The sequence below is a fragment of the Chaetura pelagica genome, unplaced genomic scaffold (assembly GCF_000747805.2).
Source record: "Chaetura pelagica isolate M959 unplaced genomic scaffold, ChaPel_1.0 scaffold20, whole genome shotgun sequence".
NCBI lineage: Eukaryota > Metazoa > Chordata > Aves > Apodiformes > Apodidae > Chaetura > Chaetura pelagica.
In genome coordinates, this window is record NW_009951958.1 from 3,105,681 (window position 1) to 3,164,105 (window position 58,425).

Below are 58,425 nucleotides of genomic sequence, written 5' to 3' on the forward strand. Positions count from 1 at the left end.
GGCGGCGGGCAGGGGGGCGGCCGGGCTGTCATCGGCGAACTGTTGCTGAGAGACGTGGGAACATAAGCCCTTGGAATTGTGCCCGGAGACAACCCGAGGGGAAGGCGGCTTCTGACTTGCAGGTTTACGCAACGGGCATCCTGGAGGGGAGCAGAGAGCCGAAGTCTGGGACAGGCAGGAAATCATCTTCCCTCGGGTAAACATCAACAAGAACAAGGTTTTAAAGCCCCTTGAAGCGGCCAGAGCATGAGAGGAGGCATGGAACCTCAGATAACAGCAATTATGACAAGGGAATAAGGAAGGAAGAGCTTTGGGCTAGTGCTAAGACTATGGCAAAGGGTATGGGTGAATCTGACAAGGGGTTGAAGGGACAAATGGTATTTGAATAGTTGGATTTGTGAGAAATAACTAATAATGTGAAAACTGAAGGCTGTAAAGCCAAAGGAAGAAGGAGAGGTTCTACTGTGAGGCTGCAGCCCTGGCAGTGGTGGAGGTTCTGGCCTTAACTCCTTTACTGCCCCATGAAAAAGACCAATGGACAAAAATACTTTCTCTGAGCAAAATAATTTAGGTGAAAAGTCTGCATATCTAAAAGGCCATTGAGGGTACTACATTTCTGATTAACTGGTAAAACTTAAGTAAATGTAAAATTACACTGGATACAGGGCAGGTAAAACAACTCCACAGAATTTCTTTTAAAGATAAATCTTTTCCCTGTAAAAGTGAAGAACTAAATTAGAAATGAGTGCCTTGGAAAATAAGCTTTTTATTATAAACAAAGCTCATGCAGAAACAGAGAAATGGCCCTCTCTTGGTTAATACACATGAATTAGTTATGGTGTAGTGGTTACAGAACACCGTGGTTGGAGGCTAATTCAACCTTGTGGGCTAGCAAACTCCAGGCTGTTCTCTCTGGGTAAGTGTGTCTCATGTCCCAGAGCCACAAATCCTTGGAAAAAATTTCTGTCCCAAAGGTGGTACTTGAAAGAAGCAAGCTGATGCACAAGTCTTCTTGGCAGGTTTTCAGAAGAGTAGTGAAAAGGTATTCCTTTTACTAGTGTTTTGATACTGGGGGATGTTTTTCACAGGGAAGCATTTATCCATTAGCATTTCAATCTAGATGTGTAAGACAGGGCTGTAAACCCATTTGGTATATGTCCCATCCCTGGAAGCATTCTAGGACAGGTTGGACAGGTGTTTAAGCAACCTGGACTAGTGGGAGGTGTCCCTGTCCATGCAGGGGTATTAAAACTAGATGATCTTTAGGGTCCCTTCCAACCCAAACCATTCTGTGATTCTATGAACTGTCATTGTTATGTGGTGCCTGGAATCCCTCTCACTTGGTTTCTGTGGTCTGTTTGGGGGGATGCCAGCTCCCCCAATGCTTCCTGCCCGTGGTGAGGCTTGGCAAAGAGCTTTAGCTACAGACTGTTTAATCTCAAGTTACTAAGTCTGACATGTGCATGCCATGACTGGTTCCTGCTGCGGCCCTTCATTTTCATTCTGATTGTAGCTTAGGATTCCTAGTGGGTTTTGCCCATTTATGTTTTTTTAATCTCTGTTTCATAATAGATGTACTTTCTGTGCATATGGTTTGTTTATATGGCAAGCTTTGTGATGATTGCTCAAAATATCCTTTAGGGTATCCACACTTACATCAAATTGAAAGGGGAAACTCAGAAGCAGGCAAAACCCTCAGTGAAGTTAGCTGCTCTAAATAAGCTAGGAAAATAGTGGCAATGGTCAATGGCAGCCTTGGCTGCAGTGATCATGAAATGGTGGAGTGCAGGATCCTGTGTGGGAGGAACAGAATACCTGGACTTCCGCAGGGCCAACTTCGACCTCTTCAATCAATTGTTAAGAGAAACCCATGGGAGAGGGTACTAGATGGTAAAGGGGCTCAAGATAGTTGGTCAACATTCAAGGACCACTTCTTTCAAGCTCAGGATCAGAGCATCCCAATGGGTGGGAAATCAAATAAGGGAGCCAGGAGGAGACCCACATGGTTAAACAGGGAACTGCGGGGCAAACTCAAGTGGAAAAAGAGGATCTATGGATCATGGAAGGAGGGGCTGATCACTTGGGAGGAATATAGGACTGTTGTCAGAGGATGTAGGGAGGCAATAAGGAAAGCTAAGGCCTCTTTGGAACTAGACCCTGCTAGTGTTGTCAAAGACAATAGAAAGGGCTTCTTCAGATTCACTGCAGATAGAACTAACACTAAAGGCAATAAAGGCCCACTGGTGAATGAGGTGGGTGCCCTGGTGACAGGATGTAAAGAAGGCAGAAGTACTGAATGCCTTCTTTGCCTCTGTCTTTACTGCTGCAGACTCTCCCCAGGAGTCCCAGATTCTTAAAGCCCCAGAAGAAGTCAGGATGAAGGAGGAGTTTGCTTTGGTAGATGAGGATTGGGTTAGGGATCAGTTAAGCAATCTGGACATCCATAAATCGATGGGTCCGGATGGAATGAACCTGTGGGTGCTGAGGGAACTGGTGGAAGTCATTGCTAGGCCACTCTCCATCATCTTTGTTAAGTTGTGGGCAACAGGAGAGGTGCCTGAGGACTGAAGGAAAGCATATGTCACTCCAGTCTACAAAAAGAGCAAAAAGGAGGATCTGGGTAACTATAGACCACCTCCATCCCTGGAAAGATGATGGAAGAACTTGTTCTTGGCACTATCTCTAGGCATATCAAGGATGAGGGGGTCATTAAGGGCAGTCAACATGGTTTTACCAAGGGGAAGTCATGTTTGACCAACCTTACAGCCTTCTATGAGTAAGTAACTAGGTGGATAGATGATGGTAGGGCAGTAGATGTAGTTTATCTTGATTTCAGTAAAGCATTTGACACTGTCTCCCACAGCAGACTCGTAGATAAACTGAGGAAGTGTGGTCTTGATGGTCAGGTAGTGAGGTGGTTCATGAACTGGTTGAAAGGAGGAAGTCAGAGAGTTGTGATCAATGGGACAGAATCTCATTGGAGGACTGTGACTAGTGGAGTCCCTCAGGGGTCGGTGCTGGGACCGGTACTATTTAGTATTTTCATCAGTGACCTGGATGAGGGAACAGAGTGTGCCTTCAGCAAGTTTGCTGATGACACTAAACTGGGAGGGGTGGCTGACACACCAGAAGGCTGTGCTGCCATTCAGGGAGACCTAGAGAGGCTGGAGAGTTGGGCAGGGAGAAACCTGATGAAATTCAACAAAGGCAAGTGTAGAGTCTTGCACCTGGGGAAGAACAACACCATGTCCCAGTACAGGTTGGGGGCTGACCTGCTGGAGAGCAGTGTAGGTGAAAGGGACCTGGGGGTCCTGGTGGACAGGAGGATGCCCATGAGCCAGCAATGTGCCCTTGTAGCCAAGAAAGCCAGTGGCATCCTGGGGTGTATTAGGAAGGGTGTCGTTAGTAGGTCAAGGGAGGTTCTCCTCCCCCTCTATTCTGCCTTGGTGAGGCCACATCTGGAATATTGTGTCCAGTTCTGGGCCCCTCAGTTCAAGAAGGACAGAGAACTGCTTGAAAAAGTCCAGCACAAAGCCACAAAGATGATGAAGGGAGTGGAACATCTCCCTTATGAGGAAAGGCTGAGGGAGCTGGGTCTCTTTAGTTTGGAGAAGAGGAGACTGAGGGGTGACCTCATCAATGTTTACAAATATGTTAAGGGCAAGTGTCTGGAGGATGGAGCCAGGCTCTTCTCAGTGTTGTCTAGTGATAGGACAAGGGGCAATGGGTGCAAACTGGAACATAGGAGGTTCCACGTAAACATCAGAAAAAAACTAATTTACTGTGAGAGTTACAGAGCACTGGAACAGGCTGCCCAGAGAGATTGTGGAGTCTCCTTCTCTGGAGACATTCAAAACCCACCTGGACACATTCCTGTGTGATGTGCTCTGGGTGATCCTGCTCTGGCAGGAGGGTTGGGCTAGATGATCTTTTGAGGTCCCTTCCAACCCCTAGGATTCTGTGATTAAACAAAGTGAGATTAAATATTAAACCAGTTATGTTTTCAGTTAAATTTGAAAGCCTAACAAATTTTACTTTTTGTGTTAAGCTTTAGATACTCATGTATCTATCTTAAAGTAAATATGGGCTTTTAGCTTTCATCAGCCTTGCCATCACTGACTATATGTGTACATGGAATATATACAAAACACTTAAAAAACTCCAAGATTTAATATCCGCTTACATTTGCATGCTTAATTTGTATGTATGGCTATAGCTTTTCTAAAAGCATTCATGAAGTATTTGTAGGAGCACATACCATCCACAGTTGTTTCAGAAGATGAGGTGGAGAGTGTATGTACAGAGATGTTTATCTACATCACCTGGAAGATCTTGGCATTAAGTCTTTTGAGACACTGTTCCTACAAATCCTGTGATCCATATTTGGTAAATATAATCTGAATGAGAAGACGGAGAGGAGTATGCATCCAATAACTGTGCTTGAGCAGGATATTGTAATGAGTGGGATGAAAAGGGAGTGGTTGTTAATGAAGAGGGAAGATTAGGGGTGGGGAATAGTTATTACATGAAATATAAACTCTTATGGAAAAACTGGTTGAGCAACCAGTCTTCATAGCTTCAACACACTATTTTCAATAAAGACAAGCTGGTAAAAACAGCCTTTAAAATGTTGATAGTAAGTCAAGTTCTTATAGCCTTGGCTGTATTTTTTCTGACTGTGTGGTTTTTGAAGTTGCAACGAGTACGGAGACATCTTCCTCCTGGACCCATCCCTCTTCCAGTTTTGGGGACCTTGATACAGCTGAACTTTCAGTTTAATCGTGATATCCTCATGAAGGTATTTATTTTCATATACTCCTGATTGTTTAAAAGCCTCTGTCATTTCCCCTTTTCTCGTGTTGTTTGCTATGTTAAAACATCCTCTCCCAAAACTATGTTGGTAACGTACTGGAATTGTTAACTTGCCACTCAATTTGGTTTGGAGCTGCTGGTTTGGTTGGCAAAGTAGGAAAAACTTACTGCAGTCTAAAGTAGTTTGCCGAGCTAAGAAAACTTGTATAGAAAATTCTGAATGTGTGAAAAACATTGTGATGCTTAAACCCATCACCTTTTAACAATGAATTTGAGAAATTCTTGTGAAACTTTATATCCTTCTATCACCCCTTAAAATTACATTTGACAAATCAATATGAAAAATTATTTCCTTTAGAATTAAATATATTTCAGATAATATATCAGATTTGCAGTTAAGGAAAAGAAAAGCTATTTAAAAAAATTACTTCCACAGCATGGATTTTTATCTTTCTGAGCACTGGCACTGTCTAGCTTGAACAGTAGATAGATACTTAAGATGCACTATGTGTGTATATGCCTTTTCTATTTTCAGGATTAAAAAAAAGCGCATGAACCTTTTGTTAGTCATTTTTTGATGAGTACTTCTGTGCACAGAGCCACCTGTGTTTCATTCTGTTGGTTCTTGCAGTGCTTTTAGGATCCTCAGTTGGCAACTCCAGTGGCTTCTGTCACTTATTTGGACAAGACATGCCTGTTTTTGTGACCAAAGGACAGGTTCAGACAAGAAGTAGGGACACTGCGAGACACGTGGTCTTACTCAAGTTCCCGTACCTAAATACGCGAATGTTTGGGGGGAAAGAAGAAAGTAATTGGTCCAATCTCTATGAGCTAGTTACTCCTGACATTTCTGTGTTCCGTTTTTGCCATTCTGCCCTCAGAAATTACAGCAACCTTCTTGAAATAAATTAATGCATAGAAAATACTCTATCACATTAATAATTATGAACTGAGCCTTGGTTTATATAGAAAGTAATAAAAGCCACTTAGCATTTCTTGGCATAGATCTGTGGCTCTCAAAAGCTGGAATTCTCAGTTGTTTCCAGTGAATGCTGGAAAAGATATGTGAGAAGGATGGAAAACATCATTCCACCTTAGAGCTGGTCCTGAAATCAGTGTAAAAACAGGTTCATCCTCTGTTTGCAGTATGTGGCATTTCAGCTGTGCTTTCCTGGCTTCTTTCCCTCCTGTAGCTGGCAAAATATCATGGCAACGTATACACCTTATGGTTTGGACAGACCCCAGCGATCATACTGAATGGATTTCAAGCAGTTAAGGATGGTATGACTACACACTCTGAAGATGTTTCTGGGAGACTAGTATCTCCTTTCTTTAGAGCTATGGCCAAAGGAAAAGGTAAGAGTTTCTAGCCACAAATATTGCACAGAAACATTTTCTTGGCAAATTGCAGATCTTTTGTAGCTTGTAAGAACTTCCAAAGGTACCACAACAGCAGGGCTTGTCTGTGAGGATGCAAGTGAGTCACCTGCTTAGTATATGTTGTTTATTTCATGTGAAGACCAAGTACTGAATTTTTCTGCCTCAAGGACAGTAACTTTTCTCCCTGATCAGGGAAAGTCAGAACTCTTTCCTCTTCTTCTCTTTTTGAGAATCATTACCGTGGTCACATGAGCTCCAAGCATTGAAGAGAGCAGGAGGCAAGCGCTTGAGAAGTAATAAGAGCAGCAGCTGTCAAACTTTCTGAAATAACTGCTTGTCTTGGATCAAGCTTAATCCTTCAAGTAGTCTTACTGCCTGGTTGAGTTTGTCCATTTTAGCCCTGCTCACAGGCCTACATGCCACATCTGTTCCTTTACAGCTTTGTGTTCATAGGCAATGCAATAGTTTAATTCCATGGCTTAGTAAATCTCTTAATGTAGCCTCTGTTTATAACAGATATTAGCATGATAAAGAGCTCTTCCTTGGATACATGCAGGGATTATGCTGGCAACCGGCCACACCTGGAAGCAGCAGAGGAGGTTTGCACTGAGGACTCTGCGCACCCTTGGTCTGGGGAAAAGAGGTCTGGAGCATCGAGTTCAAGAAGAGGCCCGCTACCTGGTAGACTTCTTTGCAAGTATGAAAGGTACCTCTGCAATAAAGACTGACTGACTTTTGTTATTAGTCTGATGTCTTTAATGTATAAGCTTCCCTGTCCTCTTCTGAAATCAAGGGTAGCTTTTTTTTTTTTTTCCACAAGAGAGTTTGCAGGGTTTTAGTGTCTATGTAGAATAGACTGAAAATGTAAAGACCCCAGTCCTGTGTTTTCAAACCCAGTGGGAGACTATTCTTTTTCAAAGTTCTTTGCAAAACTACTAAAATTGGGAAGCAAGACTAAAGCTTATTTATTGTTTATACCACAGAATGCTTAAAGTGACAAGTGATCTCTGAAGATGGTCTAGTCCAACCCCTTCTCAAAGAAGGGTCAGTCAGAGCAGGTTTCCTAGGGCTGAGTCGAGTTGGGTTTTAAATACTGGCAAGAATGGAAACCTTACCACCTCACTGGGTAACCTGTTCCAGAAAGGGTACTTTTTTTTTTTTTTTCCACAAGAGAGTTTGCAGGGTTTTAGTGTCTATGTAGAATAGACTGAAAATGTAAAGACCCCAGTCCTGTGTTTTCAAACCCAGTGGGAGACTATTCTTTTTCAAAGTTCTTTGCAAAACTACTAAAATTGGGAAGCAAGACTAAAGCTTATTTATTGTTTATACCACAGAATGCTTAAAGTGACAAGTGATCTCTGAAGATGGTCTAGTCCAACCCCTTCTCAAAGAAGGGTCAGTCAGAGCAGGTTTCCTAGGGCTGAGTCGAGTTGGGTTTTAAATACTGGCAAGAATGGAAACCTTACCACCTCACTGGGTAACCTGTTCCAGTAACTTATTCAATCAACCCCACAGTGAAAAAGTTTCTTATATTTAGGCAGAATTTACCATATCAGGTTTTGCCCATTGCCTCACTAGATACCACTGAGAAAAGTCTAGCTCTATGTTCTTTATTCTACTTCATCAGGATTTATACATGTTTAAGATACCTCCCTTCTCCAGACTAAAAAGTCCCAAATCTCCCAGCCTCTCTTACATCAGATGTTCAGATCCCTTAATTATCTTTGTGTAACAACTTAATATTCTAGGCTTTTCTTTCTTACACACATGATCACATCTCAGTTTCTCCTAGTTCTTAAACCATGGGAATTAGGGTAGATTTCATTACTTTTAATAGTTCTAATGCTAGCCACAGCCTGTCCTGATTTACTTTGCCTTTGCATAATGTTCAGTATTGGGAAATCCAGTTCACATGCTCCTGACTGAACTGATTAGGGTAAAATATTGTAATGAAGACAAGATTCTAGTTGCTGCTTTACAGAGTGCATACAAATTGCATTAAAAAACTTAATTAATCAGCATTGATGATGTCTCTATATCTTTATGAACCAGCACCATATGTGAACCAGCAATTTGAGGCAAAGAAGGCCAGTATCATTCTTGTCTGCACTAGGAGAGGCATTGCCAGCAGATCAAGACAGCTGATCCTTCCCCTATGATCAGCACTGGTGAGATTCATCTGGAGTGCTGGGCCCAGTTCTGGGCTCCCTAGTCCAAGAGAGGCATCAACACACTGGAACAAGTTGAACAAAGGGCCACAAGGACAGTTCTCTCTTCAGATTTCCTTTGACCACAGTGTTTTCAGTAATTACCATGCTTGAGACCTATTTTGAATTTGCCAGACAGCAAACTTGGAGATATATATATATATATATTTATTATTATTATTTCTTACCTCTAAATTTGCTCTATGATTACAAAATATTTTGCACGTTTGGTATCTCTTTAGGATGCCACATATTCCTGGAATTATGGGATTGCACCATAGTTGAAAATAATTGGTTTGATACTAATGATTACTGCTTCTCTGTGAAATTCAGTGCTCTGTTGAAAGTTCTTTGGGGAACCTATACTCTCATTTCACTGAAGGAGAATAGAAGACGTTAACATTGACATTTATTATTATGGTTGCAGGGAAACCCCTGGATCCTTCTTTTCCTCTCATTCATTCCGTCTCAAATGTAATTTGTGCTGTTGTTTTTGGACATCGCTTCTCTAGAGAGGATGAAAACTTCCATGAACTGATTAGAGCCACAGAGTGTCTATTCAAATTTGGAGGCAGCTTTGTTCATCATGTAAGTGAACAATGTGTTGTCTTTTTCTGAGTAAGACAGAAAGTGAGAAATGCAGATTCAGGATGTAGGTGTTAGGCAGAAATTCCTGCCTTGGGGTACCATGATTGTTAATTAATGCATGTCAGGTCTGAAAGTGATTCACATGCTAAGTTTAGACACTGTTTTATAAACACTCAACAGAGAGAAGAATGATTCAAATACTTAAGTGTTTTGCCTGTGGCTAATTATCTCCAGTTCCTCTATAAGAAGTGGAGACTTGAGGACTTACTAGATAAACTCCACACCTTCACCCTGGGCAGCTCCAGACACAGGCAGCAGAAGACAGGAAGTACTAAACCAGAAAATATACCTGTAAGCTTGGTGATCAATCAGCCCTTGCACAGAAATGTATTCAAAGTTGCCCAGCAGTTCTGGTTACAATTCTTCTTCTAAAGTTGTCCCATATGTCTTATGCAGTAGGCTCCCAATATAAAACACACAATCCCTGTAGTGCAGAGTTTTACCCCACATCCCATGGAGCATTCTTCTCACTGAGTTCTGATCAGATTCCCTTTTCCTTAGCCTGGCTTTTGTCCTCTCAAGTTGTGTGTAGTGGTGGAAGGCAAGAAATATAACTCCTTCTCTCCTTCCTATTCTAGCTTTGTTTTACTCCAGTGAATAAGACACTGTTCTGGGAAATAAGGACAGGGATTCAGACCATTCTGAGGTGGGCTGCAATCTTCCCACTTCCTGGATGGAAAGGGTACTCAGTAATATGTAAAAAGTGGACATTGCTGGGTCCACATCCCCATTTCTTAACTGGGTTCCATGCTGCTAGGCACTGAATGGGAGAATGCTGTGGACAGGGCCCCTCCAGAAATGGATGAGGATTTTTGGCAGAAGCAGCTGCCAGGAACATGGATGGGCTCAGTTCCTGTCTTGAACATTAACAGCTAAATTCCACTTACAGTTCAGGTGTCGTGGTAGCTGGAAAGTGCATTTGAGAGTAGGAACACGTAATCTAACCATATATGACTCGTCAGACCACAGCTGTATGTAGGGCTTCTGAACACATTTTGAAAGAAGAAAATGGTTCCAGAGATGGAACTAAACAAAAAGGACATGAAGTTCTATATGAATTTACCAAGGGCTGGACTATGATTAAGTCAATGATTAACCAATAATTTGGTATCTGGCAGTAAGAACTGATTTTCCAAAAAGACAGTCTATCTCGTTCAGCCAGACTCTAGTGAACAACTACTAATGTGCTTTCTGCAGGATAATTAGGAGAGTACAAGAAGAGCTCAGCAAAATGAAGATTAAGAAATGATAAAACTTCTGCCAATAAATAAATCATGGGGTTACTATTCCAGCAGAAAATGATCTGTTAAGAGAAAATACATTGTGGATACAAGAACAATGGATACAATTACACAGGCATAAACACAGGCTGAAAATCAGAATTAACTTTTTAGCTATCGGGAAGCAGTTGTTTTTAGGCAAGATTTTCCCAAACGGTAAGAGAGGATAAAATTAATCTGGTTGTGACATCTAATCCCTTCTTTTCTAGAGGGCATCACTCAGAAATGTAAGCTTTTTCACTGTTTCTCACCTTTTCTGGGTTTCAGATGTTTCAAGTGTTGTTGAGGACTGCTGAGAGGTCGATAAGTAGAGAGTGCTTTGGTGGTTACCCAGGCTGTGTACCAGCCCCTGGTAGCTTTCCCTTGCTTTGGGTTTAATCAGTTGCTTTTGCACATCCTGGCGAGGACCGTTTGTAACAGCTTCTTCCTTTCCTGTATTTTCCACTGGAGGGCAGGATCACACTTTTCAAATATCTGAATACAGTTCATTGTAGTTGAATATATGAATTGACTAAATGAATACAGTTAATTGTAATGATAATCACTCTCATTTGGCTTGTGGTTGAGCTGAAAGCCTGTGGAACCCTGCATCTTACCATCAACACAGCTAGAAATTATATGGTGTCCTGTTTCACAACTTGAAAACAGAAGCATAGCCTTTCTCAAGAGTATTTTACTAATGATGCCAAACCCACATGCTAACAAGAATATTGCCTTGTCTCTTTAGTAAGCCTAAAATGCATTTTATAGTGATAGAGAATTTGTGGTACCTCTTGTGTGTCACTCCTGCAGCTGTATGAAATCTTCCCCTGGCTGATGTGCCATCTCCCTGGCCCTCACAAGACTGCATTGTCTTGCTATGATCTCCTGAGCTCTTTTACAAGGAGAGAGATCAGAATGCACACAGAGCGTGGGATACCAGATGAACAGCAGGATTTCATTGACTTTTACCTGGATCACATTGAAAAAGTAAGTATTTGTTCTGTGTGATCATACATTCATCCAGTCTTAAACCCTTCTATCACGATCTTTTACTTTTCATAGATAACCTAATGTGAAAATCCAGGAACCAGGGACTTGCTAAATCCTTTCTTATTCTTGATAGGCCATAGCGCCTTGCAATCCTTTTGTTAAAGGGCAGGTCAATATACTGCATTTTTTCTCATTGGCACAAGTTACAGAGTGATTTAAGGCCTCAAGGTAAGAGCTGCATAAGCTGTGAGTTGGGACATATGTCTCCTTTTTCTAGACTTTACCAGTATCACTTTGAATCTCTTGAGAATTAGATCCCCCTCCCTAGCCCCTGAATTAGGAGCTGTTCTTCCCCTCTGTAACTCCTTTTGCTTCCACTTAAACACTCTTCCTTTCTCCTTTCTCCTCCACTGCAGCAGGTCATAATCCTGCTCCTGTTCTGGTTGGTAATAGGAAGAAAAAGGAGAAAGAGGAGAAATTGACAAGATGAGACTGGTGTTACTGGGGGATGACAAGGCAAGAGTGGCTCAGAGAGCCAAACAGATCCATATGTGTTTCTTAAAAATTGAACTGTCTGCAGTAGTTATGCAGAGGCAATATAAAAAGATTAGATGCTGTTACAACAGGGAAAAACATCCTTCCCAATTTCCAATTGCTCCATTGGCAAAAGAAAGGTTCAAGACATGGGAGCATAACCTCCCTAAATGTAGACAATGAATTCCCCAAAACATAACAATATTCTTTCACAGTTCCAGCATATACATACATGTCCTCCCACTTCTATCTGAAAATTGTAAAACCCCAGAGCAGCTGTGCGTGTGTGATTGTGGCCTTGTAGTGGAGAAGAAGTCTGAACATCACAGGTTGAGAACTTTTGACAGCCCAGTGTTTGTTACCTCATCACTGTATTGCTTGGTAGAGTATGTGATAGAATATGACTTGAGGCATGAAGAATGACATGCTGGTACACATCTTCAGGAGAACTTTTACTTATGAAACACTCTAAATGTACCACTATTTGCACAATTAAGCCAGCAGTCCTTTTATGTGGATGCCCTTTAGCTTAATGATTAAGTGTGGAGTAAGCATAGCTTGTCTATTTGTGAAACATAAGCTTTACATATTGATAATCTTTGGTGTCTAATAGTGTTTATCAGTCTCTCTGCACTGTACTGTAGGCTGGACACACTGCAGCTTGGAACCGGTGATAAAATCATGTTTAGCCCTTTTCTGCTTTTCCTAACTTTCATGTATAAACTTCTATGTCATCTTAAAATTTGCAGTCCAAAGATGAACCCATGTCGACTTTCAATGAAGACAACATGGTTTATTCTATAAATGACCTTTTCTTGGGTGGGTCAGAGACAACAAGCACTACTTTGAACTGGGGCCTGCTCTACATGGTGGCCAATCCAGACATCCAAGGTAAGCAGATAAGCACATCACAAATATCTCTGATGCAGTGGAACAGCCAATGCTTAATGTCTTCATGGATCAGAGACTATTCCTAGATACTGGTATATGGCTAGTGGCACATGGACCTTTTGCACTGGTAGATCTGCACTGTGCAGTGTTGGTAGATCCAGAGCACCTGTATCCAGGCTCTTACAGCAGTCAGAGGCATAAGACAGTTCCCAGAAAGAGTTAACAGTCTGGGAAGTATGTATATGTGTGTTTGATTGAGGTGGAAGGGTTGAGGTCTTTGGGAAACTGAGGCTTGTGGTGGGGCAGCCAATGGAGTAAGAGGATTGGAGCTGCTGTTTGGGAAGTCAGAGGGTTGGCAAACACAATCCTTGAAGGAATAGTGGTCACTGTTGCAGCTGTTGATGTGGTGCTGATGATACTTCCAGAAACTGAGAAAATCAGGGTGTGTGCAGAATCATCCTTCTGGGCTTTTTGAATCACACATTGCATCTAGGCTTTCATAGTGAACTGACCCCAGTATATCTGTCCTCGTTTAATTACCATATGGAAAAATTTGGCCTTTTGCCCAGTCACTGAATCAGGTTGTTCGTATTCTCTAAACTACTGGAACAGAGATGGATGTTTATGCAGTGATCAGTCACTTCAAACTACTGGATCCTGAAGGAGTCTTGCTTGATTTTTGCAAGCTAGCTCTTCATAGAAGGAAATTTACTTAAAAATCTTTCTTGATATACATTTTAAATTCTGTAAGGTGCTTAAATATTTGCTGTCAGGGTGCACCTAACACAGGTTTGCAAAGGACTACTGGCAGCTACTGGGCAGGCTCGATATGCATGAGCACAAATCGATCAATGCAGAATGGGCTTCCTTGCATCTTAGTGTTGCTTTGAAGAGCCTGGAAAAAGACAGGATCATTTGTTTAAAGTCTAAGGTATTGTTATTATGTGTGCACTGCCCCTCTTGAAGTTTACAAATCACATTTTAAACTTCTGTTAATGCTCTCAGCACTTCTGTGCAATAAGTCATTTAAATCCTGCTATTCTTGATCAAAAAGCAGGCACCAAGAAACAGATCCAGTTTTTTTAAGGTATTTGGACATTGTTCTAGTTGGTGTTGCTTCAGGACCATGTTTTTAAATAGGAATTAGGCTTTTAAGGCCCAGATTCACCTTGCTTAAATTCCAGAGAGCTGTGAGCTTAGTGGTTCTGAGGCACCCAGCCAAAAGAAAAGCAGAAAGATAAATCGGATGTCTCTTGCATTTATGTGTTAGTAAGGCAACTCTTAAAAAGTTTTGAATCTTTGAGCAACTAATGTCTTTTTGTAATCTACAGTCAAATAAGTTCAGAGCCAGAAGCAGAGTTCACGTATGTTTAAGCTGTTGGAAAATCCTGCTACTTTTATTTTCTTTATAAAAGATACATATGTTTAAAAAATTGCTTTTGTTGCTGTCCTCATAGTTTTAAATGGGAAATTCTTTGAAAATGGAATTTCTTAAAACACTTGATGTGTTTTTCCACCTGCAATGGTGAATCTTTCTCCACAGAGAAAGTTCAGAAGGAGTTGGATGCTGTTCTGGGTCCTTCCCAGTTAATCTGCTATGAGGATCGGACACAAACGCCCTACACAAACGCTGTGATCCATGAGATCCAGCGCTTCAGCAACGTTGTCTCGGTTGGCATGCCCCGAAGGTGTGTGAGAAACACCACCTTGTTTGGCTTTCCCCTCAAAAAGGTACAGACACAGTTTCTCACTTGCTACAGACCTATCCTGCATCAGTAGAGCAAGCTGCAGATTAAAATCTGTTTCTGCCAGGGTCTTCTCAATATCAGTGGGGCTGGATACCTCTGGGTCACAGCCTGAATGGGAACAAGGGCAGGAAGCCCATCTGCCAGGCTGAGTTGAGTGACATAGCTCTTGGGAGAGCATTATCAGGAGTGAGAGATGCCACAGGATGGAAGAGGGGATTCAGCAAGTGTTTCTACAAACCAGTGAAGACAGAACCTTGGAGATTGATATTTACACATTGATTTGTGCTGATATGGCATTGGAAGGATGTCTGACTGTATTTTGCCTGCAGAAAGCCTTTAAAAGATCCAGGGAAAAGCATGAAGGTTTGCAACTAGTTTTCATCATAGACTAAATCACAGAAACTTCTAGTGTTAGAAGTGAAAATGGGTTTGGTACAAATAAAGTTTTTGGTCTCTACTGACACAGCCACTTCCACTGTCAAGCTTGAGCTGACATCTGAAACAAAAAGGCTCATGTTCCTCACAGTTCCTACTGGGAACATGAACCTACCAGCACACAAGGCTGAACTCTGAAAGTGAGCTAAGACAGGTATCACCTAGAAGGTTCTGACTGCTGGGGCAGGACTGACAGTTACCTTAGTGTTCTCCTTTCAGGGCACCATAATTCTTCCAAATATTGCTTCAACGTTGTATGACCCAGAGCAGTGGGAAACACCTCGAAAGTTCAACCCTGGTCACTTTCTGGATGAGGATGGAAACTTTGTGAGCCGAGAAGCCTTTTTACCATTCTCAATAGGTAAACAGACTGGCAGCACAAACATTGGTGGTCTGAATGGGGACTGTAGAATTAAGATGTCTATTAAAAACCTGATGGTCATTTATTTTAAACCTAAGTAAAACAGTTACAGAATCAACAAGATTATTTTCAGTAACATTTCCCAATCCAACTATAAACATTTGTTCTACTGAACAAATAACAACATGGAAAATTGAGAGATCTTCTGACTAAAGTATACATCTAACCCTATTTTTGGAAGGAAATTCTCTAGTAATGATTATGTTTATTGATTTGGTGCATACATTTCAACACCAGACATACATTTGTAAAGTACTTGCAAGCAGTTGTGCTGATGCTTTATGCATACAAAACTGGAGCACAACATCTCCCTGAAAGAGTAATTCCTTTTCCTTCATTTACATGATTGAATGAATTCCTTTAAAGTTGTCAGCCTAATGAAGATGAGGTTTTTGAGGTAACTGAAGCGACACTCTGAGCAGTTACCTATAGCTGCAGATGTGATTCTTTAAAGGAAGAATTACATGAAGTTTTGTGTCACTGACTTCATTAAGTCCTAAAGAAATTCCAGATTCAGCAGAAATACCTTGACTTCGTGTGAGGGTGGATAAGATTGCTTCTTCAGGGTATTTCACTCACTGTCCTTCCCTGGCTCCTTCTGCAGGGCACCGTGTGTGTTTGGGGGAGCATCTAGCAAGGACCGAGCTCTTCATTTTCTTTGCCAACCTGCTGCGGGCCTTCACCTTCCGGCTGCCAGAGGGGGTGACAGAGATCAGCACGGAGCCCATTCTGGGGGGCACACTGCAGCCCCACCCCTACAGGCTCTGTGCCATTCCACGCTAGGGTGGACATGTGCAGTGTGTCACAGAGCATCAGCAGTCTCACCTTCGTGAATGTATGTCTTGAGACTATATCATGTTTTTCTCTCTAGAATATTAATTTCTGCTCCAAAAGCCACGTTGTGTCCACAGCAGGTAATTTTGCTCAGACCCTGTTAGCTTTTGAAGGTGATTTTTTTTGGTGAAAGTTCTTCTGATCTGGAGCACACCATCATCCTCAGCCATAACGCCATCACGCAGTTGCTGTCCGGCCTGGCAGATTTAAATCTGGTACTTGATGACCAAATGACAAAATTGACTGGCAGACTTAGAAAATGAATTTGTTATCTCTGAGCTATCCTGTTTTCAAAAGTAACGGAGATTGGAAAAAACATACCTGGAAAATTTTGCCTCTTATGTTGCTGTTATCACTTATAACATTTCAGTCAACTTTTTGTTGATGGTCACTAATAAAAGATGTGAGGGAAAAATAAGCAACTAGTTTTATTTATGGATGACAATTTCTACATATGACCCAGCAGAACAAGTATATGGCATCATTAAGACTGCAGAGGATAATTCGTGTGAGTCCAGCAGAGAAAAGGTACAGGCTGAAAGTTGGTCACAGAGTGAAGATACAGAAAGAGGATTATTTTTTATTTTTTTTTTAGGGAATATGCTTGTAATATTTTAAAATTCTGCCAAGTTTATTTTTGGAAAGTCCTTTCTAACAGAGCAACTGTTTACTCCTGTGAGTTAGCTCCTGTTGGGATTGGCACTGGGTGGTTGCAAGGAGGAAAGCTCCTCAAAGGAAAATTTTGGGTTGAGGAGCCTGCTGGAATTAAACCTGCTGACAAATTGAAAAATATACATGGAAAACACCACACATACATTTTAAACACCTCTGAAATTCAGCAGTATACCTGAAGCTACAAAGGCTTGTCATATACACAAAATACTGGTCAAATTCAATGACAGAGTCTGTAATAGCAGAAAAGGAAAAAAAAAATAAAAATTTCCTGTACTGATGACTATAAATTTATTTATGTTGTCTGGAAAAGAATTGTGATGTGTAAGTGAACTTGTCCTGTACTCCTGTTCCTGTGGGAGGCGATAGGACAGCTAAACAGCCGATCATCTATTACAGCAGTTGCCACTAGATGGCGGTTGCTGTGTGATTGAGATTAGTTTGGGCTACGAGTCACAAATTCAGACCTGCCTCATTATTTCTAATTCAATAGCTGATGGAACACAGCATCAAAATAGTAACCACTTGATATTTAGCTGTTATTAAATTAAATGGCAGAATAAGGCTTGTGAAATATGGTAGATCATGTCCTGACATTTTATTTGACAGAAACCTGTGTGCCCTCTTAAAACCTGATGTCGAAGTCTCTGTGGATTTTCATGTGTGCACAGACAGATAAGGCATAAAACACTGTGATCTGGGGACGTTGGAGCTGTCACTGCTGCTTAAAAATGAAGCTGCAAACACCAGTGGCATTACAAGTATTAACATCATTGCTGTGTGAAGCTGTCACTCCTGATGACCACACGTTTACCCGGCTATCCTTCCTAAAGGGAAGCTCATAAATAGGCCTGAGATGGAAGCTTGCCCAGGAAGACTTGTATGTAGCCTGGGCAAGATGAGTTCCCTGAACCCAAAACAGTGGCCATAACCACCACTTGTCTGGATGCTCAAGAGACACGTGGGGCGCTTCAGGAGAAAACTACGTGATCCGTGGGTAGGTTATTTGTGTGTTTGTTTGGTCTGTCTGTGACAAGAGCTGCTCGTTGGTGATTTTTAATCCACTGTGCACAGGTGTCTGGCACATGAGAGCGCTGCACAAGTGATGTGGCAGCAGGACATCAGCAGGAGGCTCACTGCCAGGAGACAGGAAAGATATGCATTTCAGAGCCTTTGCATTTCTGTTCTTGCCTGTCCTATTTAAAAGAGATTCACTTTAGCTTATGTTCTAATAAAGCCTGGTCTTTTTTACCTTGTAAAGCCTTTTAAAGCCTGGCTGCTGTTGCCACAGAAGGACAAGAAAGGCTGAGAGCAGCTCTGGGAGGAGCCCAGTGGCCACTCCCATGTTCCACGTGGACTTTTTCAGCCTAAACTTCCTGGTGTCTCCTGTAGCAGCTGCTGAGCCGTGTTGCTCCAGAACTGTTGGCCTTAAGGGGTGGTGTGTCTTGGAGCCCTCCACCATGACCTTCAGTCCTCTCTCTTCTCTTGTTTATTGCTTCTACATTATTTCTTATGGCTTGCTTGAGCTCCTTTTTTGGGACAGATGAGAAGGATTGGTGCCCTCTTTGTCCTCTGTATCATGGATGGTAGGTAACCAGCCTGCCAGTGTCTGTCCACCTTTTAGTTTGTTGCTCCCACATCATCACCTTTTCTACTCCCTCTGTGCTGGCTGAGGTTAGCTGCTTTTAGCCTGTAAAGCTGATTGTACTTTGGTGCCTGATTTCTTGGCTTGGGGCTCCACGTAGAGGTCTGCTGTTCTCCTGGATTGTCACATCAGTACAGCTCAGCCTCTGGCTTGCACCTTTTAGAGCACACTTAAAAATTAAAATCCTTGTAGATCAAATATTGAAGAGTGATTCAGCACCAAGACTTTTGAACTGGCAGTAAATCCCCTTGCTCAGGGAGCAGAAGCCAACTCAGCCCTTCAGGAGCCTGCCCTGGTGGAGCAGCTGTCCCAGGTAGGGTTTTGCCCTCCTGCAGGGGAGCTTCTTCCTGACATGTAAGTTAACTCTTGCAAAGCCAGCACAGATGTTTCTACTCTGCACTGTTCTGTGTCTGCTGGAAAAAAAGACCTTTCCCACCTGTGAGAAGCATTCTCTGATAACAGGAAGAGAAATGTGGCTCCTATAAAAGAAAAGGAGAAGGGCAAGGAGTAGAGTAAGGTGGAGTTACTGAATAGAAACCTCCCACATTAGTAAGGACACAATTGTCCCTTGTTTCTTTGAGCCTTGACAAACCTATCCCAGTGTTGTCATGGTGTCAGATGCACAACTTAAAGCAAATGCCTTGTCTCATTCTTTGAGGAGTCTGCCAATGTCTGTTGAGGTGAAGAGGAAAATTTCAATGTCTAGAACTTCTAGATGTGTTACCTGGCAGATTTGCTCTGTGTATTTTTACAGTTTATACACAAAGCAAATACAAGTAATAAAGAATAAAAATTCTGTTTTTCAGTAGCATCATGAAGACCAATGAATGTGCTGATTTTTAAAAACTTGCAGTACATCAGGGAAGTTCTCCAGCAGATAGACAATTTAATGCCTCTTCTGGCTTTGGTTGTCAATGAAAATGGCAATAGTGATCCATAGGCCAATACATTCAACACCACTGATGTTCATGGAAGATTTCTGTCTAGATTAGGAATAAGAGGTTAGAAAATAACTAAATAATTGTGATGTTTTCAAATTTGCTCTGCTGATTCATCCTAGGGCACAGTATCCATCTCAGAGCTATTAGCAATTATCTGGGCAAGACTGTGGAGGATGGGAAAAGGTCAAACATCTGCTTGTCTTCAGAAGGTAAGAGATGTTGCAGTGCTCTAAATCAGGCAGCCTGATTGCACTTCTCAGAATATCTGGGAAAAATAATCCAATTGTAAGCACTGGGAGGAAAACAGAAAGCCAGAATGTCCAAATTCAAGTTTGATTTCCTGAGCTAAAATATTTTCTTTAGATTTTATTTAATAAAATATTTATTAGGAAAAAGATAAAATTTTCATTAAGAAATTTCTAAGAGGGGTTATTTGAAACTGTGTTTATCCATTTAGGTCATCAGCCTAAAAAAATCCAGTGACCTGGATTGATTTGAAATAATATTTCAGGATTTGGTGTATCTTTTTTCTTAGTGAAAAGTTTATGAACTTGTCCTAATATCTGTGAAGAAATCTCAGTATGTGGTATTTTTAGCCAACACTCCAAGAACTGTTTATTTGCTGTCCTGCAGTGTGACATTCTAATATTAAAGGAATAACAATAATAATATTGCAGCGTTTCCTCTGAATAAGCTTATGAGATGCAGCAGATGAGACATGGAACGAGATGATAATATAAGTATATTCAGGGGTCAGCTGATGATATGATGATATTCTACAAGAAATGCATTTTAAGGACCATTACAGACAAAATGAAACATTTTTGACTGGTTTGTATTATATTATTTTTGAAATAACTTTTTTGAATACTATAAACATGTTTATTCCAATGATGCAGTCATGTGAGCATAGGCCTTATAGGTTCATCTTGGCTTGACATCTGTAAGCTGTAGATGCCTCTAGTTGGTCAGGTAAGGCCAGCAGCTTCTCCTAGCCCACTTTGGGTAGTGTTAGGCAGGGACAAATATCACAGCTACCACCCTCCACTGGGGGTATCAGTGGCTTCAGCACTCTTGGACAACGATCACTATCACAGAGAAATGCAGACCATTTGTGCAGTTTAACTGATGTTTCAAGCTTTAAGACTGCTGAATTATGGGAGCTGCAGGCAGAGCTGCTCCCTGACATATTGGCTTGAGTCAGGGCAGAGAAAGGATGCATCTTTGCAGCAGTTCCTTCTTAAGATGTCTAGCCCTAATGCACGCATGTGGTCTGCAGGTAAGGGAAATTGTCCCTGGATAACCTTCAGCCTGCTCAAGCAGCACATCAACAGTTGCTAGAGAGAGCGCTAGTTAACTCTTAACTCAGCATAGACAGAGTGTTAATTCTGCAGCAGGTGATCCGATGTTCGTATTTCAGCAGTGCGTCCTCCGAGGAGCCAGGCAGAGGGCAGCAAAGGTCTCTCTGAACGGGCTGTGCCTGCGTCACTATCATTAGCTTAGTGAGAGCGGGCTGTGAAGGAACCAGTTCCACCAGGGCACGCTGAGTTCGTTACATGTTCGTTTGCCATCAGTAGGAAACCGGTTGAGGATGAGGTTCAAATGCTACGGTACACTGGCCTTAATAGACTTACTAGGTGTTTTGGTAGAAAACAGTATGGGAAGGGTTTCTTGGTTGCTACATACATGGGTGTCACTCCCCAGGAACATGCTTTTCTGCCCTGTGATCAAGGTAATATTCTCTGTACTTAGTATCTCTCCCACATGAAGGGATGAAGTTTATTGGGGAAGCTCCCACTGGGTGTCTTGCATTAATGCTCATTTTCTGTAGGTGAGATAGTGGCATTAGACCAGGCCCAGATGTTGGAAAAGCAAAGTAATTATACAGCTTGAAATGTGGGAGTTAAATCCACAAGGCTTAGAAGCAAAATGTTTTTTCCATTTACCCTGCCTCTCTCCTTTCCTTGCTGTTAAGTACTGCCAAGAGAAATAGAAAACTCTGCTATAATTAAAAAAAGAACCGCCAAACCCAAAGACCCATCAAAATCACAACAAAACAGAAAATACTTAATAGAATAAGTCTGGTTTTGTTTATAAATTTTAGCTTATGGCTGATCTTTATCCAGCTTTGCAGAGGACCTTCTGCAGGAGGAGAGTCAGTTAGGACTGAAAATTACTTGCCTCTCCTCTTTGTCGTGTGTTTGACAGGATACTTAACACAGAGCTGACCAAGATTATTCTCCTTGAACACCACAGTTATTTGGTTGAAGAAAGCCCTGTCCTCCATGAATCTGAACTGTAGAATATATCTCAAGAGATCAACCTGATGCACTTATTGAACAGAAAAGACTTGTATTTCCATCCTTCTCTTTCTGAAAGGTGTGTTGAGCACTTGACTCCTCTAGTGGTTTACACTTTAAGTACAGATGTTGGAAAGATGTTGGAAACAGGTGGTGGTTTCTTCAATTCCTTCAGTGGTGGAAACACTGAAATGAACAGGAAAGCAAACTGATCAACACATGGCTCAGAGGCTGGTGCCATCAGTGGAGTTTTGGGTTCTGTGACAATGGGAATGTTTACATGGCACTGGACCTGCTGGCCAAAGATGGAGCAGAACACTAAGGGGGAAAAGGTTTCTTGGCCAGGAGTTGGCGGGGCTTATTGAGAGGGCTTTAAACTTGGTTTGAATGTGGAAGGGGATAAAACCAGGCCTAGAGGCGACATGCCAAGGTCAGGGGTGGCATGAGTAGCCCAGCTCAAGTGCATCTATACCAATGTACACAGCATGGAAAACAAATAAGAGGACTGGATGTTAGGAAGAACTTCTTCACCAAAAGGGTTATCAGGCATTGGAACAGGCTGCCCAGAGCCATGGTAGGGTTGTCATCCCTAGAGGTATTTAAGAGTCATATTGGCATAGTACTTAGGGATATGGTTTAGTTAAGGACTTGTCAGTGTTGGGTTAATGGATGGACTCAATGATCTCGAGGGTCTTTTCCAGCCAAGGTCATTCTGTGATTCTGTGAAAGAAGATTACATGCTAAGGACTAGTCACAAGAAGTGTGATCTGTTGTTATTGTTAAGAATTTTCTTATGGCTGTCTGTCTGCAGCAACCTGTGTCACTCTCCATGGACATGTGTTTGCACATTGTGTCATGAACACCTCCTTTGTTATCTGTGCATGTCCAGGCTTTAGAACAGTCTGGATTTAGGGCTGTCTATGGTCTTGCATTAATCTCTTTGTAGGCTTGCATGATGAGACCTGCTGAAAGTTCACTGCTGCTTGATCACATCTGCGGGATCCCCACGGGCAGGATGGATGTTGCTAATGGAAAAGCTTGCCCCCAATTCCTCTGCACCCTTGTCACCCTGTGGGTATGTTCAGAATTATTGCATCACCAAAATACGCACAGAATCAAATACTGCCTGACTGATGTATCCATAGCATTTCTCATGGCATACTCATTGTATTGTTTGAATATCATATAAAAGATAGCAACTAAATCTTCCCAGCTCCAGGTACCATCACCTTGATTTTACTAATGATGAAATACTCCTTGTAGCTCCAGTGGCAAAACTGACCATCAGCCTTGTGTACTTCATTGCCTAAGCTTAATGCCCGAAGCTTTCAGCAGCTTTAGCATGTATTAACATCTGTGCAGCAAAATATTAAAATATATAAAATTAAATATTTGTATTCAAAGAACAACTGCAGTAGCTTTGTGTTTTGAGTACAACAAGCTCCTCTAGACCTGAGCTTTGAAGGCTGAAGACAGGCATCAGTTAAGTGAATGGATAATTTGCAATCCCCACATCTAAAGGGTAGGAACTGGGACTTGCCCAGCAGTACCAGGTATGCAGTGAGCAGCCAGCTCTCAAAAGTGGTTTTCTGTTGGGTTTTCTTGCTATTCTATCTTTTCAAGACAGCATCAGAATTCACCAGCAGAAAGATGAAGCCTGAGACAACAGACAAAGCTTTAAGTAATGCCGATCTGTTCACACCACTGTGCTGTGGGTGACACATGTCACAGAATTAAAGATTGCAGCCACACTAAGGTCTGAGCTGAGCATTACCATGGGAAAACCAATATTTTTTTCTTGGAGATTGCTGTCCACCTTTCACTGGATTGGAAAAAGAAATTCAAATTGACATGTGGAATCATTCAGTTAGCTTGAAATTAAAATATGCTGGGATGCTCCATCCCTACATATGCAGCTTGTATTGCTTGCTTTAATACAGAGATACTGGGATGTAAAACTGTCTTATGGTGCTCAGCTGGCAAGTATTTAGTTTGTGTTCTTTTAGCCTCATGATCTACCATTTCTGTGCTCTTGTTCAACCATTGGTTGAAGTACATAGTTCTTGAAGGCTTGAGCTAAAAACCAAAAAACAAACCCTGTCTTTGAAAAGAGCATAAAAAGCTGTCAGTTCTTTGAAAACTTTTAAAATAATTGTTTTGAACAGTTTTGAACAGTTAGATGTTAATTCTGTTTATAAAAGGATTTTCATATATTGGTTCCAATTGCAGATGAGGTTTTCCTGAATATAAAGCAATGTTTTCAGTGTTTGGCACTACCTGCTTGTGATTCCAGTTCTCGTTTGGTCATGCAGCTCTCTCATTTAAATCCATAAACTGAACACCACAAGGATCTCTGGGGGAAAAACATTAACTTATTAAAAGCACTAACAAACATGTCATCAAATTGTGATCACGTCGTTTAGAAGATTTTGCCTTAATACAGATCAGATGGGGTATATTTGAAGAATAACATCTGCCATGCTGGAGAAATTTGCTTGCAACAGGATTAATGACATTCTCTTCAGCCTGGAACATTTTATTAAAATGGGTGAGAAGAAGATGAGTGGTAAAAGAAGGGTATGTGTGATGCACATACTTAACAGGGGTTAAATCTCTGTAGGAAGAACTAGGAGACAAAAAACTTTGGCCTTCACATTGCTGCTGGCATATTTTTTTTTAAGCAGACAAATGGAGAAAACAAGCTGTGAAATGTGAACAAACAGCACCCACTGACCTTGCTTTGTGTCTGCTAGTTGTGCAGTTTCTGGAGTGATAATATGCAGATATGCAAATACAAACTCTCCTGTTGTTTCATCTCCTGGTTTCTGAAAGAGCAAAGTAGCCAGTGTGATCTCCTTGTGAAGGTAGACAGGAAAAGACCAGGTGCAATAGCATAAGAAATTATCCTACTGTTTTAATAAGTGTTTAATAGGAGAGAAAAGGACATATTGCTTAGTAACAAAGCCTGTGAGGCTCATAGGTCAGTGAAGAGATCTTGTTCTTTCTATTTATTAATGGAATTTTTTTCTAATTTGTCTTTTCCAGGAGCTGATCCAGCTCAAACAGGTTGTAAATCTGCAGCATATCTTCACTTTGGAGAGGTCCCAGTGACTGAAATTTGAGCTGAGGTGAGACACTTGGCTACTATTTATGCCAAACAAGCTGTCCTGTGAGCTCTGCCTTTTTCTGGAAAGTCACAGTGAATGGAGTGGGTGAGATGGCTTTTCTGTAGAAACTGCCCAGAAATACTCAACTATCCTTCTCTGTGCTGGTCCCTGTTATTTCCAACACTGCTGTGTAAACATTAGCAGTTTGCTAGAGCAGAGTGTGCCTGGCTGTGCTGGCAGGATGGAGTGGTGTGAAAAGCAAGAAAAATGAAAGTGAGGGCAAATACCTGAGGCAGAAGGACAAGATCTGAGAAATGCATTTGAAGGCTTCATAGAGATTTTGAGGAGGTAGCTCATCTTTCAAGAACATATCCTGAGGTTCTCTGCAAGCTGAGTGGGTTTTCCAGTTTGTGAAATGATTTATAAGATCTTCTAAAAAAAAAATCTTTCCTAAAGCAAATAAACCTGGAAGAAATTGTTTTCCCTGCTCCCTGTTTTCTTCCAACTGTACAACAGTTCTTTAGCCACTGAGGACAGCTCTTTTCTTCTCTGTCCCCAGGTCCAGAACTGCAACCTTGTGCTGTCCCATGTATGTTTGACATCTCCACTCTGTGCCATAAATCCTCACTCCAGCTGTCACATGAAACTGGAGGCTGTAGAGGAGCTGACAGGAATGATACGTGAAAGTGATGGATGTTTAGGATGATGTGTATTGTTTCCTGTGGTAGAAGGTGGCTTTCCTGGCTTATGTGAGGAACTCTGAGGCCTCTCTCAGCAGTATTAATGCAATCAATGCATTATAGGAGGAGCAGCTGTTTTTGATCTCAAGTGGTATTTCTCAATCCCTTTTAATTCAACCCCCATGGAACATTTTCTGGGGAGAAGGACCTCCCTGGATATCAGTACTGTAGTGTACAAGAATGACATAATTGGAACAATAAATAAAAATTATGTATTTTGTCCTTTTTTTTTTTCTTGCTTAAGTTTGGGATGTGTCCATGCCCTGCAGTTACTTCTTGTACAATCAACTGAAGAACTCGTAACTGAAGGACTGCATTTTATTTGCCAGTATAAACTGCTAATCTTTTGCATATTAATTTGTTATATCAATGGCTGCTACCCAACTTACCCTTTGATCCATACATAATTGTCAAATGCTGAAAGATGCTGAGTGTGCTTCCATCTTTCTTGAAAGTCACACTAGCTGAGTTGCTACATGTGCTGGAAGTTTTTTGCTGAAGGCAGGTGCTGGATGGCAGAGCCATAAAGCAGCACTGTCTGAGAGCTTTCTTTCACAGGAGATTCGAATCAATGTGAGGGGCATTGATGAGAAGTGTCCCTCCCTCAGGCAACTGGCAGAAAACCAACAAAGAACCACCACAGAGACAGATGCTGAGAGAGAAGGCAGATTAACAGGGCTTGTTGGGGCATAGTCCTGGCTGGAAGATCAACTGTGAAGGGAATTTCTTGCCACACACAGTGTGTGACCCTCAGTCTCCCTGTTCTCTTCGTATTAGTACCTCACAGTGCAAGTCCTCATCATTCAGCATTCCTTGGAAGCAAGAAGAAAAGGCTTCCCTGAACAGGGGAGAAAGGCATGAGTCAGACTGCTGGCCACTGCACTTTATACATGGCTTATTGTCACGTTGCTCCTTTAGCACAACAGGTGTCCTGCTAGCAACACAATGCAGTTAGTGCAATCCTTCAGAAAGAAGGTTGCTGTCCCTGCCACCCTGCTGGGGATGGAGGGTTATTCAGCTTCTATGCTACTGCTTGATTGTTTTTCATTTAAGATATATAAAATCAAATACCTAAATGTCACCTAAATCTTTCTCCCAAGTATTTTTGGAGGCTTATTTAGTTTGCTAAGTCAACCTCTCAAACATGAAATGTTACAGAAAATAGCCCTGTTTGAGAAAAAAGCTGTGAGGAATGATGGTCTAATTGAAGACTCTGAACTGACAATCACAATTTCAGGTTTGGTCTTCTGGTTACAAGTCATCCTGATCCTCTGTCACCCATGTGGCTGCTTTATCTCAGGTTTCCCTTGGTTTCTACCTCCTTTTGCTCGAGTTCAGTTTGCCTCATCCTAATTAAAGGCTTTGAAGAGCTGTAAATATCTGACTACAAAGGTTTTACAATGGGAAGTGTAAGATGGAGATAAGTAATTGGGTTGGTACAGCTTCAATTATCTGCACTAATGTGGGATAATGTATTGCTACAAGTTGAATGTAGTAATTGGATTACATTATTGAGTCACATTGATTCTGCCTTTCATGTTTTGCATTTAAATTCCGACCAGGTAAATTTAGGGGCATTAATATTTGTCTGATTAACAATTCTGCTCCATTACACATTTTAAATATAAAGAATTCTGTAGTGCTGTGTAATTTCTTGCCTTCATGTGTAGGAATAGGTATCTTTGCCTTGACAGATCTACAGTGTAGGTAATAGTGATAAAGCACCCTGAGATGCTCGGCAGAGTGTGAACTAAAGAAGGGAAATTATTGCTTATTTTTAGTATTGTATGTAGTACATTGGAGTTACAGGTCAGTATTTATACTGGTATAGAATAATTCACATTGTTAGCTCCTGGATGTCCTCATTTTGAATGCAGAAATTCTTTAAAGACAAAGACATGCTGGGTGTCATATCAGTCTTTTGCAACCTCTGTTAGCTTGTTTATTCACCATTGTACATAATTGCAATCTTTGCCTTTCTTTGTCTCCAAGTCTTTTATTTTCAAAGCTGCTTCTCATTTTGCAACCACTGGTACACATACCTGCATCTTTTAAAAATTGTGATTCTTCTCCACGTTGTTACTCCCTTTGAGCTTTATCTTGCATATTGCTTTTCTGGAAGCTGTGAGGTTTTTTATGACTGTGTTGTTGGGGTCAGAGGGCCACATTTCTGCCTATGTTGTTCTGGACACATATCTACCAATCTTGTTATCTGCAGTCAATCTGGTGCAGAAAGTGCAAATGGTGCAGAATTGAAACACTTGTGGTGTTCCCTGCTGCATAAGTTGGATCTAACCATCCTAAGATCTATCTCAAATATTATTGTCATTTTTTGTGGTGAAAAGATGTAGCTATGTCAGGTCAGTCGCTGGAGCTGGGGCTTTCAGTGGAGAATGACTCTGCAATATGTCTGTTCTGAACACAAAGACAGATTGACCAGGTAATTTCAGAGTGCTGGGACCTTACAGGTCTTTTCCAACCAGAAGTTTTTGTGACCTGAGTGGATGAGGAGTTAAAAGCATAGCAATGCATTGTGCAGTTTCCACTGCTAAATGTTATGTATTTGAAGCCTCACTCAAAGCTACTTGGCTGCTACTTTGTTCTCAAATAACATCTTATCAAATGTGGTACAGTTTGTTCTTAGTATTTATGTCCCAGCAATGAATTGAAACATTTGCTTGCTCAGGGGTATCAGGACCATGCTTGTTTGATTGTCAAATCACCTGCACAGCTTTACTTTTGCAAGTGTTGGAGTAATCTTTCCAAAACTGACTTCACAGTGTGCTTTTGTGTTCACTAAAAATTGTAACAAGACTTTGGCTTCCTGTTAGCCTTTATTAAATCTTTCCCTTCTTGCCTTCTGAGCCCAGTCTTGGGTTACTATCATTTAGGAAGGCTGAGTTTTCTGTCAAAAATATAAACCCAGCAAATAATTCTGATAGTGTGTCCAGAAGATCCATCAGACAGGAATGGATCCATGCCAACACAAGTTTCCTCAGCTTGGTTTGGTTTCCACTATAGCTAATCCAGTGACATCAGGCACTGGTAACTATTCATGCATATGGATTTCAGATGGTTGGAAAATTCTCAAAACACTGAAACAGGAAGGATGATGGTAACATCTGGTAGGACATACAGATAGCTGGCTCATTTGGCTTCATCCTGCTTCTGACACTGGTGATTTGAATCTGATTCATGTTCTGTAGGAGGTGAATTCATTTGCTGATGTCAAAATACTGCACCAAGTATGAAATGTCTAAAACTAAGCAACAGAATATTGACCGAACAGATATGAGATAAATATGATCAGTTTTTGTCCATTCGTGAAATGTATGTACTTCAGCATTCCTTCTGACTTCAGCTGTCTGCACAGAACTAATTTTCTCCCAATTTTTTCAAAATTTTAAACTTGATATTTTGGTTTGAGTAAATGAGTTTTTCTGATTTGATGTTTTGCTGATCTCAGGCTCACAGTGGGCAGTTGTACTTGACTTGCATTGATTTTAGGAAGACTGTGGAGCCCACCTCAGCCCGTTTCCCACTCATACTGCCCAGCATGTCTTGTTGGTTTTGCACAGATGAGGTGGTAAAACTCCCACCTTTTCCATGCTGTCATCAGGGTATAGTGATGGCACGTAGGTACCTACAACAGCTGCAAAGCTTGGCCAAATGAAGGAGGTGGACTGATACCACCAAGTCATGTTACCTTCTTGGCATTGCCAGGTTTGCAAAATCCTGCATTTATGAATGTGTTGGAGGGCAGGGTAACATCTTGCTTAGACTTGTACTTCATTTTTAGTGAGGAAACTTTCTCTGTGCAAAACAGGGTAGGATCCTCTAGTATCTGACACACAGAGCTCTCCCCCTTCTGTGTTTCAAACTGAGTATGAATCCCATCCTTACCAGAGAACAGATTTTCTGTGTCTTGTTGTCCTGGTTTGAGCCAGGATGAAACTTATTGATAAATGGTAATAATAGACAGGATGCTAAAAGTGATTTATAAAATGTAGAAAATAAAGGCAAATTCTTCAATTACATTCCATACTAAAAAAATAAAATAATTACAATTGGAATTTTATATTACTTTTTATATGTAACAAGTGTTGATATTCTGGGGTTTTATTATTTAATTGTACTGTGAGTTTTTAAGCATTCTCTCCATGTCATGAATCCTCATTTGATGAAGCTTTCCAGTAAATGGAAAAAATAAAAGTGTTTGAACACTCGAGGACAATTTTTCAGAAACTACATGGAACAATGTTGTGAGCTGTGTGTACAGGCAGGTAAATCCGAACTTAAAACCACATTTCATTATAAGTTAAATTATGCTTGAGACTAAAGCACCTGGAAAATCTAACCTATTGTAACCAATGTGCAACACTCCTAATGTGAATTCAGTGATTCTGGGTTGAACAACTTTTAAAGTTCCCACAGTGGATGAAGCTGAATTCCACTCATCTCATGTCCAGTGGTCAGCAAGTGCTCTCACCCAGTGTCAATCCAGTCCAGGTATCCCAGTTCACACCAGCAGTTCCCTAACACATACTTCTTTCTCCAGGACAAATACCTGGAGTAGACGTGATTGCATTTTCTCATACTGTAGCTTGCTGCATCCAGCCAGGTGTGCTTTTGGTCAGGGATTAGCTCAATCTGTCTCAGCATGGTAAACGTAGGAGGTGCAGAGAAATAGCAGGCAGTGGCAAAGAGGGAAGGATGAGGGGGAGGGAAAGGAACCAAGACTTTACAGAACCTTCAGTCTACAGAGAGAAGTGGTGGAACAAGAAGGAGCATCACTTTTTCCAAGCTCCAGTACCTGCTTTTTTATAGACAAACTGATAAATCAGCTCTGAAATGCTGATACTAAGTCAAGGTTTGGTAGTCCTGATCATTTTTCTGTTAATTGTTGCGTTTTTCAGACTGCGAAAGGCATGCAAGCAATTCCCTCCTGGACCAACTCCTCTCCCATTGGTTGGAAACTTCGTGCACCTGAACTTCCAGTTTCATCGGGATCTTCTGATGAAGGTATCTCTTTAAAAATGCTCTTAATTGGTTCATTTTAGTCACAGTATAAATAAAATGGATACTTTAATAGCAAAGTGAAGTTTTTAAGTCTTAGAGAGTGACAGACAAAGTATGGACATATGAAGATCAACTTGATTCCTAGATTCAGGTTACCTTATGTGGAATATGTAATCTTGTGAGAAACTTACTGTCTTTTAAGAATCAAATAAATTTGGGAACAGAGTTTCTGACTTGTTATTAAAGTCTAAGAATAACAACAATTGAAAATATGCTTCTCCATTGCTGCTAAGTCCATACGTGTTACTTTTTAAAATTCTGGTGCATTAGCACTGTTTCATTGGATCACACAGTGGGTAATATGATGCTCGTGTATGTCTGCTTGTAATATAAAAAGGTCATCTTCTTTTCAGTGCCTCCCTCTACCCTGGCAGTAATTCTTTTAGTGGTTTCCAGGTGAACTCTAACTCAGACCTGTGCTAAGACAGTTGGCAGAGGTCACTGAGTGCAGTGCAGACCCTGACAGGCAGTGATGCTGTAACAGGGAGAGGAATGTTATAAGGAGAAGCAGTTGACTAGTGTGATCAATTTGGTGTAATTCTGCTGGCACCTTAGACGGTGTCTAAGGCCTGTTTTGTGTCATTGTAGGTGTGTTGGAGCAGAGTCCTATTCTTGGAAAAAGCTTTTTGATTGAATTTCATCTGTCGTACACCTGTCCCTCCTTGGATACTTCTGCTGTCTCCAACAGCCAGTGGTCTCCTCAGTACTGTGAGGAAACCCTGGAGACAGCTGCAGCTCACTGGCACTTCATGGCTGTTGAGTAGTTTCTGTCTCTGCATCCTCTCCTGGAGCACACAGATGGAGTGGGTTCAATCAGTGGGTTTCCTTTGGCAAAGGAAGGGCTAGCGGGAGGCATAGAGCTCCAGAGGGGGGCAGGGTGGGGCTGTTCAGTTAGCAAAGTGCAGATGTTTGGGTTAGATGTGATGCAGTGTGAAATTTTTCTTCCTTTTGCTGCAGTGTTGCTGCAGGCTGTGCTTTGAAAAGAAAATCACTTTCCCCTGGGTAAATACAATTGGCTGCTGAAAGCCTTGTTCTCAGATAAACAAGTGTGTCTACTTCTAACTGTAATTATATTTATGGGGATGATGTTCTCAGTACACAACTGGCTGTTGGGCCACTGCATAGCAACTGCAGTGCCTGTTTGAGATGTGTGGGCTTTTATCTGCTCCTTTCTGGCACTTTTTCCACTTAGAGTTGGCAGAAACTTATGGTAACATCTATACTTTGTGGTTCTCGTGGCACCCAGTGATCATACTGAATGGGTACCAGGCTGTGAAGGATGGCATGACCACATGCCCTGAAGATGTTTCTGGGTGGATGGTGGCTCCTTTCTTCAGAGCTATGGGCAAAGGAAAAGGTGAGATTTTCCTCCCAGGCAACTAGTGACAAGACGAGAGGGCATGGCCTGACGTTGTGCCAGGGGAGGTTTGGTTGGATATTAGGAAGCACTTCCTCATGGGGAGGGTGATTAGACATTGGAATGGACTTCCTAGGGATGTGGTGGAGGCACCATCTCTGGATGGCTTCAAAGAAAGACTGGAGGTGGCACTTCATGCCATGATCTAGCCAATGTGGTGGTGTTAGGTCATAGGCTGGACTTGATGATCTCAGAAGTCTTTTCCAGCCTTGGTGATTCTGTGATTATTCACCAAACATTTAATAGTGGCTGCAAACACAGTAATGAGGGTGAGCAGGAGGGTGTTATGGGTCTCTTGCTCATGATGGAAGGTATTTGGCAACCATAACATACACTGTTGGCAAACACATAAAGAAGGTTTGCAGTCATGTGATCTACAAGGAAATCACATGCAGCAAATTATTCTGTGAGGAGGCCAAGATCTCATCTATCTGGAACACAGTAAAAATGTCACCTAGAAACATCCCGAGCTGGAGTGTTGCCCAGGCTTGGGAAAGCTCAGTACAAAAGGCATCATGGCAAGTGATCAGCCCCCACCTGACTACAACCTCCCTCCAGGTAGTTGAAGATAGAGATAAGGTCCTCCCTGAGTGTCCTTTTCTCCAGGCTTTGATTGTGAGAGTGCCTCTGACACACAGAAATCCACCTTCCTTAACGTATTTCAGCAGTTTGCAGTCTTTTCTTTATCCTCACCTGCATTTGATCTGTGAAAGCAAATGCAGGTCGTTTAAAGCCAGACAAAGCATCACTAGCACAGCAGCACTTTAGGGCTCTTCAAGTAACCACTAGTGCATTTTGTCAGTGGAGTGATCTCCCTTCCAGAGAGCAAACAGAGCCCAAATGTCACTGATTGTTCATTTTCATCACCTTGTCCCACAAGCATCACATTAATTGATCTGTATCTTTTCTTGAGCATGATGACTTCAGTATAGCTAAAGCACATCTTCTGAAAAGGCATCTTAAGGTGTTTTGGTTTTTTTAAGACATCAAGAAATGGAGCACTCAGCAAATCCTTAAATTGCTATTTTAAAAGGTTAACTACAATCAATATTAAGAACATGTGATCTAGTCATAACATGGGTCTCTTTGGCTATGATTCTGGTTACTGCTAATTTCACCTAAAGATGCTTATGTCCCAGTGTATTTCCTTATTTACTCCATGTATTTTATAATATATTTTTAAATTAATTGTTCATGTCTATGGCAAATATTAATATGCTAGAGAACACCCTCAGGTATTATACTGGCAAATGGTCACTCCTGGAAGCAGCAGAGACGCTTTGGGATAATGACTCTATGCAATCTGGGAATGGGGAAAAAAAGCCTGGAGTATCAAGAGCAAGAGGAAGCCTCTCACCTGGTGGAGGTCTTCATGAACCTGAAAGGTATCTATCTGCTAAGAAATCTTACACTTTTCTGTCCTGGATTCATATCTTCAGTATGCAAACTTAGGTACCTCATTCTAGGTAGTTGCAGAGCAGTGTATCCAAATTTACCAAAACCCAAAGACCAGATAAAGTGTAATATCACAAGTGGGAATGTCTTTTTTAAAAAGCTGTTCATGAACCTAATGAAGTTGAGAACTTCTAAAATTCTACTTTCATGGGCTTACTGTCTGTCTATAATACAGTTGTACAATGTAACAATGTCCTTGAACTGCGAAGTCCAGCCATCCTCAGTAGGTCACTGAAGAGCACTGCAGATCTCAGTCATTTCTCCAAACCTTTACATTTCAATTACATTAGGTGCCATGAGATAAACTGGATCGTTTAAGGTCTGTCTGTCCAAGGAACTATTGGCAAGAGAATCAAAGAAAGTAGGAGGTGGGAGGGAACTTAAGTAAATTATCAGATTCATCTTAGAGTACAAGCCAGGTTCATTTCTATCCAAACCATTTTTGATGGATGTTTTTCTCCTAATTTTACACAAATTATCAGACAGAGATCTGGTGATCTGCTGTTCACAGCTGAGACTGTAATTTTATTATGTAAACTTTGCAGTTTTCATCCATCTATTCTGTTTCTTAAACCTTCCGAAGTTCCTTCAGTCTTTCCTCCTAAGTAGTTTTTTACATTTTTGAACGTTGGTCACTCTCTCCTCTTCATTTATCTCTAGTGACATTTTCTCCTTACTTCTGACTGGTCTTCTTCCACACATCTAAGAACAGCAAATTTTATAGGATATTCTCTGACGGATCTTGGCTGTACAGCATTGTTTCATGGAAAGGGCTATGGAATTGTTTTAGAGGTATGAGGAAAAAGTTTTAAGAGAGTCCTTTGCTCTGAGACTATGTTTGTTTCTCAGGAATTGTTATTAATGCCACATCTCTATCCCCCTTTGTGCCCCAGCTGGATAAAGAAAATATTTGATGTACTCTCTAATACATCTTGTCCTATCTGTACAAGGAACACCTGAAGAAAACATTGAGAATGAAAACTATTTACTGTGTTTGCAGGAAGACCCCGTGGATCCTTCTTTCGCTCTTTTCCATTCTATTTCAAATGTAATTTGTGCACTGTTTTTTGGATATTACTTATCTGATGAGGACAAAACCTTTCATGAACTGATCAGTGCCACAGAGTATTTATTCAGATTTGTAGGTAGCTTTATTCATCAGGTGAGTAAATAATATGCTTTTTTTTTTTTTTTTTTTCTAGAATAGGTAGAAAACAAACTCGGAGATACAAAAATGTGTCTCCACTAAATATGGAGCAACTGGCAAATGCAAACTGGGAGCTAAGAGGTGTCCTTGCAGACCTATTACTGCCTCCTTGGCTTTGAGGCCATTTTTAAGAGCTCTCTTGTTTCTTTGCAAGTTTAGGGGACATCTCTCTGTTGACTCATGGCTGTAAGTCTTGCAGTATTTCTGAGACTGTTAACAGAAGCCATTAAACTTAATATGAGACTGAGTGTGCTCCTCCCACCTCTGTTTACTCATCTCTCTCAAAAAAAGGGTATCATTGAATTCACTGTTCTGCTTTCTATTATTCTGCAGATTGTATGCTGACAATTTTATTATTTTCCTCTCTCACAAATAGTAAAATATTATGAATCTTTCTACTGTTCATTATAGCTTGCAATTCCCATGTTACAAAAACAATACATACCTTCTCTGACAGGCTTACAGTTCAACTTCTGTCAGAGGCTTTTTGGTAGGTACCTCCCACAACATACCATAAAAGCCAACTTTGCACTTAAAGTGTATTGAAGTACTCTTGAAAGTTTCCCCATGAATTAGACTTTGTGGTTTAGATCCTTAAAGAGGGACAAGCTAGGTGTAATGGGGACTGTGGATGGCATAGCAAATTCCATTGGCATTGGAGTTTTATAGGAAAAGGCAGACAACTAAAACACTGATGTGTTAGTAAACCTTTTCAACAAATCTGTCATATGAGAGTAGCACTATACAACTTTCCCATAGTCAAAATTAGAGAAACAGATTAAATTTGTGGATGATCAAAGCCAGGAAAACTTGTCAATACAGAGGAGGTTCAGGATATCCTGTTGCAAGAGCTTGCAAGATATTTGAGATAAGGTGAACAAAGCAATCCCTTAATACCTTCAAGCATGAAGCTGAGTGACCCACCCTACACCCACTAGGCATTCTGTAAGATAATGGCAGAGCTGGAGTAAGTACAATATAGTGCTTGTTGTTCATTCTGGACCACACTGTTGTGGGGTTTTTTTCCTGCAAATTTTTATTTTCATATATTAAATTAAAGCATTAATTCATATTAAATCACAGGTTATAGACTTCATGTACTATGTTGAAATAATACATTTTCCTGTTGCTCTAAGAAAAGAGACGAGTACAAATATTTTATGCATTTTTTTCACCTGCAATGGTGAATCTTTCTCCGCAGAGAAGGTGCAGAAGGAGTTGGATGCTGTTTTGGGTCCTTCCCAGTTAGTTAGCTATGAAGATCGCAGAAAACTGCCCTACACAAACGCTGTGGTCCACGAGATCCAGCGTTTCAGTAACATTGTCTCTGTTGGCATGCCCCTAATATGTGTGAGGAACACCACATTGTTAGGATTCCCTGTCAAAAAGGTACAAGTCTCTGTTCTTTCTTCAGCACAGAGATGTTTATATTTTATTCCAGTTTTGTAACCCAGTTTCCATCTGTAAGTTGTTCTCCATATAACGCAGGAATGTGGTGCCTGGGGAAGAGTTACCGTTTGCGGCTCCATGATTGAAATAAGTCTCTTGCTCAGCATCTTGATGCTCAGGCAGCTGATAAGACCCCTGCCCCTGCCACGGATACCTTGAGCTCCTGCCTTGCTGATCCACAGCACAACTGGAGAGAACAGCCAGGGTTGGTGAAGGTTTCACTCTATTCTGTCTGCTTCTGACAGCCAGGTGGCTAAGGCACACAAACTGGTCTGCTGGGAGCATCTAGTAAAGAAAAAGCCTGAGGTACTATTGCTAAAAGGGCTGAGATGTTGTCAATGAAGTATTGTGGATATTTCTGGATGCATTTCTCTCTCTTTGAAGCCTGAAGGACATTTCCAATGGTGGCACCTGAATATCAACAAAAGGGTCCTACTAGGAGTGTTATTAAGAGTAGTAATAAAAGTGGTCACAATGCAGTTGTACCAACATTACTAGTGCTGTTAACACCCACTGGCATAGCTCCAGGGCTGAAAATCAATAATTTCCAACTCAGAAAATGATCACAAACTCCAGTTTTCTAGGGAAATGGTCTTCTAACCACATAATATCTGCTCATTATAAAGGTAAGGCAACAAGAAGCAGTTTTATCTGCCAGGCAGAAACTGATGGGTGAGAGGCTAGTAGCTGGAACTGAATCAACAGTTTTTTCCTTGCAGGGTACTATCATTATGCCAAATATAGCATCTGTTCTGTATGACCCTGTACAATGGGAGACACCTCAACAGTTCAACCCTGGCCATTTTCTGGATAAAGAAGGAAACTTCATGCCTCAAGAAGGCTTCTTACCATTCTCAGCAGGTAAATGCACTGGCAGATTGAACTGACCCAACAGATTAGATGGAGAACACAGAAGTGTGAGACTATAGTATTTTTTCAGATAACTAGTTCTATCTTTACTGTTTGCTGCTTTTAAAGAAGAATACTGGCCTGTAACTGTTAAGGGAGATGCTTCTGTGCTGTCAGCCCCCAACCTGCTTTTAGGACAGTATAGTGGGAATTCGACTTGAGCTCCTGAACCTCCTAGGCTTATTGCACACTGTGCTCATCCACAAGTTTTTTGTGTAGTATTCTTAAGATGTTGGGGTTTTCTTTTCCTGAAAAGCAATGTGTTTCGTTGGTGCTGGAGTAACTTGCAATCCCTTTTAAAGGAATAAGCTGAAAGAAAAGCAGAATGCATCCTGGTAAACAAAGGATTAAGTTCTTGCTTACAGAACTGAAAATCCAGTTGCAAAAGAAGCAAATAATGTAACCGTGCACAGTTAGAAAATACACTTAGCAGTAAAGTTCCATTGGCTTTTTCTTTCATTTGTTTCATTTCTTTCATCTTTTGTCTGCTAATCTGGAAATGTGAATGTATTGTTCGCTTGTCCTGCTCATGCCATTGGTTCCAATGAGGAACTTTTGGAAATGAACATTAGACTTCTTGCTTTGCCTGTGGAGTGATCAAGCCTTTGCTCAATTGCAACTGCCATTGCTAAGTAATTTTGACATGCTGACCTTAAAAGCATGTGCAAACAGCTGCCTGATTCTTGTGTATGACCTTGAAGCTCAACATCTCCTGTAAAAGGAAAATAATTTTCTGCCAAGTCAAGCAAGAAATTATGATGATGATGCCTTAGGGATTTTCACTGAGATTTTCATTTGGTGTCTTAACCTATGACATTGGATGGGATCTTTCTGAGAAAGAATTCATAATGTTTTAGTTCTGTAGCTTTCATGATCCTGGCCTCGAACAAAAAAAAAGCCCTCTGCTTATAACAAGAATGAACAAAGTGATTATGAAACAAAAAAATTCCTAGATACTCATTGTCCTTCCCTGGCTCCTTCTGCAGGGCACCATGTGTGTTTGGGGGAGCATCTAGCAAGGACCGAGCTCTTCATTTCTTTGCCAACCTGCTGCGGGCCTTCACCTTCTGGCTGCCAGAGGGAGTGACAGAGATCAGCATGGAGCCCATTCTGGGGGGCACACTGCAGCCCCACCCCTACAGGCTCTGCCATTCCATGCTAGGCTGCAGCAGATCACAGACCAGCAGGAGGCAGCTGCCTGTACTTCAGTGAATTTCCTCGCAAATGTATAAGCCTGCTTCTTCTATCCAGGACACCGATACTAATCTATCCCAGGGCTATTCAGAAAGCAGATGCAAGCCCAGATCCAGACGTCCAGTACTTTTGGTCTGGTCCTTGTTAAAGTCCCAGGTATTCTCCCAAGGATCTTAATCATGTTCTCCTCTTGGACAGCATGTAAAGCAAGACATGGGGGTTCCCAGCTGAAGCCAACGTGCTGTGTTGCCTCGTCCTAGCCCAGCAGAATGGCCATGATGCTATTCCTGAGCAAACCTCAGTAAAATCCAGCAGAGGATCTCAGCAAGAGCCAAATTGGTGTAATTGCTATGAATGGTTTGATGACCTCAAATTATTTGGCTCTGGAAAACACACTTTTAAAGCCCTGTTTTGCTTTTACTGTCCTGACCTTAGACACTTTAATTTGCTGACAGGTTGCAAATAAAAAAAATACATTAGAATGAGAGTGCATTAAGTTTGAATTTGATGTAGGTATGTCCCATATCGAAGATAAAGGGATTCAATCTAAAGCTGAAGAAAGAAACTTAAATTTGGGGTTTTCTAGCAATGTGAATGTGTGACTTAGCAGCCTGATTGTTGCTATAAAGTATTGCCAGGTGGTTGGTTGGTTTATTGTTTTGGATTTTTAAAAATGAATTTTCTGTGATGTAGAATCATGCCCAGTATCAATCCTACTTGGACTAGGCAGAAATATGGGATGAGATAATCACTTTGTCAGTGGGTTTCACTGCTTACTTTGCAGCAGAGGAGTGTAGAGACTTTGGAAAGCAGCACTAGTGGCTATCTTAACAACCAAATGTTCCCCATTTTCTCCGCACCCCTTTTTTCCTCCATTACAACTCATAATGTACTTCCTGCACTCCATTAAATCTCTTTCCAGTCCGTCTCCAGTTTCAGTTCCTACTCCCACCTACCCTTTATCCATATAAACCCGGTTTCAGGATTCACCTTCCCCTTTGGTTTCCCACCACTCACATCTTTTCATCCTATCAAGCTTCTGTCTCCTCTGACCCTTTTATGCACAAGTATTAGTACAGGAATCAGTGCTGAGCTGAAAACAATTACCAGTGTGTTTTCAGGAGGGAGCTTGGAAGATGTGATTTATTTGTACTTAAAAGAGGTTCCAGACCAAGAGAAGAACACAGTAACTGCTACAGAGGAGGTTCCACCAAGAGAAGAACACAGTAACTGCTACAGAGGGCGCTCTGGCGGTAACTCAGTTGAAGAAAAGACAGGATGACTCGATGCAGAAATTCTCGAATACCTACCACTTAATGTAGCTGCTCTCTGACACTGATTCAATTTCAGGCTGAGATAGTTTAGAAATGCAGCTGGAGGTGACAGCCAAGTTTCAGCTGTAGCTTTTTTAAAGAAAAGTGCTTCAGTACTCCTGAATGCAAATCCCTTTTGGAAAGGTTTCAAATGTTGGAGTTGAGTAGAGCTGTCTGTAAACACTGCCATAAACTTAGGGCTGAATTTGTATGAGGACCAAAAGTGCTTTTAATGTTGGAATATAAACTATTTATAATTAAATCACTGTGGAACATCTGAACTTCCTGAATTTCAAATGGAGGAGAACATGACTAATAAGAAGTGAGCACTATTAAAGGTGAGGCTGAGTTGGGCCAGAGCCTGGCATGCCTTGTAGCTCTGGCAATGGTCTGCTCCAGCAGTGCAGGCTGACTGGGCTGGAAGGGGAATCAGGCCAGTAAGGGGTTTCACAACAGCAATAGCTTTCATAAATAATTCAACTGGTTACTCCACACAACATAATAAATCCTGCTCCAGGACCTACACACTTCTGCTCAGCCTCCTTTCCAACTTTATCTGTACTTGTCCTACACCCTATACTCCCACACCTGCTCCTCTCCATTAACCCTGCTAGAGATGATGTCTCTCACTGCCTTCGCCCTCTCCTCTTGTCATCTTGCCATTCACTGAAGAAGCTTAATTATATGAATCACAGAATTACCTAACCTCAGTTGGAAAAGACCTTCAAGATCTTGTGCAAAACCTTTATACAAGTTTGGTATATTTTGCATCCATCCAGGGATTAAAAGCAAGAGTTGATGCTTCTTCCCTTCTGTTCAAACAAACTGGTAGCCTGGTCTGTGGCAGAGGCTTGGGGTAAACTATTATTGGTTCTCCAGTGTATGAAACAAGTGAATCACCAGCGTGTTGTGGGGTAACCTAACATTTATGGGATTAAATTTAGAAAACTACTGTCCATAGACACCAGCACAGCACATCTAGAGAAACCACTCCTGTACTTTTGAGGAGGTCTAGAAAACCCTGAACAGACAGGCAACAGAAAAGGAAATGTTCACATTCTTCCCAATGGAAGGGCTGGCAGGTGTCAAATGCAACAAAGAGGGAGATTGATGAGAAGAACCAGAGGGAATTGCACTGTATATGCCATGTTGATAAGTTATTCCTCATTACAGGACATTGAGCTAAACATTTATTTCTATTAAAAAGCAACTGGATACATTTTGAGCAGGAAAATTTATTTTGGGATGTTTCATGTTTCTGGTTTGTCCTGTTATTACAAACTTTCCTAAGGCATCTCCTATCATGTGCTGTCAGAAATGGAACATGAGACTAGCTGAACTGTCATCTGACACAGCTGTGCTCAAGTTTTATGTTTTATGGCACTTACTCAGAATTAAGATAGTTCAATATTTATCTTATTTCAATTTGAACATTTATTGTCACAACCTTATATTTTACAGTTGAACAAGTTGCTCTTATTTTCAGACAGTGCCTTGACCAACTGTGTGATGAGACACGACTTGTGAGACTAGAAAAAGATGCTCATCCAAGAAACTTGTAACCCTGGAGTAGGAGCCAAAATTCACTTAATGTTTTTCATTTGCCTTTGATTAAAAGTCTTGCTGCTGGCTCTTCTCAAAGCCTGATTTATTCATTTGCCAGATGTCTTCAGGTGAGAAAAAAGAAATTGTGAACAGTAGATCAGATTTTCTTCAGTAGCAGAATTAAATTTCTGGTTAAAAACCAAAGGGATAATATGCTGATTGAGTTAACATTACTCTTTATTTAATGCATTGTTAAGGAGCCATGTGTCATTAGATGTGAGATCCGCATTCAGGTCCATGCTGTCAGCGCACCCTTGAACTGGGAACTGTGGGAAAACCAAGGTGATGAAATTCATCCCCATAGAATCTTCATGCTGTAAATGTCAGCATCTGCTCACTTATTTTTTTTAATCTTCAACCTCCATTGTATTCCCCATTGTGAAATGCTACATTAATTACGTTTGCAGCTGAATTAGATTGAAAGAAACAACAAACATCAGTGTCGTGCAAGAAGAGATTTATGGACATTTGGAGACAGTTGAGTTTCAACATGAGAAAAATACAGTTAATGTACGTGCAAAATTTACTCCAAACTCAAATATTCAGAAGATGAGAGAGAGAAGGAAAGGTCTAGGTGGATATGCAGAAACACACTGCAGAATAAAGCAAGGGTATCCTTTTGAGAGTAGGACTGTATAAGGAATATCTGGTTTACTTCTGGGTGTCTGTTACAGCTAATGATACAGGCCAGATAGATCAGATGAGCCTCAACACATAGTGATTAGAGGACAAGGAATGGCAAATATGGAACCTGAAGAATGGCTTTGCCACTTGATTTCTCCTTGTTCCAGACATTCACAGGCAATAAAGCAATGACTTTTTAAAAACACAGCAGATATGAGCCTATTTTTTAGTCCAAATCAAAAGGTTTTCAAATTTTTCTCTCTCCACGTACATGGAATAAAATTTCCATTTAAAACAGCTTTTATAATTTCCCCCTCTGGGGAAGAGGCAAGTTCCAGTAGAAGCTGAGAGACTACAGTGCACTAGGTGAGAAACAGCTGATGGAAAAGTGTCTTATACTGAAAAATTTCAGCCCAGCAGCCCCTGCCCTGCTGAAGGGTCCAGAAGAGGAAAATTACGAGTGTAGAGAAGTGGTGGGAAGAAGAAAAGACTCTCTCCTACTGTTGAAGAGGTTCAGGTTTCTTCCTGGTCAGTATTGAGGACAAACAGGGAGCATTTAGCAGTTCCAGTTTTTCTTTCCCAGTCTAGCACTGTGAGCTGTGATGAGCAAAGACCAGCGCTTCTACCCACCACTCAGGCTTCAGGCTGTGTTGGTTTCAGATGGCAAACACAGCCAACACAAACACATGGAGGAAGTTACACAATTATGTATTTAAAGTAGGTACCAGATAAATTATCAAATAATCAACAGATGTAAATAGAGTATTGTATGTGGAATAATGCTGTATCTGTAGCTTACTCTTGAGAAAATATAAGTCACTGCCAGAGTCAATGGAAAAAAGTGTGGATTTAGGGGAGCCTTTTGAGCCTGAGAGGGAATGAAAATGGAGTGTTTGTGACTCAGCCAAACCCAGTTAAGAAAGCAGAATTTTCACCCTCAGGGAACAATTAAGTCAGTTTGAAAACCTTTATTGTTTATTGTTGCAAGCACATGCAGCCTAAAGGTGAGATTTTCAAGTTCAACTGAAGTTGCAGAGGTAAAGTGGAATGATATTTAGCAGTACTGAACTTCCAAAGAAATCTGTGATGCTCCATAAAATAAACATGGATTTATTTAAGTCCCTCTCGTTAAAAAATATCACCTTAAATTATGCTGACTACCCTACTTTTATTTTGCTGTGTTTGGTTGTAACCTAAACAGTGATTAGTACATTCCATTAAGGACTCACTCTTCTCCAGGCCACTTTTATTATATAAGTCCTTATTATAATAATATCTATTGTATATGACCCTAAGACTTTTTACTCTTCAGTGTGACCTCACGAGTAAGAAATCCTCTCCTGAATGAGGCCAAAGGAAAGAGACAACTTAAGGATATCAGGGAGCAACCTGGATCCTCAAACTGCTAAAGGAGGGGGAAATGGCTGGCAATTTTGGCATTCAACAAGGTAAGTGTTTTGTCTTCGAGGACATGATCCAGCATCTGGAGTCAGAATTAATCACAAATGTTACACAGATTGAATTTTTTCTAATGCAAGTGTTTACAGTTTGCAAAACCCCATGAAGGCTGTTTTAGGGAAAGCCATATCCCCTGGGAGAGGGAGCCATATAAGTATGGGAGAGGAGAAATCAGATAAACCAGTGCTGAGAGAATTTCTAATCAGAAAGGTGGTTCCCAGGGAAAGAAATCACCATGTCACAAGGGATACGTATTCAAACAAGCTGAGAGGATTATTTCATTGTGCTCTTGCCTGTGCCTGCTGCTAATTCAAGCTGCAATGAATCATAGAACAGGACCTCAGAGATCATCAAGTTCCAACACCCCTGCCATCAGCAGGGAACCCTACCACTAGACCAGGCTGCAGAAAACCTCGTCCAACCTGGCCTTAAAAACCTCCAGGGATGGGGAATCAACAACCTCCCTGGGCAACCCATTCCAGTTCCTCACCACCCTTACAGGGAAGAATTTCTTCGTAATATCTAACCTAAGTCTCCCCATTCTCAGTTTAAAACCATTACCCCTCATCCCATCCCTATCTTCTCTGATGAAAAGTCCCTCCCCAGCTTTCCTGTAGGCCCCTTTCAAGTACTGGAAGGTGCTCTAAGGTCTCCCTGGAGCCTTTTCTTCTCCAGGCTGAACAACCCAACTCTCTCAGCCTGTCTTCATAGCAGAGGTGCTCCAGGTCTTTGATCATCCTGGTGGCCCTTCTCTGGACCCTCTCCAACAGGTCTATATCCTTCTTGTGCTGAGGGCACCAGAACTGTACACAGTGTTCCAGGTGGGGTGTCATAAGAGCAGAGCAGAGGGGCAGAATCACCTCCCTAGCCCTGCTGGCCACACTACTTTTGATGCAGCCCAGGATGTGTTTGGCTCTCTGGGCTCCAGCGCACACTAGTGGCTCATGTTGAGCTTCTCATCGACTACCTCCCCCAAGGCCTTCTCAGGACTGCTCTCTAGCCATTCTTCCCCCAGGCTGTATTTGTGCCTGGGGTTGTGCTGACCCACATGCAGGACCCTGCACTTGGCCTTGTTAGAACTTCATGAGAACCAGTTTCCTTAACCATATGAAGCAGGAAGGAGAATTAAGAGATCTACTGCCACAGTGAGGTCCAGACTGTTGTCAGGTATTGCCATCAGAGCCATAGAGACTCAGAACAGGGTCTGGTCTAAGACAAGATCTGCCACTGCTGGTTTATAGCCAAAGGAATGAAGGGATAACTCAGAGGAGACATGGTGTTTGTCTGCAGAAAGGATCTAGTTCACATGTATTTTCCTATTTCATTCTTTTTATATTTGCTCCTGACATTGCAATTATCAGAATTCAACAGTCTTCTCTGAATTTTGAGCTTCTTTGGCAACAGGTGTGTACCCAGAAAGGTACCCTGAAGAAACAAATCCATACCAGGCAATGTTAAGTACAAGCCCTGTGGGATTCCAGCAGACTAAGTTTGGGAATCCTAGGGGCCCCACTCAATTGCAAGGAGTTTTCAGGGGTTTTATCATCATATGCCAGGTAAGACTTGAGAAGTTTCCCCAGTTCCAGTATTGTTCAATGTCCACAAATCAGTGCTGGGAACCTTTAAACAACTTGTGCTGTCATACATTGGCACTCAATATTCCTTCAGAGGGATTTGTTGTATGTAATGTAGTTTGTTGCTGTGTAGCAGGGCATGCAGTTGACCATATCATTATACAAGATGAAGGAATAAGTTTTCCTGAAAATACTTATTAGCATAATAGTGCAAGGTTATAAAAAAGGCAGTTAAAAGGACATAATTTCTCTCTGCTTTAGGTAGCTCTATTTCTGTTTCCTTGTGCTTAGAGTCTGGAGAATATTGATTAGTCTTCTTGCTGGGCTAAAAGCAATTATTTCTCTATTAATATCACACAGTGAACATGATTCAGAGAAACAGTGATGGTCATGTTTAGTTTGGGTACCATCTCCCAGCCTCCTGTATGTACCTGTATTTCTATGCAGCTGTTTCCAGGAGAACCAATTAAAAAACTGCTTGAAGGTCATATCCTGCAGCTATAGAAAGGTTGAGACAGAGGAGTCCTACAAGAGAAAGAAAATTAGAAATAATTTAAAATATAAACAGTTCAGATGGAATAATGATCAAAACAAATACATTAAAAATACAAAGAATCCAGGTATGATCCAAAGGACAAAACATGAGAAACAGAAATGGATGCAATGCAGCTCCAGCAGCAGTTAGTCTGACAGTATGGTACTGTGCCTAAAGTGTCTAAAAAGCTTGTTTGGCAGATGAGAAGATGCTGTTTCCTGAGATTTTTTTCTTCTCTGAATTTTAATTTTCTTGACAACCAAGGGGTTCTTTTTTGTATTAATTCAGGTTAGGAGTTTGAGATGTTTCCCAATGGTGCTCTAGCCATATATTTTTAGATGCTGTTAATCAAAGTCCTGAAACTGAAGCAACCTCATGGTGCCAAAATACACCTCTTAGTAAAATTAAATAGGAGATTTTTCTGCTGGAATTTGTCTTGGATAGTTCAATAGGTTGAGAGAGCTGCTAGGAATTTAAATAGAAAGAATAAAGGCCAGGCTGTTTTCTGTTTGCTACTGGTTTATGGTATTTTGCTCTGGCTCTTGAACCAGGTCCCCGATCTTCACAAGAAGGTTTTTGCTTCTCAAGAGCTTGCATGTCTTGCACATTCATTGCTGAGCACTGCCAGTTGCCCAGACCTCTCTCAGAGTGGTCTTGGTGAGACAGCAGTGATGTCAGATGTACATCCATTAAGAGAGAGGAAACTCCCATCTTCAATATCCAGCTGCAACAAAATCAATTCTTCCTTAGAGGCCACCACTGTCCTCCCGAAATGCAGGCTCCTCCAAGCAGTGGCAGTCATCCTGAAAATCCTTCATATTCCTGATGTTAAAGGTGAATAAAACTAAACAAATCTCTCAGAGGAAGGTTTTGTTTGGGCAAAGAAATAGTGCTGGCAATTCCTGGGCTCTTCTGTATAGTCTTTTGAAGTGTTTTACAATGCTTCATTGTCTTTTACGATGTTTCTGACGTATATAAAATTTATTAATTTGTTTTCAGTCTTCCAATAAGTTATATCATTATTATGTCTCCCCATCCCTGAGCCATCCATACACTTACTACCTATAAAATCTTATTAGGTCATTAGCTGAGAATGTTTCAGTGCATCAGAAGGAAACAATCACCTAAGAGTGTAATATAATTGCCATACAGGGTGTTTATCTGTCTTCTGTCACTGCAGTGGGAATGTGTTTGAGACAGCAACAGTCCTGGCAGCTCAAGTAGGAGGGACTCTGAAACAGAGGGAATACAGATAAAGTTTTGTATTGCATCTAAAATGATGAGTGATTTTGCCAAAAGGGGTGATCCTGCTTTTGTCCTTGGCCATGTTCTCACTCTGCTTATTGAGACAGCAGCCAGCAGGTGAGTGTGTTCAGACTGCTGAGCCAGCAGAAACTATTACTGCAACTAAAAATGAAAGTCTTTCCACCAGGTCAGCCAAATAAATCCACTTGCTTCAACACCCTGTGGTTGCTAAATGCAGCCCTGGTGAAAGGAAAAATGAGGAGCTGGGACTATTCATTTTCAAGGCATCTTGCTGATCAGTGATCAGCAGTAGTCTGATAACAGACTAGTTATAATACAGAGCTACAGGAAGCAGCTTGCCCAGAAGCACTGAGGAGATCTGTAGCTCAGCAGACAATTGAAACCAGGCCTTTACAATCTAAGCTCATGTCCACAGTAGGACACCAGCCTTGTTCTCACTGTGATAGCTGAGAAGTGGCCCCTCTCAGTTCACCTGATCCATTCTTCCTGCTAACTCTATGCACAGCTCAAGGGACACACTCCATTGTGGCCCAGCTGCATTCACTTGGGACCAGACATGGTTAATTGGCCTGAGCTTTCCATTTGGTCCCACAGAGCTAATGCCTGTCAGGGTGTGGGACTGGAGGCTGACAGCTCTGGGGCTAGCAGGTCATAGCTGAGTGAGGAGGAATGTGAATGAGGACAGCAATAGTTTCTAAATGTAAAATTGTTGTGAGTGTTCTTATCTACTTCTGTGTCTGAGTTTCTCTGATATTCCTGAACATCCAGAGGGCCCAAAGGAAGCTGTCTTGGCTAGAAGATAAAGGTATCTTTCTTTTTCTTCACAGTTTCAGTCTGAGCTGTGAGCTTTCTTGGCAGAACTTCAAGGCCTGTGTCTCCCTGTTGGGCTTTCCTGAGGATTTGCAGTGAGTGAAAAGGGCGTGTAGCAACAGTTGCAAATTATGCAAATCACTAAACGGGTACCCAGCCAAAAATAGTGCCTGGAGAATCCTGCTACTACAGTATGAGCTAAAGGAGGGAGGAAAGGGAACAGGAAGAAAAAGCATAAGTAAATCCTCAAAGAGGGCAGGAAGCAAAGCTTATTTGCTTGAAGACTGAGTCCTTTAGCCCTTATTTTGGCAATACTGCCACTGTTTACATCTTGGCACAAAAAGGCCCTGGGACAGAAGCCTGGCCTGGCCAATGAAAGAGCTGCAAAGCAGGTGAGAACACTGGAGGTGTTAATGCTCCAGGCAGTTGGGGATAGGAATGCAGGGGAAAGGACAAAGAAAAGCTTTGTTACCTTTGGTTTATGATTTTGAAGGTTGTGGTGAGACAATTGTTTCTCAGTTGTGCTTGTTTCGGGAGGTTGTTGCAAGTGTCAGTTGTCATCAGACCACGTGATGTGCACTGCAAAACAACCAAGTGGATGGATTAAAGTCTTAATCCATGTGACTACATGAGTGAACAACTGCACAGAATTGCATCTAGGTAACAGTTTATGTACTGTTGCTATGGTGGAGTATCAGAACACTGGCTTTCTGGCTATTTATTTTTTTTTTCTTAGACAGTTTAGAGGCACAGAAGGAAGACATTAGTAATGTTACTGATTTTCCTTAATGTGGTTTACACACTGCATCTGCCAAACAAGATGCACAGGACCCCTCCCCATCTCCATGTGCTGCTGGAGGATAATTCAGGAGGGAATCATGCTCAGGATGCATGCTATGACCCCTTGTCTGGCTGTCCTGGGAAATGCAGCAATGTTGGTAAAAAGAGTGTGTGAGACAAGAAAGAGATGTTTAGAAATCCTTCCCTCCTATCCCATACAGTCACAGGTTAGCTGATGATGTTCCTACCCAAAATCCTAAATCTTTGAGCTAACTAACACTATCTTGTTTTCCCTCCCTCTGTGCAATTAAGTCTTTCTTAATTACCCAGAGCTGAAGAGTTCAAAACTCTAATTTACAGGTGCCAGAGACTTGATTTGCTGAACTACTAAGAACTCACACTGGCAACCAGGAGGATATCTAGGAGCTAAGTACTTCCCAGGCAGCTCATAATGATCAACACACATCAAATGAATACTCCAGATCAATTACTGTCTTTGAAAAGTTTGGTTTAACTGCCTCACTGTGCTAAACTTCACAAGCACAATGCTCAGTGCAATGGTGAGCAAACATTACCATCTAATGGCTGCATCTGTTAATTACAACTATAATTTCTACTTTTAACAATGAAAGCTCTTCCTTTTCTAAGTACCGATGTGCTGGAAAAGCTGTACAATTGTAAAATAAATAGACATGGAAATTTAATAAAGGCAATATTTATGATTTGGCTGTACCCACCAATCACCCCTAGTGGGGCAATGTAAATGGAAGAATTTCTGTTGAAGTATTTCTGGGTAACATGACATGACTATTGCACTGATGGCTATGTAAACTACAGACACATGAATAACAACAGCAATGAATAATAATGCAGTACATTAATAACAGTGAAATCCTTTTAAGATTTTAATTCTGAAACATGATTCCAACCTCTTTTGTTTCTTGATAGCAGGATTAACAGTCTCCCATCCCTTTCCTGAGTAATGTCAAAAGATGCAAAACAGCCCTTATCTCATAGAAATGGTCTTTTGAGCTCTGGCTTAAGGGTACCACTAAGATGTGGATCCCTCTGTAAATGTCTCATATCTTTACATCTTCATGTGTCTTATGTCTCTCTAGGCGTCTGGGATGTACAGAAATACATCTGTCTAAAATACTCTGGGTAGGAAAAACTCCAGTGATTTTGCTAAATGGATTTCAAGCAGTGAGGGATGCTTTGACTGGCCACACAGAAGAATTTTGAGAGATCTGTGGAATCCTTTTGGAGAGATGTCATGGAAGACCCCTGCAGTATGTTGTATTGCTGTGTACACTGAAACATTCTTAGCAGAATGCTAGAACAGAAGCTGTTCAGGGAATGGGTTTTGGTACAATGGCTGCATCTGCTTTTAAAGCCTCTTTTCAAGATGAGCTGCTCTTGGCAGCAAGATAAATGCTGTAGGAACCACTGCTCCATGTCCTTCTCAAATGCTGGGCCTGAAATATACATTCAGCGCCCAAACTAATGTTTCCCTTTTATATACTCATACAGCCTGGGCAATTCTTACTGAGCGTGTTACCAAGCAATCTCTAGAAGTCTTTGTGGTAAAAGGTGTAAAAATGTCAGTCAGCAGGACCCCATGCACAGTTCTAGGTAAAGGAGCAAAAAAGGAAATACAGACAAGGAATTTATTTCCCACAAAAAAAAAGTAAAATCAAGTTGGTGTGAAAAATAACCTCACAAACACCTCTGATCCTCTATATAAATACTGCCAGGCGTCCTTCCAAAATCTTGGAACAATTATGATTTCACTAGCCCTAGACACCAGTCCCACACTTCTCCCCAGTGCGTCTCCTCTTTGTTGCAGGCATCATCTTTGCCAATAAGCACACCCAGATGCAGCAGAGATGGGTCAGCGTGGTGAGTCTGAGGAACATGGAACTAGGGAAGTAAAGCCTGGAAGCTTGGATCCAGAAGGAAGCTTGCAGCTTGAATGAGGGCTTTGCCGGAGAAGGTATGTGGTCATGACCACATCACCCGCTGCTGATTTTTCAGGTTGGCAGTGATGAAATTATTACAAGAAATGTAAGGGCAATGAAGAGAGACTTCAGGGCCCTGGGACAGCTAGTTAGGGGGTCTGGAGCGCAAGTAGTGTTTGCCTCCATCCCTCCTGCAAGAATGGGTAGGGAGGTATATAGGAAGAGTTTGCAGGTTAACGAATGGTTAAGAGATTGGTGCCATAGACAGGTTTTTGGTTTTTTTGATCATGGGATGCTATATGAGGCACCTGGACTGATGGTGGCAGGTGGGATGCACCTGTCCCAGAGGGGGAAGAGGCTTTTGGGGCAGGACTTGGCAGGGCTCATTGATAGAGCTTTAAACTAGATGTGAAGGGGGAAGGGGAGAAAACCGGGTCTGTTAGGGACAAGCACAAGAGGAACACACCATGGCCCAAAGTCAGGTCGTCCAAGGAGGATTTAGTCCCACCAGTGTGCTCTGTTCGTTTCCTGAAATGCCTGTATGCTAATGCACGCAGCATGGGGAACAAGCAAGAGGAGTTAGAGGTTTGTGTGCGGGCTAAGGGTTATGATCTAGTAGCAATAACAGAGACATGGTGGGACAGCTCACATGACTGGAATGTGGCCATGGATGGTTATGTGCTTTTTAGGAAAGATAGGGCAGGGAAGCGAGGTGGTGGAGTTGCTCTTTATGTGAGAGAGCAACTAGAATGTATTGAGTTTCGTGCAGGGGCTGATGAGGGGCAAGTTGAAAGTCTGTGGGTAAGAATTAAGGGGCAAGCAGGTGCGGGTGACACAGTTGTGGGGGTCTACTACAGACCTCCTGATCAAGGTGAGGAGGTTGATGAGGCTTTCTACAGGCAACTGAAAGCAGCCTCACAACTACAGTCCCTGGTCCTCATGGGAGATTTCAACTACCCTGATATCTGCTGGAAGACTCACACAGCCAGCCTTTCACAGTCTAGGAGGTTCCTCCAGTGCATTGATGATAACTTCTTAAGGCAAATGGTGGACAAGCCGACTAGAAGAGGAGCGCTGCTGGATCTTGTACTAACCAGCAAGGAGGGCCTTGTTGAAGCAGTGGTGGTCAATGGCAGCCTTGGCTGCAGTGATCATGAGATGGTGGAGTTCAGGATCCTGTGTGGAAGGAACAAAATACCCAGCAGGACCAGAACCCTGGACTTCCACAGGGCAAACTTTGGTCTCCTCAATCATCTATTAAGGGAAATCCCATGGGACAGGGTGCTAGAAAATAAAGGAGCTCAAGATAGCTGGTCAACATTCAAGGACCACTTCTTGCAAGCACAGGATCAGAGTGTCCCAATGGTTAGGAAATCTAGTAAGGGTGCTAGGAGACCTGCATGGTTAAAGAAGGAACTACTGGGCAAACTTAAGTGGAAAAGGAAAATCTACAGATCATGGAAGGAGGGGCTGGTCACGTGGGAGGAATATAGGACTGTTGTCAGAGGATGTAGGGAGGCAATTAGGAAAGCTAAGGCCTCCTTGGAACTTAACCTTGCAAGTCAGGTTAAGGATAATAGAAAGGGCTTTTTCAAATACATAGCTAGCAAAACTAGCAATAGAGGCAATATTGGCCCATTGAGGAATGAGGTGGGAGCCCTGGTGACAGAGGATATAAAGAAGGCAGAGGTGCTGAATGCCTTCTTTGCCTCTGTCTTCACTCCTGCAGGGTCTCCCTATGAGCCCCAGATTCATATAGCCCCAGAAGAAGTCAAGATAGAGGAAGAGTTTGACATGGTAGATGAGGATTGGGTTAGGGATCAGTTGAGTAATCTGGACATCCATAAATCAATGGGTCCAGATGGAATGCACCCAAGGGTGCTGAGGGAGCTGGCGGAGGTCATTGCTAGGCCACTCTCCATCATCTTCAGTAAGTCATGGGCAACAGGTGAGGTGCCTGAGGACTGGAGGATAGCAAATGTCACTCCAGTCTACAAGAAGGGCAAGAAGGAGGACCCGGGTAACTATAGACCGGTCAGCCTCACCTCCATCCCTGGAAAGGTGATGGAACAACTTGTTCTTGGCACTATCTCCAGGCACATCAAGGACATGGGGGTCATCAAGAGCAGTCAACATGGTTTTATCAAGGGTAAATCATGTTTGACTAACCTCATAGCCTTCTATGAGGAAATTACTAGGTGGATAGATGATGGTAGAGCGGTAGATGTGGTTTATCTTGATTTCAGTAAAGCATTTGACACCGTCTCCCACAGCATCCTTGTAGAAAAGTTGATCAGGTATGGGTTTGGTGATCAGGAAGTGAGGTGGATTAGGAACTGGTTGAAAGGAAGGAGTCAGAGAGTTGTAGTCAATGGGGCAGAATCTGGTTGGAGGTGTGTGACTAGTGGAGTCCCACAGGGGTCGGTACTGGGACCGGTGTTGTTCAACATCTTCATCAACGACCTGGATGAGGGTATAGAATGTACCCTCAGCAAGTTTGCTGATGACACTAAGCTGGGAGGAGTGGCTGACACACCAGAAGGCTGTGCTGCCATTCAGAGAGACTTAGATAGGTTGGAGAGTTGGGCGGGGAGAAACATGATGAAATTCAACAAGGGGAAGTGCAGAGTTTTACATTTGGGGAAGAACAACACCATGTCCCAGTACAGGTTGGGGGCTGAACTGCTGGAGAGTAGTGTAGGTGAAAGAGACCTGGGGGTCCTGGTAGACAGGAGGATGACCATGAGCCAGCAATGTGCCCTTGTGGCCAAGAAGGCCAATGGCATCCTGGGGTGCATTAGAAAGGGTGTGGTTAGTAGGTCAAGAGAGGTTCTCCTCCCCCTCTATTCTGCATTGGTGAGGCCACATCTGGAGTATTGTGTCCAGTTCTGGGCCCCTCAGTTCAAAAAGGACAGGGAACTGCTCGAAAGAGTCCAGCGCAGAGCTACGAAGATGATTAAGGGAGTGGAACATCTCCCTTATGAGGAAAGGCTGAGGGAGCTGGGTCTCTTTAGCTTGGAGAAAAGGAGACTGAGGGGTGACCTCATTAATGTTTACAAATATGTAAGGGGTGAGTGTCAGGGGGACGGAGTTAGGCTTTTCTCAGTGATGACCAGTGATAGGACAAGGGGTAATGGGTGCAAGTTGGAGCATAGGAGGTTCAAGGTGAATATCCAAAAAAATTTTTTTACTGTGAGAGTGACAGAGCACTGGAACAGGCTGCCCAGGGAGGTTGTGGAGTCTCCCTCACTGGAGACATTCAAAACCCACCTGGATGAGTTCCTGTGTGATGTACTCTAGGTGACCCTGCTCTGGCAGGGGGGTTGGACTAGATGATCTCTCGAGGTCCCTTCCAGCCCCTAAGATTCTATGATTCTATGATTCTATGACATTGACTCATTCTCCTCATTTCCAACCCTGTTTTTTCTACTGGAAATTGCAATTTCCAGTTGAAGTTGGTTTGATAGGACATTTACACAGCTGATGCTTTCACAATTCATTTTTCACTTGACTGGAACATCACAGCTGAGTCATTCCTTTCATGCTAACCCTTTATGGGAGAAAGTGACAGATGAGAGTGGCAAATTGTGCTGATTATGCACTTTTCTACAGGATAGAATCTTTCCCTCACTCATTATAAAGGTGCCTGGAGAATGATCTTCCAGCTAGACTACTGCATCTTGATTCTTGCAGTCTCAGCTATTTGTGTAATCCTAGGCAAATCAAGAGTGGGCTGGATGGGAATTCAGTGTAACAAAGGGTCATAGACTATAAAGGAGTTAATGATGCAGCTTTCTCTGTCGGCATGGATCCCTCTGTCTCACTCCCTTCTTCCATCAACAATGTGATTGCTGATGTGCTTTTTGGACATTGTTTTTCTACAGAGGCTGCCATGTGCCAGAGGCTGCTCAGAGGCTCCCACACCACGGCAGAACTTCACTGTGGTTCCTGGCCTTGGGTGAGCAAGGACTGACCTGTTTTCTGTAACTGCACCACAAGCCAGCAGCGTTCCTCAGTGAGCTGCAGCATGAAACGGTTGCTCTTTGTCAATGCAAGAAGAAGTAAATGCTTGAACATGAGTAAATGCTGAACTGTGCTAAAACCAGCACTCACTTCTGTCCCCTTCTTTCTCAGTAATAATCCCTCTGCAATCATTCCTGTCTTGTCTTGTCTACAGGCCCATTAAGCCTCCTGTAATAGCTCTCCTCAGAAACTGGTCTATCTGACTTTACATTGATATTATTCAGCATCGAGTCTGCCCTGGGGCCAGAATCAGGTTTTTCCTCTTAGCTTGTGCCTGGGTGGGTTCTACAATAGCCCCAATTTCCTGTGTTCTATTGGGCTGCAAAGACCATCCAAAAAAACCAGGACAAGCTAATAAGGTTGTGGCTTTAAGAACTACTGCCAAGTGTTGACTTAAGATTTAAGGCAAAACAGGTCATTTGGTAAAGGTTTCACTATGAAGACATAAGAAACTGTACTCAAGGGCATTTAAGTCCTGTAAATCTGAAAGTTACTAGTGAAGAGCAGGCATTCTGGAAATTAGCTGTATGGTAATGGTCATCCTTCACACACTTCTTGCCAATATATATATTTTTTAAATTAAGTGGTCATTCATTTCCTATAGTCAGACAAGTAACACATCTAGATCACAACCACAGTTAGGCACTGTTCAGTTGTGAACTTTCAGGCTTTAAATGCACTGTGAAGCCACAATGTCACAGTGTTCCCTGGGCTTGTACTTCTACATGCAGCTCTTCAATACTTTTCCTGTCACTGTTGAGGCACTTAAGCAACTATGTTAATGAGACTGCTGGTGACACTAACACATTTGCAGGATCTATGAAGAGTTATTAAGGATGAGAGCAGAAACCACCAGAAGAGCTGGGTGCCTGCAGAGCCACAGAACTTCATTATGCATACCTAACTCAGATGTTAAAGGTAACAAGTAATTGCCTCTTGTGCAGCTGCAACGTATTTGAAGTGCTTGTCATTACATTTCCATCTACACTCCTACTTCCTTCTCCTCCTTTTCCTTGTGAAAAACTGTTGAGCTATTTCTTTCCTTGAATTCAACCTCAAAAGCTAAGTATTTTGTGAAGGCACTGAGGGTGCTCCTTGGCAGTCACCACAAAGACAGTAGTGTTGTTCCACTCTAGACTGAAAGCTTATTGTACACTGTCTTCCTTAGTAAGATTATTTTTTTAACAGAGCTAGGTGGTTGCTGTCTTACAAGCTTCATCAACTCAGTATGGACTATGTGATGAAAAAAGCTCTGTTGTTGGAAATTTGCTATAATGCTATTAAAACAGTCTTAAATCTTCTTGTCTCTCATCTGCAGGCAAAGGATGACTAACTCTCTGCATTCAGTGGGATCAATGTAGTTCAAGCCATCATAGATATCCAGGCTCAGACATGACCACTTTATGCTGGGCTCTACATGATGTTATATCTGTAAGTACAAGGTGAGATGTGTGTGTCTGCACTTAGATGTGCTGCTGTCCTTTCTCATGGCAGGGCAACAGGCCAAGTGCAGCTGCCTCAGCTAATCCTGCAATGTAAGGGGTCTTGGGAATTTTGAATTTCCGCGTAGAGCAGATACGTCAGCTGCCGTCTTGAATAGTACTTATTAGTTCTTTTATTCTGCAGAATAAGAGTTAGATGCTGCCATTGGTCCATCCTATGGAATTGAATACAAGGACCAAATGATCCTGCCACACACAAATGCAGTTCTGCATGAGATGATGGACTAGAGCAGCTTAAGGGCCACAGGGTTTAGGTGCAGTGTACCCAGGATACCTCCCTGCAATGCTTCCCTTTACTGAGGTACGTGAGCAACACTAAGATCTGGGGACAATCCTTAGACAAAGCAAAGCCAGGCAACAGAACTTTCACCAATTCAAACACCACGTATTGTGTTGATATGTTGTCCTAGGCTGCAAAACTACCTAAAGGTAAGTTTGAACAAGTTGTAAGGAACTCTTCACCATTAATAGGATGCTGGTTATTATCTACATCTTATAATATTAATAAACCTGTAGTTAGGTTCCCTTTCCTTTTGCATAGATGTTACTTTGACCATTTTCTATACAGGAGGATTTAAAGAGTTAGATCAGTATGAAGGTACCAGTGTAATGACTCTAGGCTTCTTATAAACTGATACAACCTAAATATAAAACCCACAAAAATTCTGGAAAAAGTGTCTATTGTATCAGCAGAATACTTTAAACAATATCCAGCCTCATGTAGGTTGTCTTTTCAATGAATAAGAGCTATGTGACTTTGGGAGATTTTTTTTTAAAAAAAACAAGATCAAAGTCAGGGGTTTTGGATCAGTTTGGAGCCTTGAGTTCAGTTGTGAGGGGTTCTTTCCCAAAGTATTTGATTACTGTAATTACTGTATCATTTGGTACTCTAAAATCAATCTTTAATAGTGCCTAATAATTTCTAAATAAGTGATTCTGTAGCAGCACGGTGTGACCATTTCTCACCCTGTAATAATTAGTTGGCACTTGCATTGGGCAATTTCAAAGAGCTATTGGTATCTTGGCAATTTAAATCATTAGGCTTTGACTTTGTGAGAAAGATTCTTATATGTTCCTTTTGTCTTTCAGTAGGAAACCTTAATTTTTCCCAACATACTTTCTATCCTGTATCATCACAAGCAGTGGAAGAGTCTATGACAGTTTAACCCTGATCATTTCCCAGACAAGGCTGGGAACTTGGTGAAGAGAGAAGCCTTTACGGTGTTTTCTGCAGGTAAGAGCAATCCTCCGTATTGCACCCAGCTGTGGTACAGTGACTGTTTCACAGGTCCAGACTTTCTTAACGTCTGATCTCCTTCCTGCCACAAATACCTTTATAAATTTCCACAGTAAGGTCTAGGTAGCAAAAAAAAATTTAGGTGGTGATTTTAGAGACCTGCTGCAAAATTATTTTTTTTCAGTAAAAGAAGCTAAGACTAGCTGGTGTCTGAAATTCTCAATGAAATGAACTGCTAATTGTAGTAAGGTAGATTGTCCTGTGGGAAAACAAGGGCTGATTAAAACTTCTTCAGAAGGCAGGGGACACAAATCTGTTTGCTAATTAAGAATTGGCTCCTGGAAAGTATTAGAAATCTTTTACTAGCATTGACATCAGCAGAGACTGAGAGGCCAGCAAAGGAAATGGCACATTACGTTTATCTGTTAACAGGTCTCCGTATCAATTTGCATAACATTATTCATTCTGAAATATTTTAATAAACTGCTTATCTTCAGAGCACAAAGATCCCATTTATGTGGAACTGAAACCAACCAGGAAATTGAGTTTCGAAACTGTTCCTGCTGGTATTTATTTCTAAATAAACGTATATGTCTTCTAAGACTATGAACACAGGTTTGAGCCCATAGAACAACAGGATGGGAGTTCCAGTGGTTGGCGTATTTAGCCCAGGACTTGGGAGACCATTTTTCTCTATTCTGCCATACCTCAGTGATTACAGGGATGTTGCCAAGAAACCCATTGCCTTTGCTTCCAATAGTAAGAATAGAAATATCAGCATCTCATTCCTGTGCTTTGCAAGGATTCATAAATTCAGACGCTAAAGTAACCAGGGACATGTTGTGACTTACATACGTCGAATACCATGTTTTTCATATTCGGGACCTACAGGCTATGGATTTTCTCTGACTTTCTCCATATCACAAATTCATGGAGAAACAGAAACTACAGGAGCCAGAAATCTACGTACTGATTCTGACAGAAGTTGTTACTGGTCAGAGGTTTGCAAAATGCTATGAGAAGTTATTCTGCTCACAAGGTAACCTGGGAATGGATTAACAGTGTGAGAAGAGGCTGTAGGAGAGGGGACTGTATCCCCTGCTCCCTACAAACTGGCCATTACCCTCTACTAGCAGTCCAGGCGTGGCAGGCTTTTCACTGCTGTGCTGGTTTGTTCCTCTCCACTTCCCCGGCCCTACCCAGGTCCCCAGCAGGTCCGAGCTGCAGGTGCCAACGGGCCCGTTCACAGGGGGAAGCGAGAACCGCTGAGGAGCGGCCTGTGCGGAGATCCCGCCCAGCCCCACGTCCCGCGGGCAGGCTTGGGCGTCCCCGTCGCCTCAGGAGCGGCGCTGGGCAGACCCCGCATCTACCAGAGACGAATATTACGAACGAAAAGTCCCGGTTCTCGGCCCCGCGGACGTCCCGCCCGGCGCCTCGCGCCGCCCCAACATGGCGCCTCGGTT

At 41.9% G+C, this 58,425-nt stretch overlaps 3 protein-coding genes across 3 annotated transcripts in view; all 3 read left to right on the forward strand.

Annotated features, from left to right (window-relative positions):
* The first annotated feature begins 4,627 nt into the window (after positions 1 to 4,627).
* LOC104390484 (cytochrome P450 2J2-like) lies at positions 4,628 to 16,111 on the forward strand. The gene is made up of 9 exons (XM_009999626.1): positions 4,628 to 4,798; positions 6,006 to 6,168; positions 6,749 to 6,898; positions 8,827 to 8,987; positions 11,120 to 11,296; positions 12,583 to 12,724; positions 14,268 to 14,455; positions 15,127 to 15,268; positions 15,933 to 16,111. The coding sequence occupies exons 1-9, from the start codon at positions 4,628 to 4,630 to the stop codon at positions 16,109 to 16,111; spliced, it is 1,473 nt and encodes a 490-aa protein (XP_009997928.1).
* Positions 16,112 to 29,195: 13,084 nt separating this feature from the next.
* Positions 29,196 to 38,295, forward strand: LOC104391019 (cytochrome P450 2D20-like). The gene is given in 9 exon segments (XM_010000236.1): positions 29,196 to 29,202; positions 31,839 to 32,003; positions 33,299 to 33,448; positions 34,523 to 34,680; positions 35,137 to 35,215; positions 35,927 to 36,114; positions 36,894 to 37,035; positions 38,070 to 38,117; positions 38,120 to 38,295. Coding segments are annotated over 9 exon segments (1,113 nt in total).
* A 20,116-nt stretch (positions 38,296 to 58,411) lies between these two features.
* EIF4E2 (eukaryotic translation initiation factor 4E family member 2) overlaps positions 58,412 to 58,425 on the forward strand; it is a 20,696-nt gene continuing 20,682 nt past the window's right edge. Inside the window, exon 1 of the mRNA XM_010000247.1 lies at positions 58,412 to 58,422. Coding sequence (XP_009998549.1) covers positions 58,412 to 58,422 — 11 coding nt within the window. The remainder of the gene's footprint in view (positions 58,423 to 58,425) is intronic.

What these genes read in the sequence shown, in the direction of transcription:
- LOC104390484 (XM_009999626.1), top strand. Translation starts at nt 4,628, where the DNA reads ATGTTGATAGTAAGTCAAGTTCTTATAGCCTTGGCTGTATTTTTTCTG. An exon ending in ATCGTGATATCCTCATGAAG is followed by an intron (nt 4,799 to 6,005) that starts GTATTTATTTTC and finishes TCCCTCCTGTAG; the next exon opens with CTGGCAAAATATCATGGCAA. An exon ending in AGCTATGGCCAAAGGAAAAG is followed by an intron (nt 6,169 to 6,748) that starts GTAAGAGTTTCT and finishes GGATACATGCAG; the next exon opens with GGATTATGCTGGCAACCGGC.